Source organism: Hakea prostrata, chromosome 2, assembly GCF_041222555.1.
Source record: "Hakea prostrata isolate BN-2017 chromosome 2, UWA_Hpros_2, whole genome shotgun sequence".
NCBI lineage: Eukaryota > Viridiplantae > Streptophyta > Magnoliopsida > Proteales > Proteaceae > Hakea > Hakea prostrata.
Genome location: NC_142601.1, coordinates 17,927,275 through 17,999,363, shown reverse-complemented (window position 1 = coordinate 17,999,363; position 72,089 = coordinate 17,927,275). Strand labels below are relative to the sequence as shown.

Sequence of the window (72,089 nt, the reverse complement as noted above, 5' to 3'; positions counted from 1 at the left end):
AAAGATGGTCTCCCGAGGATGACGTTGTAAGCCGGGAGATCTCGAACCACTAAGAAATTTACCCAAACGGTAGCCTCTTTTGGGAAGCTTCCAATTGACAGGTCCAACCAGACCGATCCTTCCGCTATTGCAGACGATCCTGCAAAGCCATATAAATGTGTGGATGATGGCTCCATGAAGTCGTCACCCACCTTAAGTTTCTGATAAGCTGCATAAGATAAAAGGTCTGCGGCAGACCCGGTGTCAACTAACACCCTATGTACTTCACGGCACACAATCTCTACCTTGATGACTATGGCATCATCATGAGGTAAACAGACGCCTCTTTCGTTTTCTTCACCGAAGGTGATCGAACCCTCACCATTTGGCCTTTTATGCTTATGTGTTTCTCCAGTCCCAACGAACTTGGATTTTGCTTTCAGCTTTCGAAGTGACTCGGGTTCGGGACCTCCGAAAATGGTTAGGATTGGTGATCGAGTAGTATCGATCACCTCCTTACCTTTCTTAGGCTGAGGAGCCTCCGTTGGTTGGTCTAGGCTAACTGAACAGTCCCTTTTTAGACCTACGTCCCGTGGTTCTTCTCGTATTCTGCTGACGAAATTAGACAAGTGTCCCTGGGATATCAATCTCTCGATATCTGCCTTCAAATGTCTGCAATCATTGGTATAATGACCGTAATCCTTGTGGAAACAGCAATACCTTTCTCGATCCTGCTCCTCAGGCTTTGTGGGAAGCTTTGGAGGCCACTTCAAGATATTCCGCCTCTTGATAATATTTAAAATATTGGCCTGAGGAGTATTTAGTGGAGTATACTCACTTTTACCGGGAGATCTCTGACGCCACGCCTGATGAGGCTTTCCGACTCGATCACGAACATTCTGCTTTTGCTTCTGCTCTTTTGCAGGAACCTTATTGTCCCCCTAACGTGCATCTAGGATCTCCATGACTTCTGCCACTTCTTGGCATCTCTACACCAATTCAGCATAAGTGGTAGGCATGTCTTGAAGTAATAACTCCAAGAGTCATCGATTAGTGAGTCCAGTGAACAAAACAGTTTTAGCTACTTGCTCATCTAGATTCTCTATCTCCATTGTAACCCTGTTGAATCTTTTCAGGTATTCTGGAATCGATTCGTTCTTCCCTTGCCTAATAGTAAACAAGGTCTCCTTGGTCTTTTTGATTTGGATTCCACTCTGGAATCGTCCTATGAATTTGCGCTCCAATTCTTCAAAATCCACGATCTTTCCCGAAGGGAGATTCGAGAACAATTTTTGTGCTGCTCCGGTCAAGGACGAACCGAATACCCTACAAAGGATTTCATCAGAATTATCTGCAACTGCCATAGTCTGCTGATAATAACTGATGTGGGCCTTGGGATCTCCCGAACCACCGAATGTGGAAAAAGTTGGCAAGCGGAAATTATGGGGAAACTGAAATCCAACTATGGGCCCAGCAAATGGAGTTTTTCGGATAACCGAATATATATCATCAGTTATCCTCCCTTTCGCCATTTGTCCGAGTTTTTTTATTGATATTGACCAATTCTTGACCAATATGCACTGACCGATCTCCAACCACACGATCACTCCCTCGAGCAACACAAACATTATCTTGAACGACACGATCATTCTCTTGGGCAACACGTCTGATAGCTGGTGAGTGAGTTCATACTCCTACACCAAACCTTGTATTTGAATCGGTCGTACTTCCTTGCGGTCCATCATACCAATCGTCTCGCCTAGGGAGATCTTCAGTTCTCCTAGGCTCTCTTGTGCGTAATCAATTGCCTTCTCGAAAATTTTGACCGACATTCTGCTCATCGATCAGTCTTTGATCCCGTTGTGACGCGTGCCTTCCTGCATCACGATGATCGGGTGCTTGTGGTATCACCACTTGTCTGGTCAGCACACGGAGTGCCTGACTTATCTCCAACAGTTGGAGCTTTAGTTGATCCAGTTGAAACTGGAGTGGATCTGGATGATTATTACCTCCTTGACCCCTATCCACTTCAAGGGGTCGACTTCCCTGTGGAATATCCGGATTGTTTATTCCTGGAATTTGGACGCCAGCATCTCATTGCGCAGCAGCTGCTGCTATTGCCGCTGATCTAGTAACCATAGCTTTCTGAAACGTTTCCCACAGAAGGCGCCAAATGATGCGTCCAAAATCTGCTCAGCCCTTAGATCTCCTGAGAATGACCTACAAAATAAAGTGTCAGATGTGGCCCGACCGCTAGGATCGGGAGTCCACATCCAAAGGCTAAGTCAGTTGATGACTTAATCACAAACGGCTCTGCTAGAGCACAGAGCTAAGGAATGAATAACAAGAATACGATTCAGATGGAAAGCATCTGAGTGTTTTCGTCCGTCCTCTACCTTGTGAGTGGGTGATGTCTTATATAGAGTGTACTGAATTTCCATCGTTGGATGTATTCGAGCCTTCTTCAGGTAGTCGTTGGATCTTAACAGATAGATCCGTTGAGTGATAGACTTCTACTAGTTTGGACTAGTAGATGACTCCTAGGATACCACGATTGTTATTTGGTGGTTATCCATATGATAGCGATGAGTGACAGCCGCCGGAAACTGCTAGCCGTCATTAGGTTGATTAACCTACTCCGATAGTATCGGATTAGGGCGTGCTTGTGGCCGAGTTAGTTTTCTTCCTCAGCAAGCTACCTCCTGGACCCGGCTCGCTCGGAAGCGAGTCGATTCCCTTCGTCTTGACCATAGTCGAGGGTCGAACCAAGAATAAACCAAGTTCGGTCATATTTTCTCCATATCAGATCGCATCAAATGAGGCTGCAAGGTTTCTGCTATCAAGAATGATCGATCTAATCCTCAAAGCAGGATCTCTATCTCTTTGTTGAATGAGCTTGAGTACTTCAAAATTATCACCTTCTATGATCAAGTTTGATAAACTAAGATCTCTTGCCCAGCTTTTCTAAGAGCTTCTGCCTCTGCTTCAATTACTGACCTATTGCCACATCCTTGATAAAAATAGAGAAGCATTCTGCCCTTGCAATCCTTGATAATACCTCCATATCCAGCTTTTATAGAATTATTATGACTCCTAATGGCTGAACCAATCAATATTGATTTTCAGCCATCCTTCTGGAGGAGCTGCCCATTTGATTTCTCTCTTTTCCTCAAGAAAATCTTCTTTGTTTTTCTTCATTTGGTAGTCCTGAGTGAGTTGATATGCTTGTTGAACTATGACCCAAGGAGTGAGCAACTTTCTTGCATGAATTACATTGTTGCAATTCAACCAAATCAGCCATAGGCAATTTAAGTGCATCAAAAAATTTGTAGTCAAAACCGGATTTGAAATTGTTTGTTGTAGCTGATTGAGTACTTGTTGCTGTATTCCTTCATTGTTGTTCCAGAAGCTTGAATTGGACAAGAGCCATACCTATTTGCTGAATGTACAATTGAGAAATATATGATTCATGTCATTCGTCTCCACTTTGCATATTTGGAAATGGGTGGGAAATTACATCCCATTTCTTTTAGCAACACTGGTGTAGAAAGTCTTTGATGTAAAAGCTTCCAGGTGAAGAAGATTACTAGAGATGCCAAAGTTTGAGCCATATCTTAGCTGGGATTTGACTCATGAGTATGTTGTCTTCTATAAGATGATGCAACAGAGAACTTGCCATTCGAGGTCGGTGTCCAAACAATGGTATCCTTGGTCTTGTACATTGGAACATGTAATGCTAAGATCTCTTGTGCTAAGCTTTCAGACCACCATTCTCTCACTCTATCTCTGTCCCAAGTTCTGTTATGTTCTGTTCATTGATAAAGAAGGCTACTGTTTTTGGAGCATCATCCGCAGGAGGGATAACTGCTAGATCTGGAACAAAACCAGGAATCCAAGGATCTTTCCAAGGATTAATACATTCCCCATCACCAACTAAGTATCTTAATCCTCCTCTCATGAAATCTCTTGCTTGAAGGAGAGATTTCCAACCCCAAGAAGCATTGGGTTTTGCTATTGCTTGTAGAAAACTGACTTCTTTGAAATACTTATGTTTCATGATTCTTCCCTATAGAGAATTGGTAGGGTTTAGAAGTTCCCATGCCTTCCGAGACAAAAGTGCCAAGTTCATTGTTTCCAACTTTTTTATGTTAAGACCCCCTTCACGCTTAGACTTGCATATTGTGTCCCACTTTATGGTGTGTACCAACTCACTTTCCCCACTAGACTAAAAGAATCTTCTATTAGCTTTGTCCAAATCTTTTATGGTTGCCTTTGGCAATTTGAAGCATGACATGTAGTGACTTAGCATAATGAGCTTGTAGCTTGTATGAGGACTATTCTACCTACTGCACTAATGCAATTTGCTTTCCATTCTTGTAGTCTCCTATTGACTCTATGCACCAAAGTCTCACAATGCTTTCTCTTGAGCTTACCACTGATCAAAGGAAAACCCAAATAAATATCAATTTATGATGAGGGAGAGATATGGAAATGCATAGATAAAGATCTTTTTGAAGCATTAGTGGTGCAAGGGATGTAATGAGCTCTAGTCTTGTTAATGTTCAGTTGCTGCCCAGATATGAACAATATTCTTCAATGATGGTTTTGAAGACTTGAGCTTCCTGCTGAGTTGCTTCTCCGAAGAGGATGAGGTCATCAGCAAATACCAAGTGTGTAAGTTTCTCTCCTCCTTTGCATACCCTAATACCCTTCAATCTCTTGCTTTCAGCTACTTCTACAAGATGTGAAGATAAAACTTCTGCACATAGCACAAAAAGGTAGGAAGACAGGGGTCTCCTTGCCTTAGACCTCTAGAAGGTTTAAAAGGTTCTAGGGGATTCCCATTCAGAAGAATAGAGTATGTAGGGGTAGTCACATAGAATAAAACCCATTCAATCCATTTTTTGGGGAATCCATAACTATGGAGAGTGGCTTATAAGAAACACCATTTAATTCTATCATAAGCTTTGCTCATGTCAAGTTTGATTGCCATTAGACCTGTCTTTGCTTTCCTTCTCTATTTAATGATAGACATCATTTCATGACCTATGATAATGTTGTACTATATATGTCTCCCATGAATAAACCCATTCTGGTTGAAGGAGATCAGTCTTTGCATGAGAGGTTTCAATCTATTCAGAAGAATCTTTAAAATGATTTTGTAATAGACATTGCAAAGCCCAATAGGTCTAAAGGCTCCTACTGCAGTAGGGTTGTCAATTTTAGGCACAAGTGTCAGGTAAGTTTGATTCATAGTAGTTGCAAAGCTACGATTACTGAAGAAGCTTTAACAAACTTGATGATGTCTTCCTTGTAAATATTCCAAGCTTTATGAAAGAAGATACCTGAGTATCCATCAGGTCCTGGGAGCCTTGTATGCTCCAATGCTAAAAACTGTCATCTAAATATCTGAATCTGTAATTGGGAGCAGCAGATTTTGGATATCATCATCTTTCAATCTTCCCTCTATGTGCTTGAAGTACTTAGGGTTTTGCTGTGGGTTTGTGCTTTTGTATATCCTTTGAAATGTGAGAGAAAAGCTTTAGCAATTTGGTCTTGATCTTTCAGTTGAATGCCATGGGTCAAGATACCTCTCACCTTATTGAAAGCCCTTCTTTTAAGAATAGAAAGGTGAAAGTATCTAGTGTTTTTGTCTCCTCCTTTAATCCAATTACATCTGGATTTTTTATGCCAAAGATGTTCTTGTTGGTTAAGATTAAGACAAAGCTGGGCAAGTAATTCTTTTTCCCTTGTATACCATTGGTCACTTATGCTTTATTGTCAGATGAATGTTCCAATTCCTTCTATGATCTTCTTTTCTTTTGTACAAATTTCCGATGGATTGGTTCATCTTCTCCCCCGAACTTGAAAAACCCAGCTAATGAAATCCCTAAACATTGTAAGTTATCCAGAAGAAAAAAATGATAAAAAAACTAAGTTTATAAGAAATGGTTTTCAAAGGCAGTACTATTAATAGAGAAAGCGTAGGTTGGAGAGCGATCTCTAACCCTCATCACAGTTAACATAATAAAAGCAACAATTTTACCATCGTTTTTTTCAGATAGCGGCTTTTACTTTAAAAAATTTATTTTGCTGGGTCTGATTGAACTTTTGGAAAAATTCAATTTGCAGCAAGAAACTAGGCAACCGTCTGGAGAGCAAGGGCTTTGAGGTTCTAGGATTACGTTGGATTTTAACCCAAATCATGAAACTGGGGTTTTGCATGTGAATTTAAATAAATTGAGGAGTCCAGTTTGTAAATATTAGAAAATTATAACAAACAAGACGTAAAATGACGATTTTACTCTAGTTGCTAGCCATTAGATTTTGGGATGCCAAATGTCATTCATTCAAGGCCTGCGTGGAGATCCTCTGCCCAGTTGTGAACAAAAATTCCCCCAGAACAATTTACACTTTTTTTTTTTGTCCAAAAGCAACTCAAAAATAAGTCAAACGTCCAATCGAGATTTGAACTCGCGTTATTGGCATGGAAGGAAAAATCGACAAAATATAGCTGAAACTTGGCAACATTTTGGCAGTTCAACACGTAGCAAAATAAAAATTGGCATGAAACCGAAATTTGCCAAAAGTCCCTGAAAAATCCCAGATTTCCGGCGAATCAGCAAAATACTGGCAAAAATTGTCAAATTTTGCCATATATCTCAACTTCCATTCTTGAATTGTTGAGTCTTCACCCCGACAAAGAAGATTGAAGAAGAATCACGGTTTATGGTAGTAAAAATCTCTGAAGAACCATCGCAGCTATGGAAAGAATCACAACTTCACAAGGTCACTGGGAAGGAGTCGAAGAGCTGCCAAAGAAGAACTCTAAAATCTGAATCATTGTTGTAGGCTTGGAATCAACGATTCATGCTCTGTATCCGGATAAGATGCATTATGTCGACTCTAAAATCCTGATTTAAACCCTGTTCCTCTATTCTCCGTTATTTTGGCGACATTTAGAACTTCAGAGAAGCCATCTTCATTGATCATCACTATCAAACCTGTATCCATATCAAGGCTCAAATGCAAACCCTTCTCCACTGGAATATCAATTGGTTTGCAGTTGTGCATCTAGTATCTAGTCAAGACATTCTCAATATAGGTCTCTTGAGATAAACCCAATAATTTCTTTTGCATATTTTTCACAATCTTGACATCAAGCACATAGCTTGCTTTACCCATGTTCTTCATATCAAATATGGTGGACAACTATTTCTTAATGGTTTCCAATAGCTCATTGCTATTGCTAGCCATGAGTATGTCATATACATACAATGTCAGTATGACATAATTACCATCAGATCTCTTCGTGTAAACATAGTGGTCTTCCTCAAGCATGGAAAAACCATTTTCCATCATAGCTTGATGGAAGCGCACATTCCACTATGTAGATGCTTGTTTTAAGCCATATATGAACTTCTTAAGCTTGCACACTTTGCGCTCTAGTCCATTAGCTTCAAAGCCTTGAGGTTGATCCATATAAATCTCTTCCTCAATTTCTCCATTGAGAAAAGCAGTCTTTACATCTGATAAAGCTCCAAGTCCAACTAAGTAACAATGACTAGTATGAGGCGGATGGAACCCGAACCCCCGATCAACCCAACCGACCGCCACCCAGCAGCGGGCGCCGGGACCCGTCCATCCGGCCCGTCCGGCCGGCCCGCCGGCGGGGGGGTCGCGGGTCCGGTTCTTCCCACTCTTTTGGGCGGGCTGGCCGCCCGTGGTTGGGCGTTCGTCCCCGCCCCCCCCCCCGGCTGCGTTTGCCCTTTGCCCCGCTTCTGTCCCGTCTCTTCGTTTTTTTCGTTTTTCTTTTGGGTTAGCGGCCATCCTTCTCTCCGGTTTCCTTTTCTTCCCCCGTGAGGTTTGCTCCCTCGTTCTCTCCTCTCCGGTTTTTTTCTTTTCCCGCCCGTTTCCCCGGTTTTTTCCCTTTTTTCTCGGGTGTCCTCGCCCTCGTGGTGTTCTGGTTGGTCCCCGTGTTTGTTTTCTCTCCCTTTGGCTTGGGGTGTTTTTCGACTTTGGTTACTCCCGGTTTCGTATCGCCGGTTTTTGGCTCCTCGGTCCTGTGGCGGTCGCCCTGCCCGCCGCGGCGGTCGTGACCTATTTCGTTTGTTCATTTGGTTTTGTACTTATATTTCTTACCCGTGTTTGTGCTCTGTTGGTCTACTATATTCGGTTCCATTTACGGACATTTCGTTGCGTGCCTATCTTATCTATTTTGTATCTTCTGTTGTTTAGCTTGTTATTCTTAATCTGACCAATATTCCGTGTTTCTTTTGCGCATCTCCTTTCTTTAATTTCATGTTTACTTTGTGGTTTGTGTTGTTTGGTGGTGGTGTTGGTATTGTTATGTGTTGGGGTATTCCTTTTGGGATATCTTAGCGTGTTATCGGAGGTCGTGGTGGGCACAGCCTCGCGTGCCTTCGACTATCTGTTGTTGTGACATTGTTGATGAGTCTGATTGCATGGCTGGTACCCCACTGCTACTACCCTTCGGTGGGTTGCCGGTGCCCGTGTGCGTGATGTGCTTGGTGGTCCCTTTGGTCATGTGGTAGGGTTGCATTGTTGGGTTGGGCTCTGGTGTCCAGGCCGGCCGGGTGTCGGGGGATCATGAGAGCATCCGCCCCAATGATTGTGGATGACCATGGGTTTGGAGGAGTCCACGGGTGCCGTCCGTGAGGTTCTTACTCCTAGGTTGCGAGGATCCGACCGGTTGGTCGGTGCCATGGGGATGTTCGGCTTCTGTGACTGTACCATTATGACCTTGCATTGGATTGACCGACATGCGCCGACTCATTCCATGGTCGTGGTGAGGGTGTGGCTTACCCCCCGGTTTGGGCGGTGTGGACTTTCCCTTTTTCCCCGGATCCCTCGAGGTCCGCCTGCCGGTCGGTGATGGCTTACCCGGAGGAGGGCTGGTGTTTTCTTGCTGTCGCTATTGGACTTGCTGTTAGAATCTGCTCTTCTGTTTTTGCATTCATTCATTTCCGTGTTCTGGTTTTTTGGATGTGGTGAGTTTGTTGTTTCTCCGGTTCTTGACTCATTCCTTTATTCTTGTAGTTTTAGCTTATCGAGGAGGGATTGTTCGAGTGGGTTGGTTCCCTGGGACCTCCCGTTGGAGCGTGGACCCCGCGGGGTGGTGCTGTGCGGGGTTCCGCGGTTGCTGGGTGCGCTTTCGCACCGGTTGATGGTCCGCCGGAGGTTGAGGACTCTCCTTCATTCTGGGTCTGTTCATTACTTAGGACAACGAAGACCGTTTCCTTTTATTCCGGCCCTCATTTTTGCTTATTCATTATTCTTTATTTTCTTCCTTTGTTATTGGAGCTTTGGGCTCGTATTCTTTATTTGTTATTGGTATTTTGCTCATGTTATCTCGTTTTGTCTTAATTTGTTGTAGACTAACCTTGGATCTTGTGCGGTCGCCCCCGGGTTGTCGGCGGGTCCGGCCGCGGTGGGTGGACGACCAAACCTAACCACAGGGAAAAAAGTTTCCTCATAATCAACGCCCTCTCGTTGGGTGTAGCCCTTAGACATTAAACGAGCCTTGAATCTCTCAACAGATCCATCCGCTTTTCTCTTGATCTTGAAAACCGCTTGTTCCCAATTGCCTTTCGACCCGGCAGTAAGTCAACCAAGTCCCAGACATGATTAACTTTCATCGAATCCAACTCTTCCTCTATCGCTTTCAACCATTCTTTGAGCTTGTCCCTGCAAGAGCTTCCTGTACACTCTTTGGTTTATGCTCATCGACTATAGTCATCTCACAATCGATCTCTTCAGAAGCTACCATGTAGGCTTTCATCCTCTATGTCAAAATGTCGATGAGGAACTAGCCCGCGCACACTATGGCGCAAGTGCATGTTAGATTGCTCACCTTCTGAGGTGGCTATCACATCTGCACTCCCACTCCCACTAGGATTTTCTGGATGAACCCTAGGTTCATTATCAAAATTCTAAATCCTTGGAGTGACAAGATCACTATCTTGTATTTCAAAGAATTCCGATGATTCTTTGCCAACTCCCGAAAGAAATGGGAAATCATTCTCCAAGAATGTTGCATCCTTAGACTCAAGTTCTATTCTCCTCTCACTCTCATCTAGCCCAATGAAGATATGGCCCTTCGAGAGTTCAGAATATCTTACAAAGATACACTTTCTTCCTCTGAGTCCAAGCTTCCCATATTGGTGAGATGTAGAGTGATTATATGTTGCACATCCCCATGCGCGCATGTAATTCAAATCTGACTTCCTTCTGGTCCACAACTCATAGGGTGTGGAAGGAATCGATTTGGTTGGAACTCTGTTGAAGATATAGGCCGCAGTCAACAAAGCATCTCCCCAAAAAGAGATGGGTAGATTTGCTTGCGCTATCATGGATCTCACCATGTCTAGCAAGGTTATATTCCTCCTCTCAGCAACCCCATTTTGTTGTGGAGTCCCTAGAATTAGAAAAGGAGTTAGGGATAATCCAAATGGCATGAGGGCTATGCGAAAACTTTCATTCTATACCCATTAGTGATGTGACTCATTGCCCAAGCGACTTGTCTTTTGACAAAGTCATGAGTACATCATATGAGGATAGTTCACATTGCTCACTCTAAGGGATCGAGAATGTGGAACTGGGTATAATTGAATTGTTTAGGGTATAATGAGATAATTTTCGAGTGATGCGCTATGTTGGTTAGATGGAGACTTGATATTGGACTCCTACCCTAGATACATCTCTTAGGTCGCATGTTCCATTTTCACATTGAAAGGATTAGAGTTGATAAGAGCATTTGGATAACTCTGCCACCTTGTGGCGAGTGGGAGATGTTAATCATAGTGGGTGATTCCAACTACAATTTGCGTCATAGGTGGCGGCAAGACGGTTATATAGTCTAAGATGACTACCCCTCTATTTAGTTGAGTCTAAGCAGAACTCTAATATTTCTCTCTTGGATGAGTCTAAGGAAAACTCTAATTAAAGAATTAGGGTTGAGGGAAAATATTATAAATAGAGGGATGGAAAACCGAATAGATACACTGATTTTGGATACTCTCCTATGCTCTACGAATTCTCCAAGCTAAGATGAGTTCCTTCAATAACAGCATAGACAATCTCCACTTGCAAACCCTAATGGGTAGATTATAGTTTCGACCTCCCTATCTCCACACAAATTCTCACCTTTCCCAAAGTTCGGAAGATTTTCTACTTCATTCCAATTTAATCCCAGGCGACGATGATGGTGATGATACTGATACAACATTTGCCAAAGAATAATCGAAGTTGGAGAAGGAGGTTTCGCCAAAAATGCCCGTAAAATCTTGTAGAAATTTTGCTGGTTCGCTGGTTACCTGGTGAAAGATTTCGCACCTTGGTTACTGGATTTAGAGTTCAATATCTTGACCACTCGACAATGGGACCAGATCCTAAAATACTTTACTCGTGAAATTTTATGATCAGTGCAGCAAATTAATTTATTTCTTTTACGCTAAAATTGAAACTTCCTTGCCTTGCCGTCATTCTGATCTTCAGGTGAATTAAAAGTACAAAGAGGTTACCATTTCCATGTGAGTTGTCAATTCTTGGTCATACTTTTCAGTCTTATTAATTTAGTTATATTATTTTTTATGGGTAACACGCCTGCAAGATAAACCAGAGAAAGGCCAACAAAAAAGGAGTCCGGATCAGCTCCCTCGACGGGGAGCACAAAGTGCTCCCCCGACGGTTTCTGACCACACAAAGCAGTGGGGCCCACGGTGAAAACACTTTTTGAAAAAACACAAAAAAAAAAAAATTACATTTTACCCGTGGGCCCCACGTTTTGTGTGGTCAGGAACCCGTCGGGGAGCACTCTGTGCTACCCCGACGGGGTGAGGATCCAGATTCACAAAAAAGACCTTCAGATAATGGGTTTTGAAGAAATTTCTTATCTGCAAGAAGTGATAACAGCCACTAAAAACTTATCTTTACCCATCGCATAAAAGCCTCTCCATAATCTCATCGAATCAGATTCTCAATGCTCATCATTCAACCAAACCCCAAGGCATGGAAGCTATCAACTTCCACACAGGTTCAAACTTCCTCTTCTCACTTCGAAGTCCAGGTTCCTACAATAACTAGATTAGCTTCATCATCAAACACCCACCATGGGAAACAGAAAAATAAGGCATCATCAACAGGCAAAATCAGACGCCTTGTTCTTACACAAGAAGGTAGAACAAAACTTAACACCTTTGCAGACCGAGAATTTTATGCTTACCCACGTTTTGTAACTCATGTGGATGATGGATTCATAGCCACCTTAACTGAACTCTACAGAGAACGTCTGAAGCCTGGTTGGGTGATACTTGACCTAATGAGCTCCTGGGTCAGCCATTTACCTAAAGAGATTCAGTACAAGAAGGTGGTTGGACATGGTCTTAATGCCCAAGAACTCGCCAAGAACACCAAGTTGGATCATTTCTTCGTCAAGGATCTCAATATAGATCAAGAATTTGGGTTCCAGAGTTCTAGTTTCGATGCAGTGCTATGCACGGTCAGTGTGCAGTATCTGCAACAGCCTGAAAAGGTACGGCAGATTTCTTCTTAGTTATGATACTTTGCTTTATGATGGAACTAATAGACCTAATACTTACCCAAAAAAGAAGAAGGAACTATTAGACCTAATAGGAATTGTCATCTTGTAGATCACAGAAAGATCTCAAACTTTGTTGACGAGCAAAACGTAATCTAACAAAATTTTCAGAAAATATAGATCTTGTTAAGGATGTTTGTGGCAAAACCCTAGCGGTTGCCTCTTCTCAGGCATATGCAGCCAGCAAGAGTCATACTCTACTTGAAACACATCCACATGAGACATCAATGGATGACTTTGACCATGACTCTTGTAAAACCCTAGCCACTAACGAAGGAAAGGTATACCTAGCCAAGTCACTCTCTGGAGCATCAATGCTCAATCGTATAATTCTTCGGCAAACATCAAAACACAATAGAATGCGAAAACATAATCCTAGAATCTAGCTCCACCTTGGTTTTGGAGTGAATTTGCTTGGTTAGGCGTGAGACCTCTTATGTGATCTTCCCAAACTAGTGTTTAATCCCTTGACACGATATATAAGTGTTAGTAGACGTGTAGGAGCCTTTGCCCCGGTGCCATACCCAATTCTGCCTTGACAGCAATTGCCGGTCAATCAGCAATCGACCTGCCCGACTGACCTCCGCATTTCACCATTTCAGATTGGAACTGGAATCTTGGGGCTTTTGGTCTCAGACTCTCATGTGTGATTTCCCCTAATCCAGCTATCTCTATTCCTGTGTTTTTGACATGGTCACCATCATATTTGCTAGCTAGCATTCCATTCGTTTGCATGACTAATTAAATCATTCTTGATATGGAAGATTTCTACCCGACCGGGTCTGACTTGGATGGGGCTCCACATGCTAGTTAATCGGGAAAGATGCCGATCATCCATGACCAAAAGCGTAACATACGCCACATATATAGCAATCATCCTTGATATAAAAGGTCAACTCAACAGCTGATTGAATGGGAGCAGTGACAAGGAAGCATGATCCTAGGAGAAACAATAGCCCTTGTCGGGCTAACTTACCAAATACATAAAAGCTAATACTTACAATATAAAAGCAGAGACATACCCCTCCGGTAAGCAACCAATACACTCTGAGTGTAATCTTGTGTAGCTTTTGCACGAGACCTCACTCTGTTCATTATCTGACTTTGCCATCGGAGGCGGCTGCCCGGCACACAAGCCGGCCCGCATCTAACCTTTCTTGCAGAACTCATCGACCCGGATAAGAGAGGAGGCTCAGTCGGATCCAGAAGCATAATTGATCTGCATCAGTTTGGCGCCGTCTGTGGGAACGACAAAATCTTCAAGTCATGCCAAGACGAGGAGGAAATAATGGACTTTCCCGAATAGAAAATGTTGGCAGGAATCAGATTCCCGAAGATCAAACACATCAAGACGATGGAGTCCACTTAACCAGAGTGGAACAGGATCCTCCCAAGGGGAACCTGATCATTGAAAATCCAAACGGGCAATGCACATCCCGAGGCCCTCAGGGGTATGCTATGGCAGCAGATATGGACGAACTCCGCAAGGGAATGATCAAGATGCAAAGGGTGTGGCGGGGCTTGGTCCATCAAGTTAGAGTTGAGCAAGGACCAAGGCGTAACACTCAAATGGGAAGGCTACTGAGAGCCTTCCAAAATGCAAGAAGATCCCGGCCAAGAGGGAGGATCTTGAAAAGAAGACCTGGACGAAGGTCGAGGTCCAGTCATGCTGGTCCCGACCATCGTCAAAGAAGCTGTCGGGAAGAAATTGAGCACCAAGGGGAAAGTCATCCTCAATCAACCCTATCGAGGGTCTCAGTTGCTCGAACTCAATCCAGAAAAGAAAACAGCGCTGAATCAGGCAGGAATGGAGTTAGGCAAAATCGCCTTTGGAAGAGGATGGTAGAGGTCAAGCGCAAATTGGAGGATCGGGATCGCGACAAGGATTTGGACGTGGTTGATCAAGAACCATTCTCAGATGAGATCATGAATTTACTTCTTCCTCAGAATTTCATTATGCCTACCATTACTCCATTCGAAGGAAAAACGAACCCGAAGGAGCATATCAGTTATTTCAAGTCAAGAATGACTGTTCTAGTTCAGGAAGATGAGGTACTCTGCAGAACGTTCCCTGCCTCGTTGAAGGGCCAGGCCATTAAGTGGTTTAGTGGTCTTCAACCCGGATCCATCCATAATTTCAGGGAACTTGCCAGAAAATTCGTACCCCGGTTTAGAAGTGCGATCGGAAGCAAGAAGACGTCTAATAGCTTATTCTCTATAAGGCAAGGGCAGAATGAATCCATTTGGGATTTCCCGAAACGTTTCGATGAAGTAACCATTGAGATCAAGAATTTTGATGATCGGGTGGTGTACAACGCACTTTGGAGTGGCATTACACACCAAGAACTTTTGGAAGTCTGAACTTTTGGAAGTCTTACTAACAGATAAGCCCAAAACATACGAGACATTGTTACGTAAGTGCCAAAAACAAGCCAGTGTTTATGAAGCCAGTGTCTTTAAGGCAATAATTTGAATCGGTCAATCCTGATCATCTTACACCTTTTTTCAGGTAATGATTTGAATCGAGTCAATCCCATTCATCTTGCGCCTTCCATAAGGACTTGCACCTTTTTTAAGGTAATAATTTGAATCGGGTCAATCCCATTCATCTTGCGCCTTCCATAAGGACTTACACCTTTTTTAAGGTAACACCTTTTTTAAGGTAATAACTTGAATCGAGTCAATCCCATTCATCTTGCGCCTTCCATAAGGACTTACACCTTTTTTAAGGTAACACCTTTTTTAAGGTAATAATTTGAATCGGGTCAATCCCATTCATCTTGTGCCTTCCATAAGGACTTGCACCTTTTTTAAGGTAATACCTTTTTTTAAGGTAATAATTTGAATCGGGTCAATCCCATTCATCTTGCGCCTTCCATAAGGACTTGCACCTTTTTTAAGGTAACACCTTTTTTTAAGGTAATAATTTGAATCGGGTCAATTCCATTCATCTTGCGCCTTTCATAAGGACTTGCACCTTTTTTAAGGCAACACCTTTTTTAAGGTAATCATTTGAATCGGGTCAATCCCATTCATCTTGCGCCTTCCATAAGGACTTGCACCTTTTTTAAGGTTATAATTAGAATCGGGTCAATCCCATTCATCTTGCGCATTCCATAAGGACTTGCACCTTTTTTAAGGTAATAATTTGAATCGGGTCAATCCCATTCATCTTGCGCCTTCCATAAGGACTTACACCTTTTTTAAGGTAATAATTTGAATCGGGTCAATCCCATTCATCTTGCACCTTTCATAAGGACTTGCACCTTTTTTAATCTTCCTTGCTATCCCGCACAATGTAAACAACGTCCGGGATAGGGGGCTTATGATACGGAGATTTCTACCCGACCGGGTCTGACTCGGATGGGGCTCCACATGCTAGTTAATCGGGAAAGATGCTGATCATCCATGACCAAAAGCGTAACATACGCCACATATATAGCAATCATCCTTGATATAGAAGGTCAACTCAGCAGCTGATTGAATGGGACCAATGACAAGGAAGCATGATCCTAGGAGAAAAAATAGCCCTTGTCGGGCTAACTTACCAAATACATAAAAGGTAACACTTACAATATAAAAGCAGAGACATACCCCTCCGGTAAGCAGCCAATACTCTCTGAGTATAATCTTGTGTAGCTTTTGCACGAGACCTCACTCTGTTCATTATTTGACTTTGCCATCGGAGGTGGCTTCCCAGCACACAAGCCGGCCCGCATCTGACCTTTCTTGCAGGACTCATCAACCCGGATAAGAGAGGAGGCTCAGTCGGATCCAGAAGCATAATTAATCCGCATCAATTCTTATTAGCAATTACGCCATAAACATTAAGTAGGACCAAGCCTATAACTCTGTCCTATTGCCTTCCTCTGAATGAGGGGTGTTAAATGAGTGTATATAAAGATAGGTTTAAGATCATATACCTTAGAGATCTTGAATGCAATGGATCTAGACATAGGAGGTTCCTCTTTACATTCTCATCCTTTACGTTTTGGTTTCTTTAATCGGCCTTCTCATAGGTTATTTCCACTCATCCAAATCGGCGAACCATAGTGATGGAGATTCAAGATACATCTTTCTTAAGAGAAGTCACAAAGAGGAGCAATGGAGAGTATTCAAATTTTACAATCATATGTTTCGTATTCCATCCCTCTATTTCTAATATTCGTTCCATCAACCCAAACTTAATTAGAGTTTCACCTAGACTCAACTAAGAGAGGGAAAGTAATATTAGAGTCATGCTTGCACTCAACCAAACAGACAAGTAGACATCTAGGAACATGCAATTGCCTTGTTGCCTCCTTGGGCGTAAAGTGTAGTGGGGCCCACCACTACGATTAACAAGGTGGCAAAAGTATACAAATAAATGCTCTCATCAACTCGAATCCTTTCAATGCGGAAATGAAACTTTCGACCTAAAGAGATGTATCTAGGGCAAAGTGCGATATCAAGTCTCCATTTGACCAATATAGCACATCACTCAGAATTATCTTATCTTACCCTAGACAATTCAACTATACTTAGTTTCACACTCTCGATCCTTCATAATGAGGAGTGTAAGCAATCCTCATATGATGTACTCATGACTTTGTCCATATGACAAGCGTCTGGGCAATGAATCATATCACTTTAGGGTATAGAATGAAAAGTTTTCCCAAAGCCCTCATGCTATTGGGATTATCCCCAATTGCATTCCCAGTCTTGCCATGTGAGACTGCATCATCCTTGATCCTAAGGAATAAGCTAAAGTAGCATCATGGGTGTCCTCTTCATGGCACAGTCTAAGCTGAAGGGTACAAGTAGGATTAACAAAATGTGATCCTAGTGGCTCACACAATGACGAAGTTAGGATCCATTCGGTCACTCTCATCAATGGTAGGCTTCAGCACATGCAACAAACATGCATTCGATGGTGTAACTCCCATTGAAATGGGCATGCCACAAAAAAAAAAAAAAAAAAAGAAGAAGAAGAAGAAGAAGAAAAAGAAGAGGAAAAAAGAAAAAAAGAAAAATATCATATGAATCTTGGTCAAATCGCTACCTAAAACCTGATTCTTTTACGATCAATCGCTTAATGACCAACTATAAAAGATTCAGACTCACTTATAACACACGCAACATAGAAATGTGATGGTTCTATGTTCGACCATTGAGGTCTCATCTTAGTCCCAACTAAGGCACCTCGTATTAGTTTGAAAACTCCCTAAAGCCTTACAAATCCATAGTCTTGTCTTGCTATCTATCCACAAGGGCCAAGACTAATTACCCGTATGAGTGGGTTAATTCAATAGCTGGTGACATCTTTATAAAATATACTAACTCAATTATCATAAACCTGCGTCATATATGCATATAATAAGAAGTGATTTCATTATGTCCAAAAGGTGACGTTATATGAAAAAAAAAAAGAAACACCATTCACGTCTTCTAAGACCCACACTCCTAACATGTGACAGGAATACATCCCTTGATATAGGCTTAGTCATGGGTCAGCCACCATGTTGGATGTGGAGATGTGCTTTAAGATAAATTATCCCTTTGCAATCATATCCTGAACAAAGTGGTAGCAGATCGTTATGTGTTTGGCTTTTCCATTGAACTTAGCATCCTTGGAAAAAGCCAAAGTTAATGTACTATCAATATATAGTAGCCCCACATCATTTGCATGTGAGAAAAGGCTGAGACTTCTCAAGAATCTTCTAAGCCAGAGTACCTCTTGAACAGTTGTTGAGCACGCAACACTCAGCTTCCATTATGGACAAAGCAATGCAAGTTTGCTTCTTATTGCTCCATGTCACAGCTCCACCTCTAAGGACAAAAACATAACTTGAGGTTAGACTTTCGTTCATCCTGGTCACCACCCCAATCAGCATTGCTATAACCTCTCAACCTTAGATATGAACCACTAAAGGTGACCTTGAGATCTGTCGTCCCATGAAGGTAATGAAAAATCTTTCTTACTACCTACCAATAGGTAGGTCATGGGTTACTTTGTTAACAACTGACCATCACAACACCATGGCAGATATTAGACTACCAACGGTAGAAGCATAGGGCAATCTTGACATTTGATTTCTCTCTTCTTCATTCTTAGGGCATTTATCTAGGCTTAATCTACATGGTTTGTCCATTGGTGTGTCAATGGGCTTACAGTTTTGCATGTGAAATCGTTCAAGGACTTTATCGAAGTAAGTTTATTGAGACAAACCAAGAAAATTCTTTAAGTGATTTCTCATTATCTTGATGCCTAACACAAAGTTGGCTTCACCCATGTACCTTCATCTCAAATGTGGAGGACAACCACTCTTTAGTGGCGACAATCATGTCAATTTCATTCCTTGCTAAAAGGATATCATCAACATACAAAGAGAGAACTAATAATCCTTTATTGGATCGCTTTATATACACACAATGGTCTTCTTCAATCACCTCAAAGCCATTCGAAGTTACAACGTGGTGAAATCTAAAATACCATTGCCTAGACGCTTGTTTGAGGCCATATATGGAGCATTTAAGGCAAAAAACTTTGTTCTCATGTCCCTTGACCTGAAAACCTACTGGTTGATCCAGTTCTTCATAGTGAAATGTTGTTTTAATGTCCATTTGAAAGAGTTCTAGATCTGATCTTGCCACAATGGACAATATGAGGTGAATGGATGCTATCCTCACAATAGGGGAGTATGTCTCATCATCATCCACATACTCTCTTTAGTTGTACAAATCATGACTTATATTTGTCAATTGATCCATCGGTCTTATGCTTAACCTTAAGAACCCATTTGTTCCCAATAGTTTTGCAATTAGGTGGATGATCAACTAACTCCCAGACTTAGTTCTTTTCCATATAACTCAACTCATCTTCTATAGTAGCCAACCAATTGTCATTAGCATGTTGTTGGTGCAGAATTTGCTGGAGATCTTGAACTGCGGTCTTAGCCCCAAACCAAATCAGATCTGGATCAATCTGGCTTGCTTAATCCTCAATCAGTCTCTCGTTCCTGAAAGATAGAACACCAGTGAGAAACGGAGCCGATCGTCTTGATCGGTGTCGCGTCTTCGACAGTCTAATCAGAATGATGAAGTCGATTCTTCAGAGCTCGTAGGAGCTTCTGAGTTTCTGAGGTGTTCTAATGGAGTAAAAATCAAAAAGTACCAGTGTTCAGGTTGATCTGAGAGACTTACCTCGACAAACTCATCATTCCTTCTTATATAGATTTCCCGCCTGATCTGCTTTTAACTGTGACCATCGGATCATAGTATAGAATTGGATGGCCATGATTAGGCCTTCTTCTCAGCTCCTAAGCGGACTCATAGATTGCTTTATTTAATCGACATAAACCAATCGTATTAGATTTAGACCGGAGTGAACCACCATGAACCAAGGTTGGGGTATTTTATTCATTAAACGAGACCCCAAGCCTACTGATTAGGTTGAACTTATATGAGACTCTGGTCAGGAGGTTTGAATCTTTCTTTCAAGTAATTCCTTAATATTGTGCTCGTCATGATCTTGTAGATTTCATTAGAATTGTTCAACCAGAATAAAGATTTTCTCCATATTTTTCTCTTTAAATGTCGACTCTTGATATCCCCTGTTAGACTTTTAAATCCTTCCTCCACGTGGCAGAACTTTTCTTGATCAACGCCCTGTAACTTTCCCAAAATTTTACGATTTTCAAAACTGTAGCCTCAAACTTCCAAGTCATCATCAACTCGAGCGTTGATCCACGATTCATCTCTTATTTAAGAATATAAAACTGTAATTTTCTCGGAAGTCGAACCATCCTTCGTAATCATAAGATTACTATGCTCAACCCCCAAATCATCTTGAAGATCAGCCAAAATCTTTATTTGTCAGACCTTTTTGTTCTTTCTTAAATATAACTTTTTGTCTTCTTTGACGTTATCCTCCCTTGCGCCGTTTGATCATAAATTTCTCTTTTTCCAACGTACGGTTATCATATCTCTCCCAACTCCTTTTATATCATCCATGTGTCCAACTGCAATGCTTTCTAAATCCACCGATTGATTCCACGCGTCGATTACAAATAGTTATAGCCGCTGATCTCGAAACATCGTATATTTCCCTCCACTTTTTCAAGAAACCTCATCTGCCTTACTTCGCCCTTGTATTTATTCATCCACTGTTATTTACTCTCACTCATAATCCGTCTGTGTCCTTTAAAAACAAGATATATTCATCCACCATTTCCATTGCTCTTCCTGCTTTCACTTACATCCTTCAAATCTTTACTCTTATCTTTTCTTTTTTGCCATGGATTCTTCAATTAATCCTTCAACACCCAATACTTCCGAGCAACCTGGATACTCTTCCAAATCTGATCAAACAGAGAAACCCTAAGTACTTTCTCTTCTGATCAGGTTCCCTTGGATTGGAAATTCGTTCTTTATGCCCATGATGAAGTTATTGTTCCTTACATACCTGTAAATATGTCTAAAGAGAAGAAAGATCCAAGATATGCTAGTCCGGAGTGGTATTCGACTAAGATGAAAAAATCTCACTTGTCTTCTTACTTGGAAGACTATCACTTTCCCTCTAACGCTAAGGTATGGGTTCCTGAATCTTCTGAACGTCCATACGATGCTGAACCTGGAGTTATTGTTGTTTACCTTGACCATCTTGAGTCTGGGTTTAGTGTTCCTTTGGTTCCCATAGTTCAGTCCCTGCTTGACAACTACCATGTTTGTCCCTGTCAACTTACTTCAAACAGTTGGAGATTGGTTTACTGCTTTTTTGCTTTCATTCATAAAATGGGGCATCTTCCTTCTGGTAGAACTCTTCGAAATTATTATACTCTGAAAGTTTCCCTCGAGCGTGGTTATATCCACTTCAGAAGAACATGCATTGCGAGTGAGTTGGGCCAAGAAACCTGAATTTTTACTGATTCCTCCATCCCTCCTGACAACAAACAATGGCGAGAAAAGTATTTTTTTTATGTGCCATTCCCAGTCCAAACTATCGTTCTCGATGGTGTCTGGCACTCTTGAGTTCTCTTCTTCCCTTGAATAAGCGTCTTGAACTTAATGAATATGACCAAGAGACTTGGGATTTAATTCCCACTGGAAAACCAATCGATGCGGCCGATTTGAAAACTGATGCAAGTCTTGCCAACCATGGTCGTTTCAGAAGAAAAGAAATCTGAAAAGAACCATGAATCCAAGCCAAGGAAGCCAGTGAAGAAAAGAAAGCATTCCGTCCCTCGTCCTTCTAATGACCAGGATGTTAAGAAATCCTCCAAGAAGAAAGCCAAGGGCTCCAAAAAAGATGTTGCTGAGGAGACAATTCCATCTGATCAGTAGGAGGTGGATCAGATAGAAAGGAATGAAAATGATGATAATTCTGATATTTGGTTTGTCAAAGTTGTCCCTAGTGAAACTCCGATTCAAAGAACAAGGATTTTGAGAAGTAGACTTCGCTCCATGGGTCCTTCTTCTGGTCAAGAGTTGCCTACTACCAGAAAAGGCAAGAGAAAAAGATCCTCTATTTCTCCCCCTATTGAAATATCTCCTGAGAAAATACCCACTGAAAAACAAAGCTCTGTAGAAAAAGTTGTTGAAGAACTTGTTGAAAAAATTGCTGAAGAAACCATTGATTCTGGTTGGAAATGAGGCTTTCACGCCCCTATGTCATCTCATCTTCCCCATGATATTACTGCTACCCTCTCAGAAAAAACAGTTGAAGCCAAAAATCAAGGTGAGGAATTTTCTAGTTACTTTCTTGATCAGCTGAAGAAAATAGCTGAAGAAATTGTTACACGTGCCGCAGGTAATATTATTGATCAGATAGCTGATCAATTGTTTGATGAGAATAGTTCAGTTCCCCCTCATAAAGATGAATTTGAAGAGAATATCCCCATGGATGTTCCTGATAATGATACAGTACTTGCTGATCATCCACCTGCTACAAATTCATTTTACCTGTCCCTGTTCTTGAAAATGTTATTCCAGATATCAATGTTGTGCCCGCTAAAGAGAATGTTCCAAATGATCCTGAGAATGATGTTTTAAATGCTGCTCCCCTGTTTTAGTTATGCCAATTGATCCTCCCAATGGTCCTGAGGACCAGGTAAATTTTGAGGCTGAAGTTGTTGACATACAAGTTGCTTCTAATGATGTCGTTGTTGATGTTAACCCCCATGAAGTAATTGAGGCCACTAATCCTCATCCAATTGGTCCTGAGCAATTAGATGATGTCCAGAGTGTTGCTGATTCAAGGGATCACTTTAACCCTGTTTGGAATTTGAAGGAGAACCATACGGCTAGCTGGAACTAGGAAGTTGCAAGTGAATGGGGAACAAAAGGCAAAATTCCTGGTGATAAAAGAGAGGCAGCTAGTATGACTGATCCTGATCTTTACTCACATGCTTGGGGGTAAGAAATGAATTTCCATTTCTTTTATTGAAATTGATCGATCGATTGATTTTTTTTTTTTTTAGTCTTTATCACTTTGCCTGCAGATGTTTTGGTGCTGCCTTCAACGCTTTCTCTGAAGTTTTGGAAAGAGAAAAAGTTCTTTCTTAGGAAAATAATAGTCTGATCAAGAAAAGCTTTGAATTGATTGATGAGGTACAAGAACTCATAAAAAGTTTGAAATCCTCAAAAAGAAAATTAGAGGCTGCGCAGTTCACAGAAATGGAACTATGTTTTGAGATAAATGATTTAAAGAGTGATTTTCAAATCTATTCTGACCCATGCAATGATTTGCAGGAAGAAGTATCACTTTTAAGGGCTTCTGTTTTAAATCATAAGGATGAACTTCTGCAAATTGAAATGTTGAAGAATGACGCTCTTGAAAGGGCTAGACTTGCAACATCTGAGAGAGATGAACTCAGAGATAAATTAGCAAATGCCTTTGTTTGGTCTAAAGGTTTTGAGAAAGAAAGAAATGAGCTTCTGGAAAAATTTCGAAAGATTGATAAGCTAAACTCGGATTTGAAGCAAGAAAATGAGTGTCTTCAAAAAGCCTTGGATTCAGTTTCAAAGGAAAAATCTGATTTGGAATGTCAGAAAAACAATTTGGGATTGAGCCTGCGTGAGACTTCTTTGGAGAAGGACAATCTCAGAGTCTCTTTAGATTTGGTTTCTAAAGAGAAGGAAAATTTAAATGTTATTTTGGATGAGAGTCTCAAGGACAAAACTTCTATGCTTGAAGATATTCAGTTAGAAAGGAATATTTTTGAATTAGAAAAGAAAAGAATTCAAAATTAACATCAAGTTGTTCTAAGTACAGTTACCTCTGCAATTGAAGAGGCAAGAGATAATCCAGCTTTTCTTGGATTCTGCAAAAATATGGTGAAGGCTTGCTCTGATCAAATCTTCTCTTGAAATTCTTAAAATTTGTCCTGATGTTGACTTCAAGTTGCTCTCTCCTGAGTTTCTTCCTTCCAGAAAATTGTTTGACCTCAGGAACTTAAAATATCCTGATTCTAAGATCTCTTCAGAAGATGTTGAATATGAGAACAAAGATGTAAATTCTAAAGAAGAGGAAACTGCCAGTTCTGGTAATGATGAATGTTCCAATGATGATGAGGAGCCTTTTCCAGAAGATGACAAAAATCCTGCTCCTGACAACAATCCTCCTGTTGATCCAGATACTTGGAGAAAAAATGTTTTCCTTTGTTTTTGACATACCCCTTTTTTTTTGTAAACCTTTTGATGTCTTGGCTCTAGCTCTGTTGATCTTTCTGATCCTCTTTTTCTTTGATCAATATAATTTCCCTTTCTTTTCTTTTTTGCTCCTTTATAAGATAATCCCTTTCTGACTGTTGATTTGCTTTGTGAAGTATGAAGTTCTCATCCAATTTTAACTAGAATTTATAATTTTCAATCTTCGTGAAATAAGGAAAACGGCTGATGAGAACCTTAACAGCTGATCAACAGTCTTTAGAGAAAACGGTGACAAGAGCCTTAATAGCTGATTAGAAACTCTCTTTCCTTAGACAATAGTTGAAGAAAGTCTTAGGGCCTGTTTGGTTACATGAGTCTGGAGATTTCAAATATCTAGAGATTTGAAATCTATAGATTTCAAATCTATGGAGTTATAATTTATAAAATTAGATGTTTGGTTGTGGAATGAAATCTGTGGATTCATCCTAAAAACTTATTTGATTGACGTGATTTTTGAGAATGTGTAAATGTAAAGCTTTTTTGAAATCTCTGGATTTCACCCCTTACCCATAAATCTATAGATTCAAGTTTTTGGTGTAAAAAGGTGAATCTCTAGATTTCATGAATCTAGAGACTTTTACAACCAAACGGGTATAATTCTCAGATTCATGAATCCAGAGATTTGAAATCTCTGGATTCATGTAACCAAACAGGCCCTTAGCAACTTTGATTAGAATCTTCAATATAATCTGTCTTGTAAGAAATCTTCTTGATCAGCTTCTGAAAATGTGATTAGACCTCGGAAGGCTGGCTACTTGAGCCTGACTTACGGAAAGTCGGGACCACCCTCGGAAGGAATGATTCGTGATCAGCTTCGGAAAGCATGACCAGGCCTCGGAAGGCTGGCTACTTGAGCCTGACTTACAGAAAGTCGGGACCACCCTCAAAAGGATTGATCCGTGATCAGCTTCGAAAAGCATGACCAGGCCTCGGAAGGCTGGCTACTTGAGCCTGACTTATAAAAAGTTGGGACCACCCTCGGAAGGAATGATCCGTGATCAGCTTTGGAAAGCATGACCATGCCTCGGAGGGGTCTTTTATGCAGTTGAAGAAGAATCTTTAAGTGATAATGGTTCATAGAGACAACCCTTCAAAAACATCAGGAAATTCTGCTCCCTTTCTATTGATAATACTTTTTGAGGTGAATTACATTCCACAGTTGCCTCAAACAGTTTCCATGTATATCTTTGAGCCAATATGTGTTTGTAATTACAACCTTTGTCACTACATATGGTCCCTCCTAGTTTGTGGAAAGCTTTCCCCAATTTCTCGGGTCTGATGTTGATTTTTTCCTCAAAACCAAGTCTCCAACCTTAAAAGATTTGGGCCTGACACGAACATTATAATATGCTGTTGCCCTCCTCTGGTACTCTATATTTCGATACAGAGCCTTTTCTCTAACCTCGTCCAAACACTCTAAATTCACTCTCAATCCTTCTTCATTGGTTGCTGGATCAAACTTTTTTTATCTTTCTGACCCAACCATCACCTCTACTGGAGCCAAGGCCTCTGATCCGTAAGCCAACTTTAAAGGTGTCTCCCCTGTAGGTGTTCTAACTATAGTTCTGTATGCCCATAACACATGAGTAATTCGTCTACCCAAAAATTGTTTGCTTCAGCCAATCTTCTTTTGATTCCTTGCAAGAGAGTTCTGTTAGTTATCTCAATCTTCCCATTGCAATGAGGATAAGCCACAAAGGAATTTTTATATTCAATGTGATAGTCTGTGCATAATTCCTTGAACCTTTCATTATCAAACTGAGTGCCATGGTCTATCAACAAGACCTTAGGTAGACCATATCTAAAAATGATCTTATTTCTGAAAAACTTCTTCATTTGATTCATCGTTGTTATGGCCAAAGCTTCTGCCTCCACCCATTTTGTAAAATAATCAATTGCAGCTACCACAAATTTTCTTCCTCCAGATGCAATAGGAAATGGACCAAGTAAATCCATCCCCCACATTGCAAATGGAATGGGATTGAGAATTGAAGTCAACTGTTCTGCAGGTTGCTTATGAATCGGAGTATGGATTTGGCACTGATGGCATTTTCTTGCATATTCAATTGCTTCAGATTGCATCTATGGGCAATAGAATCCTTGTCTCAAGATTTTATAGGCTGAAGCTCTTCCACCTAGATGACTCCCACAGATCCCTTCATGGACCTCTGCTAAGGCATATTGTGCGTCGGACGGTCCCAAACATTTCAAAAGTGGCCCATAAATTGTTCTTTTGTACAACAGTTCATTCTTTAGAATAAACTTTGCAGCTCTTCTTTTCAACGTTCTGGCCTTTTCTTTATCTTCAGGGAAAACACCCTCTTTAAGATATCGTATAATAGGATCCATCCAAGACACTTCCATATCAATTTCCATTATTTTTGGCTCCGAATATGCTAGGATGTCCAACTCTTCAATATACACAACCTTGGCCAGAGAAGTAAATTTTGCCGATGCTAACTTTGCCAGAGAATCTGCCATTGTGTTTTAATTTCTGGGTATCCTCATAATTGAGAATTGTTGAAACTAGCCTTTACATTCCAGCGCCTTCTTAAGATAACTGATCATTCTATCATCTTTTGCCCCATATACTCCTATAATCTGCTCCTGATCCTTGAGAATGACTTGATCCGTCCACATGAAGAATCCACCCAGCAGATACCTCACTAAAGTTCCCCTAATCTTCCAATAGTGAAACACTTTCAGCAATAAAGTCAGCCATGACTTGTGCCTTTATCGCATTTCTGGGTTTATAGTCTATATCATGTTCTGTTAATTCTACTGCCCATGAGACCATTCTCCCGGCAAGGTCAAGTTTATGCAATATTTTCTTTAAAGGCCAGTTAGTAAGAAAACAATAATTGGATGAGCCTGAAAAATAGGGCCTGAGTTTTCTTGCCGCTATCATCAAAGCTAAAGCTCGTTTCTCAAATTTGGGGTATCTAGATTCTGCATCTAACAATGTATGACTTACAAAGTAGATAGAATTTTTAATAGTACCTTCTTCCCGAATTAATACTGCACTTACTGCTGCCTTCAAAGAAGATAAGTATATCTGCAAAGCTTCTCCCGATATTGGCCGAGATAAGACTGGTGGACTAGTCAGCCTTCTTTTTAATTCTTCAAATGAATTTTGACAGTCCTCTGACCATCTGAATTCATTGAGTGCATTCAAGTTTTTCAACGCCTTGAAAAAAGGTGCACACTTATCTCTAGATCTGGATATAAATATGCTCAATGCTGCAACTTTCCTTGTCAAACTTTGAATTTCCTTCATATTGCTGGGTGGCAACATATCCAGAATGGCCTTAATTTTTTTCTGGATTTGCCTCAATACCCCTCTGTGTGACCATATAACCCAAGAATTTCCCAGATGAAACTCCAAACACGAACTTCTCAGGGTTAAGTCTCATTCCATTTCTTCTGAGTACTTCAAAGCATTCCTTCAGATCAGTGACATGATCAAACCTGAATTGACTCTTTACTAGAAGATCATCAACATAAACTTCCATATTCCTCCCGATCTGATCAGCGAACAACTTATTCATTTCTCTTTGATATGTTGCCCCAGCATTCTTCAATCCAAAAGGCATAACCTTGTAACAGTAGCTTTCACGATTTGTCATAAATGTCGTGTGAGGTTGGTCTTCTTTCTTCATAAGGATCTGATTATGGCCAGAATAGGCATCCATAAAACTTAACATTTGCTGACCTGATGTGGCATCAATCAAATGATCAATCCACAGCAAAGGATAACAATCCTTGGGACAAGCCTTGTTCAAATCAGTATAATCCACACACATTCTCCACTTGCCATTATGCTTTTTCACTATTACAACATTTGTCAACCACTTGGGACATTCAATCTGCTCAATAAATTTTGATTTTATGAGCTTTTCCACTTCAACCTTGATTGCATCATGATTTTTTGATGAAAAATTCATCCTTCTCTGTTTTACAGGTTTAGCAGTACTGTCTATCCAGAGAAGTGCTCCGCAACTTCCCTGTTCAAGCCTGGCATGTCTTGTGCTGAACAAGCAAAGACATCCGCATTTATTCAAAGAAATTCTTTCAACAAGACTTTATCCTGATTGGTCTGATCAGCCCCAATCATGGTCCCCTTATCTTGTGACTTGGAATCTTTCAAGAAAGTGGTATAGCTCGCCTTGAAGTTTTCTTGATTAGATCTGCATTCTCCAATGCCTTCTTCAGTTGGAAATTTCATTTTCAGATGCCTTGTTGAAACCACAACTCCAATAGAATTTAAGTTTGGCCTTCCCATAATTATGTTATACGCCAATAAATTCTTTATCAACAAAAATTTAGTAACAATAGTTACTGTTTGTGAATGTGTTCCCAACGTTATTGTCAACTCCACAGTCCCTTCCACCGAAGTAGACTCTCCAGAAAACCCAAATAACCTTGTTCCACAAGGTTTTATCTTCACAGCATCCATCTTCAACTGTTGAAAGGCTTCATAAGACATAATGTCTACAGAAGACCCTGTATCAATTAAAACTCTGTGAATGTCTCTGTTTTTCACCTCAATGACAACAACGATGGCATCATCATGTGGCTCTTGAATTCCATCCATCTCCTCCTCTGTGAAGACTATTTCCTTCATCTTCTTAATTCCTTTAGGAATAACATGAGATTAGACAGTATTGACATACCTGGCATGAGCCTTGGACTTTGAAATTGAGTTTAAATCCAAACTCCCCAAAATGATCATGACAGGAGATTGTTTCTATTGAACCCTTTGATTTTCCTAATCCTTGGCATTTTCATTTGGAGAATTAGACTAAAAGTCTCTTTTCGCCTGGTCCTCCATTTCTCCTTTGGACATATCGATCTAGCCGCCCCTAATTGATTAACCGCTCAATCTCATTCTTCAGAATCCTGCAATCATCTGTATCATGACCATGATCTCTATGATATCTGCAATATCTGTTAGGATTTCGATTTCTGCTTTTCCTATCATCGGTGCTGGCCATTTCACAAATCCCTGATGTTGGATTCGTATAAGAATTTCTGATCTTTTGGTATTAAGAGAGTATAATTCTCTGGGAATGGCCTAAGAATATCCCTTCTAATTTGATGATCAGGACCATTCCTCGGGTAATTTCTACTATTTCTTCGATCTCTCTGATCAGATCGCATAGCTCCATCTTCCTTCTTTCTGCTCCCATCACCATTAGTCTCCTTCATAGCTTGTAGAATATCTTTCATGTTAGCATACTGGTTACATCGTGTTGTCAATTCTGCAATGTTGGCCTGTTTGTTCATAATAAAAAATTCTAGCAAATGATCATCTGTCAAACCTCTGAACATAGGCATCATAAGCCACCGTTTCATTCAGGTCCTTTATCTGAATCGATTCTTGATTGAATCTCTTCATATAACTTTGAACTGATTCCCCTGACTTCTGGCGAATTGCAGCCAAGTTATCCACTGTTTTGCTACTTTTAATGCTGCTCTGAAATCTTGATAGAAATATCTTTGTCAGGTCTCTGAAACTTCCAATTGAATCTGATAGCAAACTGAAAAACCAGGTCGTTGCCGGACCTTTCGATGATGATGGAAAGGATCGACACTTAAAAACATCAGAGTTGCCCGCCAACATCATAACAAAGTTGAACTGAGCTAGGTGTTCTAACGGATTTGAGCTTCCATCATTCATTGTAAACACCGGAAGTTTGAAGTTATGCGGCAATGGTGCTGACATAATGTCTTTGGAAAATGGATTTTGATTCATTGCCTCTTCCACCTTTTCTCCACTATCCTTGTTCGTCAATCGTTAAATTTGATCGTTCAGGATATGAAACCTTTTACTGATTTCAGATCCATGAACTTCAGATATATTGTCTTTTGATTTCCCTCTTTCTTTCTTATCTCTCTGATTCCCGAGAGTTTTACTCTTCCTACTTTGAATTTGACTTAAACGATCATCCTTAGATGATCCTTGATCTTCCAACTCCAGAGGAATGTAGTTTGGATCTGCACTTTCTCCTGATCCTTCTCTAAGAATTGATCTCCTCTGGCCTTCTCTCGACCCTTGCATCCGGGAATTTGGTACAGAAACCGCCTCAACTCAAGGAAGAGTGCGAGATCTTCCAGCAGGAGAGACCATAACTCCTCCTTCTGGTTGAACTCCAACTTGTTTGTTGAACGATCTGATCAGATTTTGTGTTTCAAGGATTTGAAGCTGCATATTTTCAAATCGAGCAGTGATTTGACTTGGATTTAGCTCTAATTGAGAAGCAACAAGCGTGTCTACAAGCTGTTTCTCCTGTCTTTCAGAAATTTCAGTAAGATGAGGTGAATGATCCTCCACCATTCTCTGCTTCAGTCGAGTCTGCATTCTTGGAATTTGCGGTGTTGGAACTATTTCTCTTGTCTTTCTCTTCGGATTGATCCTCCTCGGCTCCCTCTGACTAGCTTCCGCCATTTCAACCGGTAATGTCTCCTCTCGCTCAAGAGATTGAGCCATGACCTCTGTTCTGAATTTGTTAAAGCTTTTTCCCACAGACGGCGCCAAATGTTGGTGCAGAATTTGCCGGAGATCTTGAACCGCGGTCTTAGCACCAAACCAACTCAGATCTGGATCGATCTGGCTTGCTTAATCCTTAATTAGTCTCTCGTTCCTGAAAGATAGAACACCAGTGAGAAACGGAGCCGATCATCTTGATCGGCGTCGAGTCTCCGACGGTCTAATCAGAATGATGAAGACGATTCTTCAGAGCTCGTAGGAGCTTCTGAGTTTCTGAGGTGTTCTAATGCAGTAAAAATCAGAAAGTATCAGTGTTCAGGTTGATTTGTGAGACTTACCTCAACAAACTCATCATTCCTTCTTATATAGATTTCCCGCCTGATCTGCTTTTAACTGTGACCGTTGGATCATAGTATAGAATTGGATGGCCATGATTAGGCCTTCTTCTCAGCTCCTAAGCGGACTCATAGATTGCTTTATTTAATCGACTTAAACCGGTCGTATTAGATTTAGACCGGAGTGAACCACCATGAACCAAGGTTGGGGTATTTTATTCATAACAAATGTGATGATAGTACTTCCTTTTGGGATGCCGGCTCCTCCTCATTAGCTAGGGTCCACAAAAGGGCATCCCCTTCAATCTCAAATCAATGACGGGGAATGTGTCCTCTTATGCTTCTCTGCACTTTGAGATCATAGTGGTTTATGAGTGTGTGCCCACTAAGTACACTCCCACTAGGTTCACAGTCTACAGGTGTGCTCCCACTTGCTGCACTATTATCAATATCATCTCCACCCTTGCCAAGAGGATTTGATATGTTGTGATCCTCCTCCGTCTCATAAAGGTCAAGATCTCTATACGCATCAAATAAAATAGGGTAATCTATTTCTAGAAATTCAACATCACGTGACTCAGTCTTAGTCATACCTCCACTAGGTTGTTCACCATACATAACATATCCCTTAGAGCTATCAAAATACCTAATAAAGATGAATTTATTAGTTCTAGGTCCTAATTTCCCAAACTTTATGGGAAGGGGTGTGCAAATACCCAATGTAACCCCATGGTCGTAAATGTCATAGAACAGGCTTCACACATTTCCATAGTTCATAGGGTGTGGATGGTATTGACTGAGATGGTTCTCTATTTAGGATATCGGCTACAGTATCATGTGCATCCCCTAAGAAACTAATTGAGAGGTTGGCTTGCACCATCATGGACCTAACCATGTCCAGTAGAGTTATATTCCTTCTCTTCTATACCATTTTATTGTAGTGTTAGGAATAGTCAACTATCTCATAGTTCCTTTTTCTTCACACAATTCTCTAAGTGTTCAAACAAATATTCACATCCATAGCCAGTTTGCAAAATTTTTAGATTTTTGCCTAATTGATTCTCAACTTTTGTCACAAAGTTTGAAGCAATCTAATGCTTCATGACGGGAGTGGCCAAATAAACATAACTATACAACGAATACTCATCTATGAAAGTGAGAAAATAGGAGGCTCCATGTCTATCCTTCACATTCATGGGTCCACAGATGTCAGAATGAACTAACTCTAATGGTTGAGTTGATCTTGGTGCTTTTCCAAATGGCTTCTGATGAGCCTTTCGAGCTTGACAAGGCACACATATGGGCAGCTCTACTTTAGTGAGTGAGGCCTTCACATTCATGGGTCCACAGATGTCAGAATGAACTAACTCTAATGGTTGAGTTGATCTTGTTGCATTTCCAAAAGGCTTCCGATGAGCCTTTCCAGCTTGACAAGGCACACATATGGGCAGCTCTACTTTAGCGAGTGAGCCTGAAAGGCTTACTCTAGCTAACCATGACATCCTGTCCCTCCCAATGCGGCCTAACTTAGCATGCCATATTACAGGTTCTATATTACTATTAATCATTAAAGAAGAAGAATTAGAGATTAACATAATCAAATCCAATTTGAAAAATCCATTGTCAAGAGTGCAGTGGCTCCATATGGCCTCATCAAATAACAAATCCACAGTATTGTTGGAAAAAGTGAAAGAATATCCACAACTTAAATAGTGTTGAAACTAAAGCTAAATTATGCATCATGTCTAGTGCATAGAGTACATCATGGATAATCAACGTGTGGCCCATTCATAAGCTAAGTTGGACTACTCCAATGCCTGGAACTTCAATATTGGTGTCGTTTTTCATGTAGAACCTATGCATATCCAATGACACTTTGCAATAATTTAAGAAACTGCCCCTTTAACGTGTGACGCTTGTGGTTGCTTCTGTATCAACAATCAAATATGACTGTGTTAAGGCAACCATAACATGCATACTCACAAAGGTACAAGGAAAAGATAAAAATGGTACCTTCTTTGGCTTAGTGCAATCACGAGCAAAGTGTCCTTTCTTTTGGCAATGATAGCACATGACTTTGGACATGTCTTTCTTACCTCCACACTTTCCACATTTCTATTTGACCATTCCTCCCCTAGGTGCCAAGCTCCTGACGCCCTCCTGATTCCCTCTTTCAAGTCTTTTACGCTTGAGCCATTTGCCCTTATGTGTACTTTTTTTTAGAAACAAGAGCAGTGGTACAAGTCATCTCTAAGCGCTCTGCTTCCATCTTAAGGTGTTGAGCTAGATCAACATATGTCTTAATGCTCCCAAGGTGAGTAAGGACTTGTTTCATTGGTATCCAAGAATTAGGCAAGGTCTTTATCAAGGCCTAGATCTGTTGCTCATCAGAAAGGTCATGTCCAACATCTTTCAATTTTCAAACCATTTCCTTGACAATTCTTATGTGCTTAGATATTTTATGCTTGAGGTCCATACGGTACAACTCAAACTTAAGGATCATACCTAGTAGTCTGGTTGTGGATGTACCACCAAAAGCACGCTTCAGCTCATCCCACATAGACTTCGCTGTGGGGAAACCCTCATATTCCTCTTGTAAGTCATCTTGCATGGCACTTAGCCTGAAAAACTATGAACTTCGATCTTTCTTAACCCAAGCATTATATAGATCCTTATCTCTATGAGACTCGGCAGTCTCTCTTCCTGGGAAGGATAGGTCGGTTTAGACATTTTCATGGTAAGATGCTCTAAGCAATTTTGGTCATTCATGCAGTACTGGACTTTTCTTTATCATTTCTCATAGTTTTCATGATCAAGAAGTTTTTCACCCATGAGTAGGTCAGCGATCACATTTTTAGAGGCTATCTAGACTACATCCAAAATGCGAAAAGACATGGTGAAAAATATAGTATTTTTTCACCACTTATTGGAACTCTATCAAATTTAATTATCATTAACCATATTATTGTATCAATCATCTCACATTGTTCAATTTCAAACCCCAGTAATTATGTATTAAGAATAATTAATTTAAATTATTCAAATAAATATAAATACTGGAGGAATGGACATCTCAAATCACATAATTGCGCCAAACATACAAGTACACATGGTTCTCACCACGAAATAACCCAAAATTTGTACTTCAGATGATACATGAAATCAGTATAAGATTGTGATGCATAGCATAGTGGCAACCCATTACATGGCTTGCAAAAAAAAATTAAAATTACAATCATTTAATCATATCTCAAAGAATCATACTATAACACTATTGGGGTGTACCACTCTCAAATATCAATTCTAGCGCACATACATAAAATGTGTCATTATATTAGCACCAAACAAGTTCTCATCCAAGAATAAATAAATAAAGAAACCTCTATGGTCTAATTGGAAGAGATCAATTCTGCGTCCATCAAATGGAGCGAATCAAAGATCTAAACCGCCCAGGAGGGTACAATTGCCAATTAAAAAAAATTGCATATTCATGACAATTGATCAAATAAGGCTGCGTTTGTTTGCAAAGGTGGGGTGGGAAAAAAGGGGTGGGAAAAATAAACATGTGGGTCCCATGTGTAGTGGAGTAAGAGAGAAGGAAAGGAAAGGAAAGGGTTTTGTGGAAAAGTGATAGGGTGGGTCCCACTTTTTACTTTTCCCAACTTTCCCACAAAGTCCTACCAAATATGTGGGGTTTTAAAATGGCATGGGGTGGGAAAGTTGGGCTGCCACATTAGCAGACAAGTTTCCTTGATTCAAGGAAACTTGTCTCCCACTTTCCCACCCCAAGCAACCAAACAATCTACCATTTTGGGATTTAAAGGAAAAGTAAAAAATATACACTGTTTTCAAGAATTTTCCCACCCCTTTTTTCCCACCCCACCTTTATTCCAACAAACAAACGCAGCCTAAAGAAAAGAATTGCACAAATCAATAATGTACAAATCAAATTTTATGGAATCATGTAAATGGATTCAACCAAAATCAAACACTCTCTTTTCTTTTGTTTCTAAATAAACAAATAACAAGTTCATAAAAACTTCACAACCATGCCAATATTAACCTGTGAAATAAAATAAAAATTAAGTTTGACAGTCACCAACTGATATGGAAAAAATATCGTTGAACCGGACCCCGGTCGGAGATGAACCGACCGATTCAAACTCTAATCAACCGGGTTCAGAGATAGCGTATTCAGGAAGAAACAACGGCTATCAGTAGATATGCAAGAGTCCGAGATTCTTGGGACGTATAATGGGTCAAAGCGACGGTTATCAACTCTCGCGGAATGGAAGATCGTGCCAGCTTGAATAACGGCCACGATCATAGCATCAAGATCATGCGATCAGAAGAAGTTATCCATTACCCCACCAACGGGTCTATTCGTTTGGATCCGACGGTCATCAGAAGAAGGCACGTATGAATTCAACGAGTGGGATTCAAAGGTAAATTCTATATAAGACATCACCTACGTACAAAGAAGGTATCTGAATCGTATTCCCAATTATCGTATTCTTACTTTCGCTTTGCATCTAGTCAGAGCCTTTGTGATCAGCTCATCAACTGACTTAGCCATCGGAGGTGGACTCCCGACCCCCATGGTCGGGCCACATCTAACGATTGTTTTGTAGGTCATCCTTACATGATCTAAGGGCTGAGCAGATTTTGGACACATCATTTGGCGCCGTCTGTGGGAAACGCTTCAGAAAGTCATGGTTACCAGATTAGCAGTAGCGGCTCAGCGAGATGCTGACGTACAACTTCCTGAAGGGAATAATCCAGAAGATATCCCTGAAGGAAGCCGAGGTCGGAAGTACGAGAAGATGGAAGACAAAGGGGTAATTATCAATTACACCCTCAGAATCCTCTCCAGCAGCAGTTGGATCAAATGCAACTCCAATTCTTGGAGATGAATCAGATGCTTCGCACAATGGCCAGGCACATGGTGGCTCCACAGGCTCCTGACCGTAAGGGGGCCAAAAGGCGTGCAGGCGAAGCGAAAACACTTATATCGGTGCTGCGAGGGCATTCTCCACATGGAGACAGGCAACCGGCAGACGGCCAAAATTATGGCCGGAACATGCGTGGGAATTCCCGAGAGCGAGGTAAAGAGCGGCGAATGGAGGAGTTACCTGGAAGAAATGATCGGTATGTCCGACCACAATCAAGCCAAATGGGTCCTCAACGAGGTTAGCTAGGTGAGTATGTACTCACTCGCCGACCTCAGGACGAATGGGTCAAGAAAGTTACCGGACTGGTGGCGGACGTCTAGTCCATATTGGCCAGGAGTTGGCAAATATTAATCAAAGGTTGGGATTGCTCACCTAAGGAAGATGGCCGATGACATTTATCGGTCATCAGAAAACCCCTTTTGTGGAAGCAATTGCTGGATTTGTGTTTCCTCACAATTTCCAACTCCCAACTTTCTATTCGTTCGATGGTTTGGGGGACCTGTTGCTCATATCAGTTATTATCAACAAACTATGGCTGTGGCTGGTAATTCAGACAAAATCCTTTGCAGGGTATTCGGTTCATCTCTAACCGGTGCAGCACATAAATGGTTTTCAAATCTTTCTTCGGGAAAAATTGCAGATTTAGAAGAATTGGCGCAAAAATTGATTGGTCATTTTCAAAGTGGAATCCAGATCAAGAAGACGGAGGAAATTTTGTTTCCCATCAAGCAAGGGAAGAACGAATCAATTCGGGAATACCTAAAAAGATTCAACAAAGTTACTATGGAAATTGAGAACCTGGACGAACAAGTAGCTAAAACTGCTTTGTTCATTGGACTCACCAATCAGAGATTCTTGGAGTTATTACTTCAAGATATGCCAACCACTTATGCTGAACTGGTGCAAAGGTGTCAAAAGCAAGCAGAGGTGACGGAGATTCTAGATGCACGTCAAGGGGACACAAAGGCCTCCACCAAAGAGCAGAAGGCTCCTGAGAAAAAACAGAAGCCTAAGCAAACCAACAATGATCGGGTCGGAAGGCCTCGTCCAGCATGGAGGCAGCGCTCTCCCGATGAAGGGGAGTACATAGCATTGAATACTCCTCGGTCGGAGATCCTGAATATTATAAAAAGACAAGACATTTTGAAGTGGCCTCCCAAGGGCGTGTCCTAGCCTGGAGAGCTCAACATGGAAAGGTATTGTCGTTTTCATAAAGACTATAGGCATTATACTAATGATTGCGACATCCTGAAGGCCGACATTGAGAGATTGATCTCTTAAGGACATCTCTCACGTTTCATTAAGGGACGACCGCCATAACCAAGAATAGTGGTCGAAAAAAGAGATCGTTCGAGAAGCCGAGAGTGCTAAGTCGAGCCTCCAAAATCAAAGAAGGGAAAGGAAGTGGCCGACACTAGCCGATCTCCTATTTTAACCATTTTTTGGGGTCCCGAACTGGAGTCACTTCGTAAGTTGAAGTCCAAATCAAAGTTTGTTGGAACTGGAGAGGTGCAGAAGCGAAAAGGGTCGAACGGTGAGAATTCGATCACCTTCGATGATGAGGACGAAAGAGGTATTTCCACACCCCACGATGATGCCATAGTCATCAAGGTGGAGATTGGACGTCGGGAAGTGCACAGAGTATTGGTTGACATCGGCTCTTCTGCAGATCTTTTATCTTACGAAGCTTATCAGAAATTGAAGATTGAAGAGGATTTGATGGAGCCATCATCCACACATTTGTATGGATTTGCTGGATCGTTTGCAGTGGTGGAAAGATCGGTTCAGCTGGACCTTTCAGTAGGAAATTTCCCCAAGGAAACAAATATTCAGGTGAATTTCCTGGTGGTTTGGGAACTTTCGGTGTATAATGTTATACTTCGCAAACCATCCTTGACAAAGCTAGGAGCGGTGGTCTCAACAAAGCATATGAAGATCAAGTTCCCCACTGATAAGGGAATCGGCCAAGTGTCTTCGGATCAGAGAATCTCTCGGCAGTATTACATAGCTTACTTAAAGGACAAGGAGGGCCCGAGGAAGGCTACTGCACTTCCAATTGAGATACGTGATGATCAGGATGAGGAAGAGATGCAAAGACCTAAGCCAGTAGAAAAATTGGAATGAGTCCAGCTGGATCCTGAGGATGAAAAGAAAACAACTCATATTGGATCTAAGCAACTGAAGGAGTTCAAGTCAGAATTAAAGATTTTCCTTCGGGAAAACAGAAATGTATTCGCATGGTCTGCTGAAGACATGCCTGGGATAGACAGACAGGTGGCGGAACACAAGCTTTGGATAGACCCAAAAGCCAAGCCGATGATCCAGAGAAGAAGAAACTTTTCAATCGAAAAGCCTGAAGCTATTAGAAGCGAAGTCGAGAAGTTGAAGAATTCTGGATTCATTGAACCTATTGAATGCCCGACTTGGTTGGCCAACGTGGTGATGGTCAATAAGGCTAATGGGAAGTGGAAGATGTGTACCGACTACACGGACCTCAATAAATCTTGCCCAAAAGACTGCTATCCCTTGCCTCGGATAGATCTGTTGATAGACGCTACAGCCGGATATGAGACCCTAAGTTTCATGGATGCATATTCGGGATACAACCAAATTCTCATGAGTCAGGTGGATGAAAAGTTTACTGCGTTCATGACAGATCATGAGAGTTTCTAGTACAAGGTCATGCCGTACAACTTAAAGAACGCTGGAGCAACATATCAGAGAGCAGTGAACAAAATTTTCAAAGACCTAATCGGGAAGAGTATGGAAGCTTATGTTGACGATATGCTGGTCAAAAGCGTCGCGCGTTCAGGATACATTGCTGATCTCACAAAGGTATTTTCAGTATTATGAAAATACCAAATGAGGATGAATCCGGAGAAGTGTGCGTTTAGCGTGTCTTCAGGAAAGTTTTTGGGTTTTATGGTATCTCAAAGAGGTATAGAGGCTAACCCAGCCAAAATACTAGTTTGATTAACATGGAACCTCCAAAAACCATTCGGGATGTGCAATGCTTGACACGAAGAGTAGCTACGCTGAATCGCTTCATCTCACAGTCGGGAGAAAAGTGCCTTCCTTTCTTCAAAGCCTTGAAGGATCTAAGGGGAAGAAAGGAAGCCCGATGGACGAATGAATGCCAAAAAGCATTCGAAAGTCTAAAGGAAACTCTAAGAAAGCCACCTTTGTTGTCCAGACCATAGAAAGGAGAAACTTTACAGGTTTATTTGGCCACTTCAGCCTCGGCTGTAAGTGCGGTTCTAGTTTGGGAGAAGGAAAGGAAGCAATGGCCTATCTATTATGTTAGCCATGTGCTCCTAGATGCAGAGACACGATATTCACAGATTGAGAAACAGGCTTTGGCTTTGATGATTGCGGCCAGAAAACTTCGACCATATTTCCAAGCACACCCAATTGAGGTATTAACAAATTTTCCTTTGAAAAAAAGTTCTACATAAACCCGATTTGTCAGGAAGAATGGTGGCATGGTCAGTCGAGCTTGGTGAATTCCAAGTGAATTTCAAATCTCGCACAACAATCAAGGCTCAAGAGTTGGCAGATTTTATTGTGGAAACCATGACTCCAATAAAAGAAGAAATTGAACCGAGTATTCCAACCATGTGGGTGGTATACGTTGACGATTCAAGCAATAAGCATGGAGCTGGAGCAGATATTCTACTTAAGAGTCCAGCAGGTTTTATCATTAGGTATGCATTGAGATTCACATTTGAAGCTAGCAACAATGATGCCCAATATGAAGCCTTGATAGCCGGACTACGTTTGGCAAAAGCTTTGGCGATAACATATGTTACTATATACAGGTGATTCGCAGCTGATAGTTAATCAGGTGCATGGAGAGTAGAGCATAAAGGAGCCCCGATTACAAAAGTATCAAGAAATTGTGCGGGCATTACAAAAAGAATTCAAAGATCTAAAGGTGTGTTAGATCCCGAGGAAGGAAAATACGATGGTAGACGAACTATTAAGATTGGCTAACGCCAAAGAAAAGACACTCGACCCTTTGGTTTACATAGAAGAGTTGGCCATTCTGAGCAATCAAGAAAAAGAAATATCCTATATCGAGATTGAGACTGCTTGATGGACCCGATTGTAGAGTATCTTCAGGATGACAAGCTACCAGAGGATGTGAAGGAGGCCCGAAAGATTCGAGTACGAGCATCAAGATTAACTTTGTTAAATGGAAGATTGTATCGAAGATCTTATGCTGGTCCACTCATGAGGTGCTTAGGTCCCGAAGGGTAACAAACCGCTTTGGCCAAAGTTCATGAAGGAATTTGTGGGGCGCATATGGGCTGTCGTGCCCTAGCTCACAAATCCTGAGGCTCGGGCTGTATTGGCCAAAGCTCCAAGAAGCTGCAATGAAGTACGTTCGTGCCTGCAACAATTGCCAAATTCATGCAATGGTATCAAAAAGACCGGCTGAAACCCTAACGTCAATTCTTGATCCTATCCCATTTGCAATGTGGGGAATTGATATTATGGGAAAATTCACCAAGGAATCTGGCGAACGGGAATATGTTATTGTGGCGATTGACTATTTTACCAAGTGGGTAGAAGCAAGCGCTTTGGCAACTATCACTGAGAAAAAGGTAGAAAAGTTCGTCTTGGAATCTATAATCTACAGATTCGGGATGCCAAAGATCATTGTTACCGATCACGGAACACAATTTGACAATCCCCAGTTCGAACAATCTTGCAACACTTATTAAATCGAACACCGAATGTCATCAGTGGCATACCCACAGAGCAACGGTCAGGTGGAAGTCACGAACCGAATGTTGCTAGACAGAATAAAGAAAAGACTGGAGTTGGACAAAGCTTTGTGGGTCGAAGATCTACAAAATGTTCTTTGGGCGTACCGAACCACGGTTCAAACCCAACCGGAGAAACTCCATTCAAACTGGCGTATGGATCTGAAGCATTAGCACCCGTGGAGGTAATGACAGGGACACTACGAGAAAGAGAGTTCAAGGAAAAAGTGAATGAACAAGGTTTACTAGAGAGTCTCGACTTGCTGGATGAAGTTTGCACAAAAGCAGTTGCCCGAACTCAGCAGTACCAGCGAAGGATTGCATCTTACTATAACTCTCGAGTTCGACGTCGCCAATACCGATCGGGAGATTTGGTTCTAAGGAACACGTTGGCTTCAGATCCTCGTAATCAAAAGAAGCTGGATCCCTCTTGGGAAGGACCATATATGATAGTCAAGCCACTCGATTCGGGAGCATACAAGCTAAAGAATATGACCACTAGGCAGGAACTAGACCGATCGTGGAATGCAAGGCACTTGAAGAAGTACTATCCTTAAAGATTTACCATTTTCGTTTTTGATGTAGTATTTCCCTCATTCAATACAATTTGAAGTTTCAAACAACAAATCTTTTGATTGGGGGCTACTATATATTAGTACTTAAATGAGGAATCAAAAGGCTTCGATTTTCTACAAGGCATTTGTTTAAAACCCGAGTGGGACCTTCTACGAGGCATCGGTTTAAAACCCGAGTGGGACCTCCGAAAGCTTAGTAGAATTTTCAGAATTCTCTAAGTAAAGGCATCGGTTTAAAACCCGAGTGGGACCTCCAAAAGCTTAGTAGAATTTTCAGGATTCCCTAAGTAAAGGCATCGGTTTAAAACCCGAGTGGGACCTTCTACAAGGCATCGGGTTAAAACCCAAGTGGGACCTTCTACGAGGCATCGGTTTAAAACCCAAGTGGGACCTTCTACGAGGCATCGGTTTAAAACCCGAGTGGGACCTCCGAAAGATTAGTAGAATTTTCAGGATTTCCTAAGTAAAGGCATTGGTTTAAAACCCGCTACAAGGCATCGGTTTAAAACCCGACTGGGACCTTCTACAAGGCATCGGTTTAAAACCCTAGTGGGACCTTCTATGAGGCATCGGTTTAAAACCCGAGTGGGACCTCCGAAAGCTTAGCAGAATTTTCAGGATTCTCTAAGTAAAGGCTTCGATTCCAACCAACTAAGACCTTCCAAAGCAAAGGCTTCAGTTCTGACCTTTTAAGACCTTCCAAAGCAAAGGCTTCGGTTCCAACCGACTAAGACCTTCCAAAGCAAAGGCTTCGGTTCTGACCGACTAAGACCTTCCAAGGCAAAGGCTCATTTCCAATAATTCTAAGGAATTACTCAGAAGAAGACTTTGGTGAAAAACCCGAATATCTTTGGCGATCGACAAAGTTTAAAGATAAAGTTAATTCTTTATTTCTTTAACGACCAGAAGGGGCCAATCTTTACAACATCAAAGAGTTCTCAGAAATACATATGAGACAACAAGTGTTGAAGGTTAAATCTTCATTCAATCGAAATACAATGAATTCTAAGTATCATCATCGGTGATTGCGAAGAGTTCCGTAAGCTTCCATTTGTCAAAGGAGAGTCGGGAAGAAAAACCAAAGTAGCTTTCTTAAAGCAACATAGAGTCAAGAAGAAAAAGTTGAAGAAGCCTTCATGTACCGAAACAGAGTCGGGAAGACATACCCAGGCAAGACCCTCACCCTCGGCGATTGCAAAGAGTTTTGTAAGTTCCCACCTACAAAAGCTTGAGGAAATCTCTGCAATTCCAAACTCTTTGTCTAGCTTTTCCAGGATCCTGTTGCGAAGAATTCCGTAAGCTTCCCCCAGCAAAGGCAAGTAGAAAGAAGAACAGGAGGAATGCCGAGCTCTAGGCTTCACCCTCTTTGCCCTTTTCGACAGATACCGAAGCTTCATCTACAGCCTGGTTGACGTTTGGGGTAGCTTCTTTGTAGACCAAGTCGATGAAAGGGGTCAAAGGAGGAGAATCATTAAGATATAGCAATATATCCAGATCCTCAGTTGGCATATCTTCCAAGTCTTCGGACCAGTCGGGAGGGGGAAGTCCCAATTCTCCAAATACTTCGGGATGGCAATGTTGCTGGTAAGGAGCCATATCAAAGCTTGGATCTCTCTTTAAGATCGATTTCTAGACATTATTCTACGCTTCTCGGTAAGCCTGTAGATGAAAAATATCCAACAATTCATCAAAAGGCTTACTGTGCAAGTATTTGAAGATGCAAGCCTTCTGGACCTCAACAGGGATATGTTTGGGTAAAGAAGAACTGCCTGCCTTTGGGGTTCGGTGGGTCTTGCCTCGGATTCCTTCAATGCTCCAGAGAGCCTTTCAACTTCATGTTCTAACTTGCGATTGCTCTCGTTAGCAACGTCCAGTGAAGAGGAAAGCTGCAAGATCTCCGTGTTCTTCATTCAAGCTACTTCCTAGAGCCCGTCCTCAACTCGTTGAATCTCAGCATCTTTGGCTTTGACTTCCTCACGAAGCTTAAAAAGATCGGACAGCAATCGCCCGATCCAGAAAGCTGACTCTACCTGTTTGAGGAAGTTATCAGCAGTACTCCTGCAGAATTATCAGAGTTATTCAGAGAATGAAGATACTCCGAGAGGAAGGCAGAGGAAGAAATAATACTTACATTACTAATGAGTTCACGAAGGCCTCATCGGGAACGACATTGAAGGCTCTGATCTCGGCAAAGGTGCACCATTCCAATGCCTTGTCAAAGTTGCTCGTCACCAAGTTAGACCTCTTCAATGACCAGGCAGGCCTATAAATTTCATCATTGGAACGAGGACGTTTTTTCTTAGAAGCAACATCATCGGTTTCCTAAAAAATGACCCGATCCTCCACCATCGGGATAGCAGCCTCCTCGACCAAGGAAGCCTTGGAGGAAGATGCCAACGAGGCAACAGCTCTGATATCCGGGATCGGGACACTAGGAAGAGGAGCCTTGGAGGAAGATGCCAACGAGGCAACATCTGTGAGATCCGGGATTGGGACACTAGGAAAAGGAGTCACTATTTCCTCCTCAGGCCGACTTGCCATTTTCTCTGACGGTGATGCTAATGGGACGATGGCCAGTGCCATGGGAGTCTAAACTTCGGAAGGAGTGGCATCTACCTTCTCAGACTTGACAGCATCTTCCTCTGTTGAGGAAGTCTTCTTAGCAACCCTTGCTCGAACAACACTTGGGTTGAACTTTGGAGGCACTGCAAAGAATAAAAAGTACACTTATCAGAATGCAGGGCCTAAAACCCTAGAAATATCCAAGGTGATCAAGAAAGAAATCTAGACCAAAGTATATGGTCTTCTCCGTAGGACTATCAAAAATGCATTCTGACGTCCAAAAATGAAGCTTCTAACGCCAAAAATGTAGCAGTGAAGTAAAGATCCAAAGTTTGTAACTCCGGAGTTCATCAGGAAGGATTGTTCATCAAGGAGAGAAAAACAAAAAGAAAGAGCAAGGGAAGAACTTACTCGTTTAGAGCCTGGCTCCAAATCTTCAAACTATGAACCTTCAAACAGAAAGAGCGAAGGTTTTGAGAGTTAGAAGGTTTTTTGTAGATTTCTATTGTTGCAACGTTCGTAAGGTGTCAAGGCATGTTGAAGGGGTTTAAATAGCCCACTGAGGTGATACAAAGGGACATAACTCCAGCAAATCAAAGGCCAAGAAAGAGCGACGGTTTGAGTACCAATCACAGGATCCTAGATCAATGGCTACAAGCTAATGACTTTCAAAATTCGAGATAAATGAAGTCGAGTTGCTGCAAGTTTCCACGTGGCAAGATAACATCAGTTACGAAGCAGTGCAGCTCAAGAAATGAACCATCACCCATTTGCAATAAATGTGATGGAACGGAAAATTTTTCTTGGGAAGGAAAACCTAGAAATAATTACGAGAAAAAACGTTTGATTTTCTCCAGAAGGATCGTGCCGAAGGCAGCATTCAAAAGTGAACAAAGACGGAGCTGATCGTGATAGTAAGGAAACTAAAGTTTCTCGAAGCAGGGCATCGGGAAACCGAATGAGTCTCCGAATGAAGCATCAGTTCTAAACCGAATAAGACTTCTGAAGGCTAGAGCATCGGTTCTACACCGAATGAAACTCCTGAATGATATGGCCAAGGCTTATCCCTAACATGGAAAATCAAAAAGTTAAACTAACTCCTAAGGGAGACACAAGTTAGACCCAGAGGAGTCAGGTTGATATTATCCAGCTATTCCCGAAAGGGAAATCTCACAAGTCAATTATAATAGTAAGTATCAAATTCTTACGGCGAGTAATTATGGTCAATTCATATATTTATGAAATGGCCATAGGGGGCCAACCCTTATACAAAAAAAAAAAAAAAAAAAAAAAAAAAAAAAGAGGGGAGATGTTACATTCTTGGGCAGGTTGATGAACTGGAGTGGTTAAAGGATCTGCTGTTGAGGCTTGTCCCCGAGGGTCCTGGTTTTCATTGACTCCTCATTTTCGGGAAGGGTCAGAGAGTCATTGAGGTAGGCATCAAGATCAGGATCGGACGGATTGGGATCATCATCTTCTCGGGCCCACTGGGGAAGAGACATCTTCAGCTTATCAAAAACTTCAGAATGACAGACTTTCTTGAAAGGAGAAGTGTCAAACGATGGATCAGCTTTCAGAATGGCCTCCCACACGTCATTTTGTCCCTCTCGATAGGCCTGAGTATTGAAGGGGATCATCAATTTGCTGAAGGGAACACTGTTCAAGTATTTCCGAACGCAAGCTTTCCGGAGATCCTGAGAGAGATGTTCGGTCTTGGAGGGGAGGATCATCGACTCAAGATCTTCTTTCTCCTTGGTTAGAACTTCGACCCTCTTGTCAAGATCGCCAACGATCCCTTCAAATTTCTTTGACTCACGAGTTAAAACTCCAATATGGCTATTGGCTAGATCGAGATCTTTCTTAAGATCCCCGATCGAGGCGCTTTCCTCTTCAAGCGCGGCCATCTCTTTCTTCAATTGGGCAAAATCTGAGTCCGCCGACCTCGCCTGCTCCTCATAATATTGGAGTCGGGTGAAGGTGCGGCCCAATTGGTTCAAGGCCTCCATTTGTTGAAAGAAATTCTCCACAACAGTCCTAATAAGAGGAATAATGTCAAAAACTCAGAAAGATAATCAAAAAAATGACAACCCAGAAAAGAAAATTACCTGGTAGAAGTACGAACGGGCGCATCATCATCAGGGCCGCCGATGGTCGGCTCGGGCAACCGTGAGCTCCACTCAGCAGCTTTCTCAGGGTCGATCGTAACCCGATCGGACGGTCCCAAGTTCCATTGGGGAACAAAGACCTCTGATTCCTGGGTCTGCTTCTACTTCTTCGAGACCGTAGCGTCGATCGGGTCATGCCTCCTCTTGGTTCGGACAAGAGGAGGGACGATCTCATCCTCCTCAGTAGGCTTCTTCCCTTTACCTGAACCTTCACCCGCGGGTTTTTGTATTCTTAGGCTCCGAGCAGGCAGCTTAGGGGTAGGGAAGGTAGTTTTCTCAGCGGCAGCCCTCTGGGGCCTCGTAACTACTCAAGGGGATCGAGGCTTTCTTTGCAGCCTCGATCCCCTTGATGGCATTGGCCCGAATAGCCTCTGTATTAACCCTCGGAGGCACTGCAGGAAACAGAGGATTAGAAATCTTAAAAGAATTAGATAACGATCGAGAAAAACGTGAAGATCAGGGAGTTCACACTTAGCCAGACCCCAGTACTGAAGGATGGCGGTGTATTCCATCTCTAAACCGTGGATCTCGTGGAACCACAAGATTGACTTGATCTTTTTGGCAGCAGCTTGTTCGGCGTCGTTCAAAGGAAGAACGCGGTTAGCATTGGCATAGGAATCAACCCGATTCCAACTGATAGGAAAATTCAAATCTTTCTGGGGCGCTCGGCAGAAAAAGTACCGTTCGCGCCACCTTTTATGATTGGAAGGATAGGTACCTCTAGCTAGGATACTGCCCGACCATCAAAGCTCGGTCTTGTTACGCTTGGACAGAAAAACCCAACCTGGAGGGTTGGATTGAGACAAAGCATAGAAATGAACAAAAAATGCAAGAGAAGGTTGGATGCTAAGTTCGGAGCATAAACCAATGAAGCCGACAATGTGACGTCAGCTATTGGGGAGAAGCATTCTGGGACAAATCTCCTAGTGATTCAAAATGGAGGAAAAATATAGGATTGAAGAAAGGAAATCGGACTCCACTCTCTAGGGTGTCTAGATACAGCGAGAATTCGCCAGAAAGGTTTGAGTCAGCCCTCTCATTAGAGTTGGGAAGTCGAAGAAAGTAATTAGAAGGAAACTCATAATGCTAGATTGCCAAAGTCAATTCAACATCGGTGTATTTGGAAACATAAAAGCCAGGGTTTTCTTCAGAACTTTTGGATTGCCGAGGGGCCTTGGTAGGAGCTTTCGTGGGTTTAGAGGGTTTGGAATAGAGAGGAAGGGTTGGTACTTCAATCTCTTTTCTTTGGCTCATCTCATCAAACTTACACCAAGCCTCGGTCAGTCTCTGTTCCTCACAGTACGAATGTTTAGCAGCAGCAGAGACAGTAGTCTCGCCACCAGAACTACCCTGATCAGCGTAACGTTCAGGGCAGACCTGGTCAGAAGTTCTACCACTTCCCATCACGGAGAGTCTGGTAGTGACTTTAAAATCAGAAAAGAAACAAATGTGAAGGTGAAAAGAGTAGTTAAAGCAAGAAAAGAGGGCAAGAAAGTTACTAAAACTTACTTGTTCGCCGGAGTAAACAGTTTGTAAGTAGAAAGACAGCTAGGGCACAGAGAAGATGACGATTAGTTTTCGAATTGTAGATAAGAGTGAAGTTTGAAAAAGCAACAGGCGGTTTTTAAATAAGCTAGCCTGGGGACACGTGTATGATCAAGATCAGTTCAGTCTGACAATCGCGATCAGGCGGTAGTTTGAAAAGGCGAAAGTGAATCGAATCGAAGCTGACGTTTTGAGGAACCGTCGTTCTGAATTTAAAGCAATGTTGTTTTCGGCTGTGACGGACACGTGGCGACTCCCACGTAAAAGCTGAAGACGTTCGCGTATCTTGAGGAGAGTGATGATACAGCCGAATTAAATGCGACTTGACATTTATGAAAGCAAACGATTGTTTAGATTCCTTGTTCGGTTACCACCCTCGGTTCAAATCATACCAAGCCCTCGGTGTTCCCGAATGCTTGGTCTGGGGGGCTCGTGATATGGGAAAAATATCGTTGAACCGGGTCCCCGCTCGAGGTTCAACCCTCGACCCCGGTTGGAGACGAACCGACCGATTCAAACTTGAATCAACCGGGTTCAGATATAGTGTATTCAAGAAGAAACAACGGCTATCAGTAGATATGCACGAGTCCGAGATTCCTGGGACGTATAATGGGTCAAAGCGACGATTATCAACTCTCGCGGAATGGAAGATCATGCCAGCTTGAATAACAGCCACGATCATAGCATCAAGATCGTGCGATCAGAGGAAGTTATCCGTTACCCCACCAACGGGTCTATTCGTTTGGATCTGATGGTCATTAGAAGAAGGCACGTACAAATTCAACGAGTGGGATTCAAAGGTAAATTCTATATAAAACATCACCTACGTACAAAGAAGGTATCTGAATCGTATTCTTACTTTCGCTCTGCATCTAGTCAGAGCCTTTGTGATCAGTTCATCAACTGACTTAGCCATCGGAAGTGGACTCCTGGCCCCCACGGTCGGGCCACATCTGACGATTGTTTTGCAGGTCATCCTTACGTGATCTAAATGCTGAGCAGATTTTGGACGCATCACCAACAAAAATATTAAAAAATAAAAAAAGGTTCAAGATCATATATTTTAGAGATCTTGAATGCAATAAATTTAGACATTTGAGGTGTCTCTTTACGTTTATGTTCCCTTAATCTACTTCTCGTATGTTATTTTCACGCTTCAAAATCAGCGAACTACAATGATGGAGGTTTATGATTAATTTATTCCTTAAGAGAAGTCATAGAAAGAGCATGGGAGGGTTCGAATTTTTCAGTCATATATGTTTATATTCCATATTTCTACTCTAATATTCATTCCTTCAACCTAAATTCCTTAATTAGAATTTCACTTAGACTCAACTAAGAGAGATTCAACCACACAGAAGACTAGATATCTAGGAATATGCAACTGCCTTGCTGTCACCTTTAGTGCAAAGTGTAATGGATCCGACCACTACGATTAACAAGGGGATTGCATGTGCAATCCCCATTCTCAAAAGCCCCGGGTTTCATCCTGTATCTAGACTAGAATCCATTAAACTCAACAAAATTGACGTGAGATTGTAGAGAACGACAAGTGTTAATTGAATCCAAGGTTTGTTGCTGCATTCTAGCAGCCCTATGCATCTTCTTGGAAAGATCGCAGCCCTCCTTGATCTCCAGTCAATTGGCTGGGAGGGTCGAACTGATCAGCCAGCCAACGACGACCACCAGTAGCAGGGTTTGAGCCTTGCACACTGTTGAATTGGGGTAGTAACTTGATTTACTAAATCAATTGACCAGATCCATTTTGCGTTGGTTTCTAGACATATACGGTTCATTTTATAAAAAGAATTTTTCCAATTCTGACTCTAACATGTTCAAATTAGGCTATTATGAATTTGGTTGTAATGCAATCGACAGTATATTCGAACATGTCATATACGTGGTTGTTGGTCTCGGTGATGTGCATCGCATGGAAGTACACAACCCATCTTCCCAAGCCTAGACGTTCCTTTCTCTCTGTTCTACTACAGCCACATTAGCAGGGTCTCCTCTATTATTCTCTGGGGATTTGGTTCCCAATACAATGCTATCCACCGGGATGATCATAATATGTCTGTGCTTGGCTTCTCGGATACAGGTCCTACAACATAGTATTGAGTTAGGGATCTAGTTGGGGTATTACACCTTGGATCATTAGTTTCCCTTCATTGCACGTTGTACTCATAAGCCTATGATTAAATATAATAAGAGAGAACTTTCAATTAATATCTTCATGTAAGTTGTGTTACTTGGTACTTAATAAAATAATGTATAACTTTGGGAGCAGGTGCAAAATACAAGTAAAACTAATGGTGGCACACATTGTCTTTGCTCTACATTACAGGTATTTGCAGAAGTGTTTCGAGTGCTGAAGCCAGGAGGGATATTTATTGTAAGCTTCAGCAATCGATTATTCTATGAGAAAGCCATTAGTGCATGGAGAGACGGAACTACATATAGCCGTGTTCAATTGGTGGTGCAGTATTTCCAAAGTGTTGAAGGGTTCTCGCAGCCTGAAATCATTCGGAAGTTACCAGGCCCAAATAGTGGTCAGGGGAACCAATCTCCTTTTGGTTGGGTTACGAGATTGTTGGGATTGTTTTCTGGATCAGATCCTTTCTATGCAGTGATGGCCTACAAAAATTTCAAACCAGTATATGAATGAAACTATGTCAAATTCTAGAAAATGAATATACCAATCAAACCCAAGTCGGTTAGATAAATACATTATTTTCTATTATTGCATGATTTGCAGATACGGTTGCTAAGATTGTTTCATGGTTTACTGTAGATCTTAGACACTGAGTGATAATATTCCTTAAGATTTTTTGTTGAGGGATTGTTTCGATACTTTAGCGGCTAGCTACAACCAAGAAACGAAGTTTTGCTCTCTACTCGGCGAACCAAGCGAACTGGCGAAATATCGCCAATATCTTAGCGAAATTTCGCTCCCCCCATATAGAAATTTTCGCCCCCAATTTTTTTGAGTATTTTTACTCAATAATTTTGGTAAATTTGATGTCTATCATAATCTGATGCAAATATGTAGTAAATTTGAATTTTTTTCCTAAAAATTATTCCATTTAAATTCTCTTACCTAGTCACATTTAATATGTTACCTCTGAGGCCTACATCATTAGGACATAATTGGAATGATTATCCAATCACTCTGAAGATTCTATTACAAGATTCATTAATAATTTAAATTGTTTCCATAAATTATTTCATGTATACACTCTTCCCTTGTCACATTTGACATGTTGACTTTCGGTAATTATCACCCACCAGTTTCGGGGGTATTTTTTGTCATTATGAGCCAAAATTTGATTCTTATCCTAATTTGATGCAAATATGTGGTAAATTTAAATTATTTCCTAATAAATATGTTGGTAATACTCCATTATAATTTTCAATTCCATAATTAATGGGGAAAGATCCTTACCTGGATTCGCTTTCCTTTCAATAAAGTATTCGCAGCGGAAGTAAATCTGGATCCATGTTCTCGTTCCACCACCAAAGCTCTACCGGAGTGATTCCACAATCACTAGGAAAGGGAATTATTTCCACAACCCAAATGCCGTGTGGAAAGGATGGAATAGTGATCTAAAGCAAAGGAAGTAAACCTCCAATGGGTTTCTCCTTCCTACGTTTCTTGGAGAAATGGAGAGAGAGATGGGAGCCGCCGTTTCTAGAAAAACTTACGTAATGCAATCACTCACTTACGTGATACAGTGGTTACATATATATAACCTATATTATGTAACCGCCCTAATTGTAAGTTTCCGGATTTGCCCTTGGGCATTTAATTCATTAATTATATTAATAAATTCCAACAAAATATTTCCATTTAAATCTCCTGCCTAGCAACATTTAACGTGTTACCTTCTAAGGCCTAAATCATTCGGACATAGTTGGAATGATTAACCGACAGTTCTATTACAAAATCCCTTCATAATTTAAATTGTTTCCATAAATTATTTCATGTATATACTCTTCCCTAACCACATTTGGCATGTTGACTTTTGAGGACTAGATCACTAGAATATAGTTGGTAAGATTGCTCATTAATCTTGAAGATTTTGCTATAAAATGTTTTCCTATTTATAAATTATTCTATGTAGATTCTCCTCCTAATTACATTTAACACATTAACTTTTGAGTCTTGAATCATTGGGATAAAATTGGTAAGATTGTGATAGAATCGCGAGAGAAATTGCCTAAAAAGTGCAAGAAATAGCAGAAAAATCACATACAAAAAAATGAAAATTTGATTTTTCCGATATATCGCTATATCTTGGCAATATCTGGCAAATGTCATTTCGCCCCCTGGTATTGTTTCGCCAGGGGGCGAAATCGATATTTCGCCAAAATTCGCCGAAAAAAAGTTCCTTGGCTACAACTATAGTCCACCGATTATATATATTAACAAAATCGCATTAAATATAAATTCCACTGATCTAGAATAGTTCTTTAACAATGTTCAGCTTAGGATTCACAAAATGAGCTTTCATAAATAAAAGATACCCTCCTTCAAGTCATCATCCTCATGAATGATTTAGTTGGATCTCCTACTGACCACTAGAATTGTCAACTTATCTTGGATTGAGAAAGGATAGGTTGAACTTTTCTTAGTGGATTCTTCTTCTACTCCCATTTAAGGGTTTCAATCGATGCAGTTTCGGTAATTTGGTACGGTTTTGGTATGGTACTGATACGGAGAAAATTATACCGAACCCATCGAACCGGGTTCGGGTTTTATGTCCCAATTGGACCATGATCAGGACCCATCTTAACCTAATTCTCACATTCGAATAAGAGGGCGCCGCATTATGGTTATAAGCCACAAACGACATCCCGAATCTTGCGGGATACACAACTGGGTTATAGGAAGTAACTACCATCAATGTGGAGAGGGAATCATGCCAATATTGAAAACTAATCACGCACCTGTATATCTAGAGAAGAACCCTACGATCAGATGGTCACCCGAGAAGATCATGAATCCATCTCACGGTCTAGAATTAAAGGCAAAATCTATATAAACGAGTGACTCACTCACTCTAGAGTTATCTGATTAGTTTCCCTTATACTCGTATTCAAATTTCTGCTCTGCAACTAGCCAGAGCTTTGTGATTAGTTCCTTAATTGACTTAGCCTTCAGAGGTGGCCTCCTGATGCATCCAAAATCTGCTCAACCCTTAGATCACTGATGAATGACCTGCAAAATAAAGTTAGACGTGGCCCGACTGAGGGGTCAGGAGGCCACCTCCGAAGGTTAAATCAATAGTTGGAACCAAGGTTCGATATGTCGACCCATGTCGCTGTGTTGGACCTTGGCGACACGGCGACATGGGCAACATATCACTAGGGGTTCGATTTTTCATCGAACCCCTGTTTCGATGGGTATTTTAGGTCATTTTGACCTGAAATTTGATGTGTAGCCTAATTTGAGGCCAATAAATACATTGGGGGTGTTATTTTGACCTAAAACATTACCTAAACTAATGTTCTTAATCGACCCATGTCCTACTGTACGCGGACGAAAGCCCCGAAACTAAAAACCTAAAAACTCATAAAAACCAAATCATATAAAGTCTACAATTCATTGTACAAATACTGAAATACATAGAGTCATCCAACCATATAAAATCTGGAACTCTTAGTACCAAGTACTGTGCCTAGGTGGATCGAACTCCTGTGACTCAGACAGTCTCCAATGATGCCCCCCCAACAAGTTCACATGCTCATCCCATCTCATACGATATTGAAAATTGTCTAAGTAATCATTAACTGCAATTCTATAGCGGTCATCTTCCGCTGCCATGAGAACTCCAATTTGAGGGAAGTGAGAATAGGGCCAAGGAACGTTCTGCATGCCATCAGATGCCCTTGTTGGTACGAATGACTCTGATTGTGAAGGAGGGAGAGGGACACCATAGCTCCCATGATACGAAGAACTAGAGGGGACACCATAGCTCCCATGATACAAAGAACTAGAGGGGTTACTAATTCCCATATCATACTGTCCATGTGAAGGAGGGAGAGGGACACCATAATTATCCGTAGGCTAATAACCTACTGTGGAGCCTACGGACTCATCCAAGCTCATGGACCCCATTGATGCAATCGCCGCAGCCCAAGGATTACCATAATCATAACCACCTCCGTGCTGTTGCTGGCCGTCATGGCTAGCCCCCCCTCGATGGTGGCTCGGCCTTGTATCAGGATATTGACGACCACGCTGATAATCACCACCATGATCATAATCCTGGGTGGCATGATCAAAATGACTCTCCCCAATGTATCTGGGTGGGGGTTGTTGTGTCTCTGGTAATGGAACATGTAGACGCTCTCCAATGCCTCCACCACCACCACCACTACCACTACCACCACCACCACCACCACCACCATCATCATCATCTCGACCAGTCTGACTAGGCGGGAGTGTGTCATCGGGATCGTCGTCCTGCCGCTCCTTCGTGCCTGGTGCCATCATCCAATCCTCATCAGCAGTTGCAGCTGCCTCTACATGTGCCTGGCCCTCTTGAGTGGCCATATACTCATCCACATTAACCCCTGCAGCTTGAGCTAGTTCTTGGTCAAGCCTCCCTCCAGGTTGGTCCAATACCGGCTCACCCCTATCCAACATCCACTGAGTGAGGGGATCTTGCTCATCTTCGGCCACATCAAATATATCATCGAGATTGATGTATTGCCTATCATTCAGAGCCTGCTCCCTGGCATATTGCAGCTTCAACCTCATATTATAGTGAATAAATATGCGGTCATTTAGACGTTGGCTTCCCAACCGGTTCCTCCTCTTGGAGTGGATCATGTTGAATGTACTCCAATTCCTCTCACATCTAGAGGCAGAGCAAGTCTGAGACAAGATCCTGATTGCCAACCTTCGCAAGTTTGATGCACTGTTGCCATAGAGATACCACCATTCAGCTGCATTATCACAAAAACATTAAGTTAGAAACTCAAAAGTTAAAAGACTCAAAACATTTATGCATCTAAGGATCTAACTATATAAGTATCTAACCTAGATCATTGGTTTCTCTGCCCCATACAGCAGCAGCTCCACTAAAAGACCCAAATGCATCCCTAAACAATTTGATCTGCAATAATACAATCATTAGTATTGATTGGTTATCTAAATTATTTAAACAATAAATACAACTCACTAATCATTTGAAATTCCCAATGTCTCACCTCATTATGGCAAAATGATTGGAGCATCTCATCTGGCTCCAACTTCGTTATCACCTGTAGCAGGGCATCCAATAGGTTTGCGTCCAACCCTAAATGTTGACTATATTGATACTTAGGGTTTAGAAAATATGTTGCATGGTTAAAAAAGCTTAAAATTAGTACCAACTACCAATACCTACAATGCTACAAGCCCACAAGTCTACAACTACAAATCAACAACCTAGAATATTTACTTACCGGCCCTATGCAGAGGATGCATCAGATGAGATGTCCATCGTGCATTGACAATATCTAAGAAAGCCCGATGTCCTCTAGGGTTTACTGCCTTTATAGCATCCTTCATACGCTCAAGGGATGCATACAAGTGGGGCATAGTGGGTCCCCTCAAGGAAGAGTCCACCATACGCAAGACCTTTACTATAGGATCTATAGTCTGCAACACCACAGTAACACATCTCCAAAAATCATCAGATGATATTGTGTACTGTGCAGCGCGCCCATTGGTTGTGCTAAATTATCACAAACTCATTAAGTCAATAGACAATAGATATCATACAAGATAATCATAAACTCATAATATAAATATAATAATTTATAAGATGAAATAGTAGATAGTTATCTTACTTGGATCCAGCCCAATCAAACCACTCCTGCGATGCAAACATGGACCTGAGGCCCAACTTCTTATTTTGCATGCTGCTCAAGGCGACGAAATTCGTCGCAAATCGTGTCGGACCAGGTCGCACCAACTCACCTCCACATGGTCTCCTCATCATTGCCAAAGCAATGTTATGATTGTAGATGAAGTTGGTTACCTGTCTTGCACTCTCAACGGTGTTGTGGACAATGCTGATTTTTCCGATGTCCTTCAGCATTAGGTCAATTGAATGTGCAGCACAAGGTGTCCACAAAAGGTTATAATCAGGTGAAGCCATCAACACTTCACCGGCCTTCTTATAGTTGGAGCCATTGTCAGTGACAATCTGCACCACATTTTTCCTACCCACCTCCTCAATCACATCCTGCAGGAGACCCATGATATATCCGTGGTCTTTCATATGACCAGTAGCATCCACTGATTTCAAGAAGACAGTTCTCCAATCACAATATACCATGAAGTTGATGATGGACTTTCTTGTCGGGCCGGTCCATCCATCAGACATGATGGTGCATCCATAAGTATCCCAAAAGGGTTTCATACTATCAATATACTCCTGCAGCTCATGCTTCTCCTCTTGAAGGAGGGTGGTCATCAACTCTGTAGGGTTGGGACCATCATATCCAGGGCTTGCCGCTGCAATAGTATCAATCATATTCTTATAGTATGGACCCTGTGTTGTGTTTGCTGGGATGTGATTGTAATAAATCCACTTTGACATTTCTTTCTTTACCTTCTTTGCCATTCCTTTCCATGCACCAGATATCTTGGGCTACTTGGCCCCTTTTCTCCTGAATGTATCAGGATCCTGCTCCATGATCGGGTCTTGACGGCGTGGATAATCAAATGGTTGCCGTGGCAGTGGCACTGAACGGTCTGAACCTGATGTATGAGGGACCCGCTGACTCTGTGATCTGCCAAACATGCCAAATACACCACCCCTCCCCCCAGAATCAGAAGGTCTAGCCCCTGTAGGCCTAGAGGGACCAGCTCCTGGAGCTCTAGCTCTGGCCATATCCTGCTCCTGATGGTGCAATCGTCTGCTCTCTGCCATGGCCTGCCGCATATCTCTCTCCTCCTGATCTCTGTCCACATCAACAGGATCAACATCCCTATCATCATCAGAATCATCCACATATGATGACGGACCCCGCACTGCATCATCTAGTGCTCTGTTGACTTTCCTCCGATCATCTTTCTTCTTCCCCTTCTGTTTTTGTAAATCCCTGAGTAACTTGATTACATCTGGATGGGCCTTTGTGCATGTAGTCACATCCTTTGAACTCCCAGTAATGTGACCCTTGAACCTTCTGATGCCACCTGAGTATATTCTTTTGTGACAAAAAGTACACTCTGTTTTATTTTTGTCTCCATCAATAGCCGTACAATATTGCCATGCTGGGTTAGTCCTCCCTCCTACTGCTGATCTCTCAGGCTGTCCCTGTCCCTGTCCCTGTCCCCGTCCCTGTCCCCATCCATCCTGGGAAGACCCAGTTCCCCTCTGACTCCCACCAGCAGACATGATGACTGTTGCATTCAAATAACATTAACAAATAACAATTAACAACATCATTATAATTGTTTATACACTAATAAACAATCATATAATTGCTTATACACTAATAAAATACTTACATAATTATTCCATAATTTTCAAAACATTTCCCCCCATTTTCCCCTAATTTTTCTATTTTTCATAATTATTGATATTTATATTAATATTTTAATATTTTTTGAAAAATAAAATAATTAATTTTTGGGTCAAAAAATATATCGACTTCGTGAGTCCGTAGATCGGCTCGCGGAGTTCCAAATATTTTTTTCTACCATCATACAACCACTGTATCACTTAAAAAGTAATCATACAAGATAATCAAAATATCATTTTTTACCCACAAAAATAAAAAAATAAAATACTTTGCGGAAAAAAATTCCGACTCCGTGAAATCGTAGATCGGCACATGGTATTCAACATATATTAATTTCAAAATCATCCAACATCATATAGCATGCATTTTGTGAAAAAATACTTGGAGAAGAATGGTTACCTGTTTGACGAAAAAACTCCCAGATCTGTGCGAAACGGCTACTGATCGACAGAAACAACGTGATATCCGGCAACAAGGAAGCAAGATGTACTTGTAGATGTCGAAGATCGGACGAAAATATGGTGAAAAGTGCGAAAAATGAGAGAGAGAGAAGAGAGAGAAAATGCGAAAAAATCAAATGGAAATTCGGGCGAAATTCGCCCGAATTTCACCATTTTATTGCCAGAAGTCGGCGATATATTGCAAACCGTTGAAATTTCGACCGTTAGCGATATATGCCGAGAAGTCGATGATATATCGTCGACTTCTGGCAATATCGATGTCGCTGGGGGGGTGTCGTGTCGCCCCCTAGCTACATAGCGACATTTCGCCTTGTGTCGGCGATATATCGCCGACACAAGGAACCATGGTTGGAACACCACAAAGCTCTGGCGAGTTGCAGAGCTTAATTGAGAGATATAATGGAAGAGGAACGATTGAGTTACCTTTAGAGTGAGTTGACCACTTGTTTATATAATAGACCTTACCTCCAATCTTGATTGTTAAGTAAATTCTCAATCTCTTTCGGTGGCCATCTGATCTTAGGGTTTTTCCCTAAATATTCGGGGACGCAAGTAGTTACCTATCTCAGCACGATTTCCTTACCACTTTACCGATAGTTGCCTCCTACAAGTCAGCTTCGTCTACCGCAATAATCGGGAGGTCGTACCGGACTGGGTAACGAAGTGCGGTGCCCTTATGATCGTTTAGATTAGGTTTTGGTGGGTCCTGATCATGGTCCAACCAGGACGAAGGCTGTGAACCCGGTCCAATCGATTCAGTGCAATTTTCCTTTTATCATTTGCCCCGCAGGCCAAGCATTCGAGCAACGCCGTGGAATGCTTGGTTTAGTATCTTCACTGATCTCGAGTGAAGATGAAATGTCTTTTCAAGTTAAAAAATCTTTGCATTTAATGCCCCGGACATTTATTTCCAGCGAGGTGCCGTCGAATCGTTCTAACGCCTCGTTGTTTGTGCATAACGGGCCACGTGGCCACCGGGGAGGCGTGTACATCACATCTTGTCATTTAAACCGTCGTGTCTCGAGTTTTTATCATCATAGCGAAGGTTTTCGAACCTTCAGTGATTACCGACCGTTGATGGTTTGTAATCTACGTCATTCGATCTTTTTCCCTAGAATCGGTGCGTGCCTCTCTCCGGGTCTTCTCTTTCGCTCCAGAGATTACTCTCGCTCTGAAGCTTTTATGCTTGTGTTCTTACAAGATTCCAATTTCGGCCTGTGTGATTCAAGCTTCGTTCTTTCTAATTCTTCACAGGTAAGTCTACTTTCCTTACTTCAGTTACATCTTTCTTTCGTGTTTTTTCTTTTGCATTTGGACACTCTTCTTTGTCTCTACTAGTCTTCCTTTTTCGCTCAAACCCCCTTGTCTAGTACTTTCTCTTTGTGAGAATGGATAGTGATAGGACTTCGAATGATGATTCCTTTGACCGTATGGTTGAGGTGAGGAATCTACCGAGTAGAGAACTTCTTCAGCTTCTGTTGAACTTTCTGGTGATCGGGACCATAGGGTGACTGAACACTGGTTACAATCTGCCCCTGCTAGCCCTGGAGATCCTCCTAGCAATGCTCCTGAAACTCCATGGGGGAACTTGTTGTAGCTAAGTCCCAAATGGAGGAGATGAAAAGGGAGTTGGGAGAGTTGAGAAATAGTGTCTATAAATATCTGAACGGTCAGCCGTTAGGTGATTTGCTCAATTTGTACAACCTGGTAGCTTGTCGAGCTGGCATCAATGATGTTTGGAAGAGCATTCTGACGATGGATCCTTCCTTTTCGATCAAAGAGCATAAATATCTTATTTATGAAGGAACTTTGTGTAATATCCAGCCCCATTCTAACCTTGACCCTGACCCGGATCCACTGTTGTATTCAGGTCCGAAGACCCGAAGTGGTGGAAGAAGAGATTTATGGACCATTCTGATTGATGATCATGATTCGGAGACCGAGCCCATGGACATTGACAATGATACCCCTTGCTTAAATGCATTGTCAGTGTTTAAGGAAAGTCTACGCATCGGAGAAGATTAATATGGTTGATGTATGAAATGACCTCCTGTGCACAATCCAAAGGTATTCCCCGAAACTGGACTTCTTGATTGAATTGTGGAAGAAAACCTCACCCAATTTGACCTTGTATAGCCTTTCTAATCCCTACTTGAAGTTGCTGTTCTAAACCTGAGTTTTCTGCTGGAAATATTTTGGTCGATCCTTTTGGTCGATACCATCGACCAAGGACCATCGACCAAAATATCCCAGTCTGCCAAGTTAATGATTCCATGGAATATTCCTTTTCGATTTAATATGACCTCGAGCCTTGAGCCTTTTGCAATCATTTTCTCACCTGGGAATGTGGGGAGAGCTTCCCAAAGCAGTTCCTTGGTTAGTGTGAAGGGTACCTCATCAAAGACACTTAGTTTATCATTGATTCTTGTCTTCATCTTCCACACTAAGGTATGACTCCCCATTCCACTCTCTACCCTACCATTTTCTACTCTTTTCTATTGTCACCTTGCTGATGAGACATTTGGAATGGTGCTGCAACCTTGCAACCACCACTCCAAGTGCCTACTCATGTTCAATCCATGATTTCCTTAGCTATTCATTGATGCTATGCTTATATCTCATGCCTAGCATATGTATTCCATGATTTACCTATTAACATCATGCCATTTGATATCAAACTGAGCTATAGAGTGTATTATGTTCATGTTTAACATTGCCATATGATTCCAATCGAATTTCTATTAGTTCCTCTAACTATTGCATGCTATTCCTCATCAATGCAATCAATTCCAACTCATGCCATGATGTTTATCACTTGAATTTGATAGCTCAAATTGGGGCTTTTTAATTAGACCATTGGATTGGGTTAATTCCCTGATTTATAGTGTCCTACTACTGTTGTTAAGTATGCCTCCAAGTTTCAGATTGATCCGAACACCGGAAGACTCATTTCGGACCAAAATCCCCAAAATCCACTATTCTGCCCCGAAGACAATTTTGGTCGATCCTTTTGGTCGATACCATCAACCAAGACCATTGACCAAAGTTGTTGCTAACAGCAACCTTGGTCAGTTTTGACCTAAATGACATCCGATCTTCCCGACTTCTTTTCTAACTTATTATTGATGTTTGTTTAGGGCCTTAACAATTCTATTGGACTATTCTTGGTATTCTCAATTCATCATCAATTCATCCAAGGTAAGGATGGTTATATCCATAAACATATAAGTCATCAAATATTGAACTGTGCTTTATTTAAAGAATGAAATCCCTAAATTTCCTTTCAATCATTATGAGACTCATTACATATGTGTTAGAACAAAGTAGCATTTAAATCTTTATACTCTTGTTGTGTTACTTTATCATTTTGATTTGCTTATGTTTATAATGATTCGTTTCAATATCATGATTTGATTACTATTATGAATATGCATTGGATGCATGAGAAATGATGAGATTGGATGTGTGATTGCTTACGTATGACTTGGGATTTGGGGGGTGTCCTACTGACACTTCTGTCCTTGGGCATCGGAGGGAATAGTATGGGATGTTCTCCGATGGTGCCTATCGGCACTCTCCCGAGTTATTGGATGACATACATAGGATTGTCTAGTTGTGTGGCTAGGTTCATCCTTGTCATGTCAGACCCGAATCGGAAGGGCATTGAGACCGAACAACCCGTGGTAGTGTATGGTTGGATGGGCGCTCTAGGCCGGTAGCCAATCCGGTAGGGGACATAAACCATGCTACGAATACCTGAAAGGGGCCATTTATTGGTAGAGTTGCATATGGATAGACTTGGGCTCACAAGCGCTCAAGACCGGTAACCAATCCGTGAGAGGACGTGAGAGCTTCCCGTTTATTATATGTGGATGACCAATAGGGTTGATGAGTCCGAAATCCGGGATTTCGCTGACTCTAGTGTGAAGGATACCGGAAAGGATCGCCGGGGGTGAGGAATGGACGTATCTGAATCTGACTTGACCGACTGAGTAGATGACTTGCATTGGGCTAGGCTTTACTGTGACATGCTCCAGTACTTGACCAAATGGTGACGTGAGAGAGTGGTGACCGATCCCCTTACCACGGCTTTTTGATGATTTTACCGATCTTCCCCGGGCATTCCCAAGATATGGAAATGGGAGAGTGACTGACGACCCAGAGAAGTACGGTGCTATGACTTAAAGCATGTCTACCCTAGAGACCAGCATTCATAGAGTTAGGCTCATATCTGCATCATATGTTCCATATTGCATTGCATTATTATATGTTCTGAATGTGTATGATTTCTAATTATGGAATAACTTCCTTGCTGAGTTCTTCGAACTCATTCCTTTTTGTGCAAATGTTTTAGATTACATTCCAGGTACCAAAGATTACGATGGCACCTCCTATGAGGCGGACTATGATTCCACATACTACCCTCCGGGTAGTGGCGTCGGTGAGGATCCGTATATTGGAGCCGAGGAGGATTACTATCCGCACCAGGGTTAGCCCCACAGTTGTGCGGGAGCGGCAGCGTTGGGTTTACTTCATCCGTACTGTTGAGGAGACTACCATTAGTATAGAAGAAACCCTAGCATAGTGCCCCATTCTCTTGGTGTATTTGTGGAACCTTGGATCTTGTAATTAACTTGTTTTTGAATTATTCTGGTGAAACTTGGATATGTAACTAACTTGATTTACTTCTTTTCCGCTACTCTGAGAGGGTGGCTACCACACCTTCTCACCCTTTATGATTTTGATCACACTCTATTATTACCTATATTCCGCACTCTGATTTAGTTAATCTTATCTTATTCATGATACTTAGTATTAGTTGTTTTTACCATTGATTATTATTGTTCATGATTGTGTTACCGTGTATGTGGGAGGCTTGGACCTCAGATCATTGATCCTTGGACTGTGGATCACATCCCGGGTATTCCAAATGTGGTACCGACTGGGTGGATGTGACACTTTGTGGTAGAGAACAATGCCCAACCGAATGTTCAAAATCAAACTCTCGAAGAACCGACTCCTAAAGCCGCTGTTGACCAAGTCCTTGATCCTCCAATAGGTTTGTAGATGTTTTTCCGGAATTCTTGTATAGGTTGGCCCCCGTCGGCCTTAGAATGAATGAAAAGCCCTTTTTGTGTTAATCGTTGTCTGACTGTAACACGTTCTTTATCGTCCGGGGACTTAGCTTGGGGTCGAACTGAATCATATTTGACTTGCTCGATCAGCGTTTGAAGGTGGCGTTCGGTTTGTCTGAAGCCTTGGATCCACAAGAGTTTCTAAGGGATTTTTTTCTAAGGGTTCAATAGTTATACTCGGTGTACATCCGATATACCCGACCCAGAAAAATTCCTTATAACTTTTGTGATTTTTGAAGGTCCCACTCGGTTTTACCCGATGCCTTTTCCTGAAAATTTTCCTTAGAAAATTTTTGGCTTTCGAAGGTCCCACTCAGTGCTACCCGATGCCTTTACCTTAGGAAGTAAAACTTCCTAGGCTTTTTAAGGTTCCATTCGGAATTTATCCGATGCCCTTTACCTTAGAAAATTCTGCAGAATTTTCATCAAGGCTTTCGAAGGTCCCACTCGGTTTTACCCGATGCCTTAGACTTGAAAATTTTCCTTAGAAAATTTTCGGCTTTCTGAGGTCCCACTCGGTGCTACCCGATGCCTTTACCCAAAAGTTTTGGAGAATATTTCCAGCTTTCGAAGGTCCCACTCGGTTTTACCCGATGCCTTTTGATCGAAGGTCTCATACAGTGTTACCCGAAGCCTTTTGATTCTAAATGTACTCTGCTATATACGGCCCCCAATCAAAAGATTTGGAAGTAAAAACAAGTATTCTGCATTAAGTAATTATAGATCAACAAGATCAAGAAAAATATTTCTTCAAATGCTTCATGTTCCACGATCGGTCTAATTCACGGTCAAACGCCAGATCCTTTGCTTTGTAGGGCCTTAGTCGGTCGGAACCGAAGCCTTTTCTTTGGAAGGTCTTAGTTGGTCGGAACCGAAGCCTTTGCTTTGAGATTCCTGAGAATTCTTCTAAGCTTTCGGAGGTCCCACTCGGGTTTTAAACCAATGCCTCTTCTTTGGAAGTCTCACTCGGGCAAGGGCGATGCTTCTTCTTTGGAAGTCTCACTCGAGCAAGGCCGATGCTTCTTGATTTAATCGATGCCATCCATGCTCCCTATCCTGTCATGCCTCTATTAGAAAGAGATTTGGTGTCTAAAGCTTGACTTGCATTGAAGCTTTTTGAGATGTCTTGCATTCCACGATCGGTCCAATTCACGATCGGCAGCTAAGTTCTTCAACTTATACGTTACTGAACCAGCTAGTTTGATTATCATTTATGGCCCTTTTCATGAAGGATCCAACTTGTCACACCCCACCAAGCAGGATCCGGCCATACCCAAATACCCGTGGGGGTGATATACCGCAGGACCTAGGTTCAGTGACAATTCCATACAACACAAGATATAGCATAATTAAAAGGACAAGAATAAATCAAGTTCAAGTATAAAGTTATCAAACTTGATTGATCAAAAGGTTACAGTCATCCATTATCTAAAGTTAATCAAAATGGACATCAGAGTTTGAATGAAACATAATTTGTTGCAGCGAAAATTATACTAAATTGATTCCCTAATGGAATCCAACCTCATAAGAATAGTCTTTGCACGGGCATGAAGCTCCATGCAAGTCTACATCTTCGTCACTCACTCCTTCAAGAAAGCCTGCCGACGACGAATCCTCCACTTGGAAGGAGTCCTCATGACCTACAGAATATTCTAATAGAAACAGACATATAAAAAGGAATGAGTCCAACAGAACTCAGTGAGGTCAACTCAACATCTTATCATACATTCGTCCACAAGATTCCACATCATATCATGCATTGGTACACAAGATTCCACATCACACATATAACTTGAGTATCGATAATATAATTAATGATAGTAATATGATGTATGAATGATTATGATATTATGCTCCTAACTCTATCATGAAGTCTCTATGGTAGACACACATAAAGTTTGTACACCAATCTCCTTTGGGCGGTCTCAGTCACTCTCCCTCAACAAGAGACGTCTATTGGGTTCTCCGCGGTTGTTGGGTAAAGTCCTGTCAAGCCATGGTTGGGGTATAGGTCACCACTCTCTCACATCACCGTTTGGTATGAGATTGGCGTGTGTCAAGGATAACCCTAGCCCAGTGCAAAGTCATACGGTCTCGTACTACATATGGTCTGGATACCTCCCCTCATGCCTAGTGCCCTTTTGGTTCAATACATTTCCATCTATGAATGGAATCCTCAACGGGAGGCATCTGTTGGATCCCATTCCTTAACCCAGTGGTGATCCACATATAATGGACAGGATGCTCTCCATGTCCTCTCACGGATCATTTCACCGGTCTTGAGCGCCCATGAGCCCTTATCTATTATATGCAACCCTACCTCTCTATGATGATAGTGGGCCTGCTTGACGCTCAGGACCCAGCCACTAACATCACGGGTTAACCGGCTTCATACCCCTGCCAAAAGGGTAGTAGTACTCGTGAGGTTACCTAGCCAAACACTTCTAGACACTTAGCATTCATGTACTTAAGTCTAGATGCATACTCATGTAAGTTCACTAGGGTAATGGGCGAACCTACAACCCTAGTTTGAAACATAAAATAAAAAGAGTAATTTAATTCAACATCATCCATATATCTTCATATCAATGATTTAGAATTTGAAAATAAAAGAAAACATTCAATCCATTCAATCTCATCCATCTCATACATTCTCATATTGTTTTCAAAGAATATTGAAAATAGAAGCAAAGATACTTGCTTACCTTTCATTCGTGCAAAGTCCCACACATAATCACAAGATAATAAATATTAAAGCAAGGCAATATATCAATAATGAAATTTAATTACATAATTAAACATGCAAGATAAGGTTGAGTGTATTCCTCACCTTTTTAGTTAGCATAAGCTCTCCAAGGTTCCACAAAGTCACACTTACAAATTGGTGATTATAATCAAAATAAACCTAATCATGTAAGAGGATCATTAGACATAAATTAGAAGTCAATTGGGTTTTAATAAAGTTTCCAAAATCACCCAACAAAAGCCTAATCTGCCAACTAGTTTCGAACCCACCTTTTTCAACCTAGTTTCGGCGAAAATCAATATTTCACCATCGATTCGAAGTCGAATCGAAACGAAACTTTGGGAATGTCTAATTGGTAGAAATAGGGTCCTAAGTATACCTTCATTTTGATCTAATTCCATCTCAATCAAAAAGCCCCAATTTTGGGCTCTCACGAGTGCTCTCGGCTGGGTCTGAGAGCCAAAATGCAAAATCGTTTGCAACGACTCGCACAAACCACTCACAAACAAAAGGGAAACATAAATAAAACTATTTGCAAGCATTCAAAATACCTATCATGTTACAACTACTCAAATCCAACATTTATAGCAAAGAACTACTCCTAAAACAAAGCCCAAAGAAGAGGGTTTGATGATTCTTACCTTTCCTAACGTTTCCGCAATGATCCGGGTGCTGACACGCGTCCGAACGGTTAGGAACCTTCCTCTCCCTTGCTTTCTCCTCCTCCTTTAGCCTCAGCCTTGTACTAGCCTTCTAAAATGCGAGTATGAGTGAAAGAAAGCTTCAAAATAGGGTTTTAAAGGGTAAAACCCGATTCCGCCCTGAACTGGGTTGGGGGCGGTCGACCGGCCGTTCAACCAGTCCGACCGACCGGTCCTGTTTGAGGGGCCAAATGATATCCAAATTGGTAGATCTTTGGCATGTTGGAAAGGTCTTTCGACGCTCTTCGTTTTGATACCTTATTTGCGTCAATCGGATTCTCCATCACCGATCTATGGCCGTTCCAAGATCACCCTTTTTACACCATCATGATTAATCTTCTCTCTTCACTTAAACTTTAGGAGAGTTGATGAGTCATCACAAGGGTCATCCACCAACATTGGTTCCATTTCCAACCCTTCGGGCTCCACTTGAATGGCCCTGCTTGCCGTCAACTCGAGGCCCGATTTTATTGATTTTGAAGCCACGGTTTAAAGGGGTAGAAATCCGGGGGATTTCACACAACTTCTTTTGGTGACGCGGATCTGATGCCAAAGTGCTTCTGAGGATAAAATCCCTTGATCGAAATTGTCGATGCTTTATTTGGGTATTATATATAATGGTGTAAATAATCCACATGATCGGGCGAACATTGCCTCCATCCTGAGCGTTTTTTCCTACCTCGATCAGCCCTTCAATCTTTGCCCCTTCTCAGGTATCTTCTGATCTTAATAAATTCTCGATCGTAGTAAATTCTTGAAGGTAATAAATTCCCGATCCACTTTGATCATTGTAAATTCTCGATTCACTCAATCGTTGATGTTCTTGGTCATAATAACATTCACGTTCAGCACAATCATGCAACCCACGATCTTAGTCCTTTTTCCGCTCCCGATGATGATCTTGATCACGATTACATTCACGAACATCGCGATCTCTGTTGTATTCTTTCTTAATCTTTTAAGTTGTACAAATTTGCCACAGGGGATGCATCACCACTATTGTAGAATATCTTCTAAAGCTTTGAGGTCTCTTAACCTTGCTTGCTGCTAGTTTGCTCACGTTCGAACTTGGCTTTGATTGCTGATTTCTCTTGTTCTCTTCTTATGGTTGGTTGGCAGCATTATTTTTCAGCTTTTCTAGAGCTGAGAATGTCACAACGGCAGGCGATGAAGTGGAGGACTCTCCACCTTTCACCAGAGTCTTTCGGAGCATCACTCCCAAGACTCATGTTGTCAAATAAACATAAGCTCTCCGTTTGTGTTGTGCATGCCCACCTGCACTATAGAGAAGATGATGCAGCAGCAGCAGTAGTGTTTTCTCTGATTTCTTGGTTCTTGCACCACAGGCTTGTCTTTATCACAGTCTTTCATCAGTACAATATATGGCCTTTCACCAACCATTTCAATTTGACATACAGCTTGAGCAGCTTGCATGAAGATTACTAGATCTCTAGAGATGATAGAGGACAAATTTGTGAGGAAATTACGCGGAGTAAGCCCTCAATTAGAGTGTCTATTTGTGGCAGCCACAAGACTATTCTTGATCTCAGATTCCATTGCTTGCCGGAGACTCTGGGGATCTTCAAACTATATGCCTGGTCTTCTTTTTTGTAGATAAAGCTCCAAATGATGACTCAATTCTAAAAAGTGCAGCCTTCAAATTATTATACTTCACATCTGTGCTCAACAGCATGTCATAAAACCCTGACATGGCATCAACAATTCTTTTCTCAATCGCACGGGTATTAGAATCATTCTATGCAATCTCAGCTTCCTTGTTTCTTACTAAAGTAAGTAATTCCTTCAATCGCCATCTACTTTCTTTTCCTTCCTCAGCATCTCTTCGGAGAAGAATATATCTACAGTATCTAAATCAATAGCTTTAAAAAGAACACAGTCTTTGCAAGAGATGTAGAAGGTTCCTGCTTATTGACTTCATGCTCCTTAGAAAGAGTTGCAACAGCTTTCCCGTTGCTCTTATTTTCCACATCATAAACATACTTAGAGGAATTCCATAGAATTCATAAGCTTTCGGAGGACTCATTCGGGTTCGTGGCCCCGATGCCTCATCATCGTCTCCGGAAATCTCGTTTGCGCTGAACCGATGCATCGCTGGGAGCTCTCACTCAGGCATAGCCGAAGCCTCATCTTTAGGAAGTCTCATTCAAGCCGAACCGATGCTTTATTAGAAGGACTCAATCAGTTAAAACTGAAGCCTTTTGAATTGATTGTGCTGCACTGCTATACCCTTCATATGGCCCCTCATTTAAAAGAGGTTTGGTTTCTAGAACTTGAAGTGTACGGGTGTCACATCCTCCCAGCCGGTACCCTAACTGGCATACCTGAGAGTGTGATCCACAGCCCCGAAGATCAAGTAATGAGGAAATCATCCTCCCACATATACAGTTACATAATCATCAACAGGAAATAATCAGGGTTTACATATTATAACAAAAGATTAAAGCCAAGAAATGAATAATCAATATAATCAGAGTGCAAAATGATACCAGATGTAATCACATCAAAAGAAGTAGAGTGAGGCCGAAACTCACTCCACAAAATACAGTGGAACGCAGAATGTAAGTCTAAAAGAAATAATAACTAAAACAATGGAACTAAGAGAAAAATCTAACATCAGGGTTTTCTATTCTATAAATAACGCCTTCAAAATAGTGGACTTCATCAATCCATTTGAGACGTTCCACGTATACGTTGTCTTTAATTGTAGTACGCATCTTGATCAACTGAGGGATCATCAGAGTAATCTTGATGGTTGCCAACACCTTGCGTGTAGTACGCTTCATCGGCTTGCGCTTCATCGTACTGTTCGCCATAGAAATCAGAACCTGTAGAATAGTCTAACAATGTACAAAAGGAATGAGTTTCGAAGAAACTCAGTAAGGTAGTTAATCCATAACAACATAAATAACATGGAAGCAAACCATAACAAGATGCAATGCAATATGAAACAAGTAATGTATGTATGCATCTAAACTCTATGTATGCTGGTCTCTATGGCAGACATGCTTTAAGTCATAGCACCGTACTTCTTTGGGCAGGTCACGCATACGGCTCCTGTTGGTAGTGGGTCCGGGCATCCCTCTCGGACAAACCATGGTAGGGGGTTAAGTCAACACACTCTCTCACAACCATTTGGCATAAGTACAGGCGCATGTCAGGGAAAAGCCTAGCCCAATGCAAGTCATGTAGTCAGTTACATCAACTCAGGTCCAGATACTTCCATTCCTCCCCTCTCGGGATCCTTTCCGGTATCCTTTCCACTAGAGTCAGCGTATCCGACTCTTTCAAATACGGACTCATCAACCCTATTGGTTATCCACATATGGTAAACGGGAAGCTTTCATGTCCTCTCACGGATATAACTCACCGGTCTCGAGCGCCCATGAGCCCAAGTCCAGCCATATGCAACCCTCCAATAAATGGCCCCCACAATGTGATTCCCGTCCTCTCACGAATATAACTCACCGGTCTTCAGTGCCCGTGAATCCCCATTGCTGCCACGGGTCGTTCGGTCTCAATACCCTTCCGAATTGGGTTTGATATAACAGGGGTATAACCTAGCCAAACACTGCTAGACATCCCTATGTATGACAACCAATGATTCGGGAAAGCGTCGATGGGCAACCCCGGAAACATCCCATACTATTTCCGACAATGTCCAAGGACAGAAGTGTCAAAAGGACACCTCCCAATCCCAAACCAAACTTAATCAAACACATTCTCAGATCAGTCATGATATACACAACCAATAGTTCATCATATAAAAGAGAATGTAAAAGCAAAATCAGATTAAGCAGTAATAAGTAATTCATATAACATGAATAATGAAAAAGATGATATAAACAAGTGCTACTGTTCTCACAATAGGAGATCAAAATTAAAGTACAACAATAGTAGGTAATCTCATAGTTTCACAAAGTAGAAACCAGAGAACAAGTAATCTATGTAGTTAAGGAAATAACTGTCCTTACCTTCTAATTCGCAAAGGAACTTAGAGAATCAAGTAAGACCTTGACTAAACCTGAGAAAAGAGTCTTAAACAAGTGTATACTATGAGTTAGGAAAGATACATGGAAGGAAAGATTACAATTCAATCAAAACAGACCAAGAATGGGGTTGTTGTACCCATTGGTCGACTGATTGGTCTACTGCCCCAGTCGACCAACAGAGATAGTAAAAAATCAGAGTTTTTAGAATATGAATCCGAATTTGGTGGTTCAAAAGGGTACCAAAAAAGGGGAAACTTTAATGAAAACATCTAAGTCTATAGAGGACAACAAACCATTAATCAAATCAAGTTTCCAGATCACAACTCAGGAATCAGAAAGTTAACCTAATTAGGTTAAACATAGATTATGAAGGAAAAATATAATATGATCAACGGTAAGGAAATAAAATTAATAGGTTACAATTCTAGTAAGGAAAATAAAGTGAGAGTCTTCTAACATGATCAAAATAGGGGTTCTTGATCTTACCCAAGAAATTAGGGTTTCACCCTTTTTGGCTCCCATGAAAAAGGTTGAGATCACAGGAGGGAGGGAATTGATGATAGGCCAATTACAACAAGAAGAATTTAAGAATATTGAATTTAGACCAACCTCCACATTACCCATGAGGTTTCCCTCACATGGGGGGTTTACCAAAAGGTTCCCCTGATGACCACATAGGGTTAGGGTTTCCAGGATTCAACTGGCAAGGGTTGAGATCATGATGATGATCATAGATCTCAAGAACATGATGAGATCATGGAATAGATGGTTGCAAGAATGCAGCATCATCTTCCTGATCTCAATCAAGAACAGATTCAAGAAAAGAAAAATCAGAGATAGAGAGGAAAGAGATCATACACATACCTTTGATGTAGGAGGATGAGGATTGCTTAAGTTCTTGCGAGATATCAACCAAGGATGCAAGGGAAGCGATTAGATTAGGGTTCTAACTCGTTCCAGAGGCTTAGGAGGCAGATGAGGCGGAGTATTCCCGAGATTAGACTTAAATAGAGTAGCCACGATTCAAATTTCAAAAATAGAATCAATTGGTCGATTGATTGGTCGACTGGTCCGAACAGCAACTTCAAAATAGGGAATTGAAGGCTCAAATCAAGTCCAAACATCAAGGGGTTTTGCACACACCTAAAGTGACATACCTAGTAGGTAGAAATGCCTTCGAACCAATACAGAGAGCACTCCAAGTCCATCAACTAATCCAATCTTCATCAGTGTGCAGTTTCCATAGAAGGGGCACTGACATCCATACTCAAGGATTCCACTCCTGCCATCAAGTCTTCAACTGAAATGGCCCAAAGTTGACTTCTTGCCTTACTTCGGGTTGTTGGACCTACAAACAACAGGATTTCCGGGTCAGGGTTAGGGCTGGGTTTCACAACGGGTCAACAACCTCACCAACCCAGCATCTATAAAAGTTGCTGAAGATTCAGCTGAAGTATATGCACTAGTTGGTGATTGAGCAGTTAGGATATCATTGAACATATCAATAAAAACATGTATATTGTCATCAGGTTACCTCGAATTGATGAATGATGTGAAAAACTAGTGACTTCATCATATCACAGCCGGATGAATAGTAGGTTCTATCACGGTATCTAAGAAGCTTTTTTCCCGTGTGCACCTGAGTTTGATGAAAGCATAACATCTAGGTTTGTTTACTCCTACACTTTGTCAGTAATCACTTAAACCTTTTAAGTTGTATAGGTTTGTCATGAAAGATGTGTCACCCCCATTGCTAGAGTGGTGGAAACATATGAATGCGGTTGATTGACCCATTGTCGAAAAGACATACCATCCCCTTACCAGGGATTTTTTAT

The 72,089-nt window shown here is 41.5% G+C and overlaps 1 protein-coding gene across 2 annotated transcripts; it reads left to right on the top strand.

The window, feature by feature from the left end:
- Positions 1-11,959: 11,959 nt before the first annotated feature.
- On the top strand, positions 11,960-50,464 carry LOC149023931 (S-adenosyl-L-methionine-dependent methyltransferases superfamily protein). 2 transcript variants are annotated; one of them, XM_089144367.1, is made up of 3 exons: positions 12,085-12,176; positions 12,283-12,532; positions 50,024-50,464. In XM_089144367.1, the coding sequence occupies exons 2-3, from the start codon at positions 12,320-12,322 to the stop codon at positions 50,342-50,344; spliced, it is 534 nt and encodes a 177-aa protein (XP_089000493.1). In that variant the 5' UTR covers positions 12,085-12,176; positions 12,283-12,319; the 3' UTR covers positions 50,345-50,464. The 2 variants fall into 2 exon arrangements, with proteins under 2 accessions (XP_089000492.1, XP_089000493.1); XM_089144366.1 differs by having other exon boundaries at positions 11,960-12,532.
- Positions 50,465-72,089: the final 21,625 nt, after the last annotated feature.

Bases quoted from the DNA above. Each gene is read 5' to 3' on its own strand.
- LOC149023931 (XM_089144366.1), top strand. From the start codon at position 11,981: ATGCTCATCATTCAACCAAACCCCAAGGCATGGAAGCTATCAACTTCC. The intron at 12,533-50,023 runs GTACGGCAGATT...TCTACATTACAG, and splicing joins ATCTGCAACAGCCTGAAAAG to GTATTTGCAGAAGTGTTTCG.